This window comes from Castanea sativa, chromosome 9 (assembly GCF_040712315.1).
Source record: "Castanea sativa cultivar Marrone di Chiusa Pesio chromosome 9, ASM4071231v1".
Taxonomy (NCBI): domain Eukaryota; kingdom Viridiplantae; phylum Streptophyta; class Magnoliopsida; order Fagales; family Fagaceae; genus Castanea; species Castanea sativa.
In genome coordinates this window covers 2890639-2961188 of record NC_134021.1, presented here as the reverse complement: position 1 = coordinate 2961188, position 70550 = coordinate 2890639, and the positions used below count along the sequence as shown (strand labels likewise).

Here is a 70550-nt window from a genome sequence, read left to right as displayed (position 1 = left end):
CAGACCTTCTACTTTGGGAAAATTAACATCTGAAGTTATTATTCCTAAGTATCAAACAGAAACTTGGTTTTGTATGGTCCTCAGACCGCAAACCTAGTGGAAATTGATATCTTATCATTTGTTAAACAAAACCTTAGTTATACCGGGTCCTCGGACCTTCTACTTTGGGGAAATTAACATCTGAAGTTATTATTCCTAAGTATCAAACAAAAACTTGGTTTTGTATGGTCCTCGGACCACAAACCTAGTAGAAATTGATGTCTTATCACTTGTTAAACAGAACCTTAGTTATGCCGAGTCCTCGGGCCTTCTACTTTGGAGAATTTAACATCTAAAGTTATTGTTCCTAAGTTAAATTGAATCTTAAGTTGTACATCTTTAAGTGTTAAGCAAAAATTTTGTAAGGTATGGTCCTCGGGCCTTACACTTTACTAAAATTAGTGTCTCAGGTTACAAAGTTTAACTACCATGGGAGTTTCTAAAGTGAGGCACCATATACCATCTAAACTAAGTTAGTTTTGTCAGATTCTTGAATGTTTTACTTTGCAAAGCAAGTATGCGGATGGCTTTTTAAAGGTTGTAATTGTTCAATTGTTGAAGTTAGACTTATTTATTCCGTTCTTTCTTTAGCTATGTGCTAGTGAGAACTTTCATGGCAAGCATAAAAATGACAAAGTAAAATAAACACAACTCAGATGAAAATTAAATAAAGTTGTTCTTCATTAATTATAATGGAATACATCATTATATGAAAAATTGGAAGTACAAAAAAAGTCCTAAGCTAGGCCCTAAGCTTTTAGAGGGGGTTTTGAAGGGAAGTGTTGCCAGCCTCGATGCTCTTCAACTCCAACTCAAAGGCAGACAAAACTTGTTTCCCTTTGTCTGTTGTAGTTGTTGAAGGAATGATGGGCTCCACATTCTGGCTTTGTTCCTTCTCGGAACCTCTACACTCGTCCTTCTCTTTATGGGAACCTTCAGGTTCTGTAGGATCAGGAACGAGTTCTGGCACCACGGGAGGAAGGGCGGGAGAGGCAACAACAAGAGTGTCTTCTATCTCCTGTATGTCAAGGGGAAGCCAAACGTCCTCGGGCTTCCTCAGCTCGGAAGCTTGAGGAACCCCTGCTGCGTTTAAAGCCTCCCCCTAGACCTGCTGACAGTATTCTCGGCACAAGGCCGCGAAAGCTTCTGTCAGCTGGTCCTGTGTTGCAGCCACACCCTCTTGATAACTGGCCTGCTTCGCTGCCTCCAGTGAATGCTTGAAGTTGCGCGTTTCCTCCTTCATCTGTGCAAGCTCCTTCTCCAAGTTAGAGCATTCCCTTTGGGCTTGGGAAAGCTCATCATCCTTTTGGTGAAGGAGCTTACGTTGCCCCTCCACTTGGTTCTTCATCGTTTTCAGGCTGGCTTCGGCACCGTCCTTTTCTCTTTTTAGATCGGCTAGCTGAGAGGTGAGCTTCCCATTTTCCGCTAGGGCCTGGCATAGGGACTTTTCTGTCTCTTGCCGTATCTCCTGCTCCATTCCAGCTCGCTTCCGAGAATCCTCCACGAACTTCTCGGCAGCGAAAACTTCTTGGATGGCTTGTGATAAATGTCAGGGGGTTAAATGCAGTAAAGTATTTACAAATAACCCTAGAGTATAAGTACGAAGTGAAACTTACCAGAGCTAAGTCCCTTTTCAAAGAAAGGAACAACTGAGGCTGGCTCATCTTTTCCAAGGCTTCCATATCCTTGGGCAGCAGAAGAGGATGCTCCAACGCATTGGCCAGGTGGAGGGCATGGCCTTGTTGGAACGCCCTGATGTTGGACTGGAGGGGAATTGGCGCTCCATCCAATCTTAGTTCAGGAGACCACATGGCTGGTGCTCAGCGCACCTCGGCCATGTCTCTGATCTCCCCACTTTCAACTGAACGGGCGTGCCCTTTGCCCTTGTCCAGCTTCTGCTGCTGAGCCTGTGGTGGCTGCTGTTTCAGTTTTTTCTGTTTGTCGCCACCAGCCTCCTCGGTCTCCACCTTCCTCTTCTTCTTAGGCTCTTCAGTGGGAGGCTTGGGGTCGGCTGGAGGAGGGGGTGGTGGCAAGGATGGGGGAGCTTGAGATCCCCTCGCTCCCTTCTTGGCGACTCTCTCGCCTCTCACGGTCAGGAGGCTCTTAAGTACATCTATATCTTCTTCAATGGAGCTGTCGTCTGGACGTGCAATCACTAGGCCGGCGATCCCAGAGGTCTCGGCGGGCTCTTCTTCCACGTCGGAAAGGACGACAAATGGGTTTCCACGAGGTATTTGGATGTCCTCGAGCTGAAACTGGTCTATCTCTTCGTCCAACGTGTTCGATGAAGACACTTGCTCCTTTGGGATAACGGTTGCCTAAGAGTGCGCTGCGAGGGGAATCGCCACGAGGGGTTGCATGTATAGGATGGTGTGGGGGTCGTCGGGAATGTCGTGGTCGGCTAGAAAGTGTGGCCTAGCTACGTTAATTCTCCTACGCCTCCAGTCACCCACAACAATCGCGTTCTCTATCTCCTGAAAGTCTGAGGATATAGGGTCGTACCTTAATATCAAGTGAGCCGCTCTAAGTTGCAGGTCTTCACTCATGAAAATTTCTGAGCGTAGCACTCGGTTTAACTCAGCGACGTTGCAGTGGCTCAAGCACGGGCGCACGTGTTGTTTATCTACAAGGAAACACACCAAAACGGACAAACATGGTCAGATTTGTAAGACTTGTGATAAACCAAAGCTAAACAGTTTGTAAATGTAAATGAACATTTCAAGATGTTTAGATGGAGTTACGGGGTGGGAAGTTAGATCCTAAGGAGTCACACCTGGATCTCCCCATTCGACTGGGCAGTGGGGGCCGTCGTGCCAGTTGCCTGAGGCGATGAGGTAGTCGTCCTTCATGCCTTTATTAGACTTGGGCAAACAGGAAATTAACCTAACTACACTAGATCGAGATTTGATATAATATCCTACTCTAGTAAGCTTATGGCATTCGTACATAAAAACGACGTCATGCCAAGTAAGGTTTAAGCCCATCTGCTCATTTAGAGCGTCGACGCTTCCGAAAACTCTAAAGACATTGGGAGCGCACTGGTCAGGACACAACCGGTGGTTGCGAAGGTATTCCCTGGTTACACTTCTCATAGGGAAGGTCATCCCACCTTCTATGAAGGCAATCATAGGAATGATAACCTCTCCCGTTTTCCTAGACCCAGCCACGGCTTCCGCCGGACAGTATCTTAAACCTATATCGCTGGGAATGTGGTATTTGGCCCTAAAACCCTCCATCCCAGCGGCGGTGTCAACTAAACACTTGAATCTACCCATCAGTAAGAAACGAAAGGGCGAGTTTTAAGAAAGAAAGTGGTTAAGAAGGGAGCCGAGGATAGAATCCGAGGAGAAAGGAGTAAAGAAAAAAATTAGGAACTTACAAGTTTGAAGTTGTGCAAGTTTCCACGGGTTTCTGTAGAGAAAAGGCGAACGGCTGATGTTTTGATGTGATTAGGCTCTGAAGAAATAAATGAAGGCGCATGTTTCCAAAGCGTTATGACGTGCGGGAAGCGGCCTCGAAATTGCATCCATCCCGCCCAACTTTTCATTAGGCAACAAGGGCCGTTGGATGCTTATCTCACCGTTGAAAGCACCAAATGGCATCTTCTGGAACACGAAACGATCTCCACACGCGTGGTTATTTACAAAACGTGTAGGGAAAGTTCTCGTTGGATCAAAACCCTATTTTTCTCCTCTGATGCTGAAAAATAGAGTTTTGAGGGGCTATTGTGGGGAGTAAAGGGACCCAAGCAGGCATTTGGGCCTTTGGGCTCTAACAAGGAGGGCCAATCTGTTCTTGATTAAAAGCCTGTTAATACTGCAAATCGGCCCATACGTCGAGGGTCCGAGGATACATCCGAGGGTGAGTTTCTCCTCGGATAGACCCAGTAGGACTCGGAGATTCCCTAGAATGATCAAGACAGAGTTCCAGAAAGACTGATGGTTAAAGGGGGGGAGGGGGGCCAAGAGTAATTATCTTGGACCTATATGTTTAAAAAATTCAGAATATATATACTATTATGATTTTTTTTTTTTTAAATCTAGGGGGGCCTCGGCCCCCCTAGTCAATGAACAACTCTGTCCCTACTAGCCATGCAGCCGCAACCACAACCACATGTCGTGAGAATTCTCAATCCACAGCCATGGCCATGGCCATTGCCAACACTTCAACCATATCTTGGTGGAATATCATTGCGGGCCGCATTGTGAATTACTGCCTTAAACAGAAAAGACAGCAGCAACGTCAGATGCTCTCCTTCGACATATTCATTATGGTATTTTTATTTTTTTTTTTAAAGATGCTTAAGCTTGAACCATCATCACCTTTCTCTAAAATTTTGTCTTTGGAAAGTTTTGTTCTTTTTTGTCTATTGAAATTTCTTTCACGTACTTTTTTCTTTTTCTTATATTTCTCTTTTGAATAGTCATATTTTTTTGAATTGTTTCTGTGGGGAGTAAAGGGACCCAAGCAGGCATTTGGGCCTTTGGGCTCTAACAAGGAAGGCCAATCTGTTCTTGATTAAAAGCCTGTTAATACTGCAAATCGGCCCATACGCCGAGGGTCCGAGGATACATCCGAGGGTGAGTTTCTCCTCGGATAGACCCAGGAGGACTCGGAGATTCGCTAGAATGATCAAAACAGAGTTCCAGAAAGACTGATGGTTAAAGGGGGGATCCCTGTACCCTCTAGAGGCACCGGTGTTAGAGAAATATCTTAGGAAAAGGCTGCTACCTCCACATTAAAGATGCTGCACCCACCTCCCAAGCCACATTAATGGGAAAGTGACCCCTGAACAGTAGAATTGAACCTTCTGGTTACTATTTAAAACACTTGAAGAAGGTGGTGTCAGAGGGGGAAGGGAAGATTTGGGCAACACGTGGATAAAGCACCAAGAGAAGAAGTATTTAAAGGGGGTAGAGGCCAAAGAAGGGAGGGATCGATCGGTTACCAAGAAAGAAACTAAGAATTGTAACCTTCAAGAAAGAAAGAGAAATAATACAGAAATTGTCCTCGGCTTATGTCCGAGGAAGCTCCTTTGCAATAATCATTTACTATTCGCCAATATTTTTACATCTTAGCCGGGTTATTAAGTTTCCAGTATCTCTAAACTAGATTTCATATCCACACTCTACAAATTTCATTGTTTAAAGCTCATTGGGCCTGAGCCCACAGTTGTCTTTGGGTCCCGGTGCAATCGTACACTTACAGTTTAATAACTTATTCTTTAAATATATATATATATATATATATATATCTTTTTTGGCATTTTTGAAGTTTTAATATCTGAATTTGTGTTAGTTTTTGCAATATTTGAACATGTTTAGCAGATTTCAATTACTATGCCATGTATTATTCTTTTGAAGGTAATCAATTTTTCTTTTATATTTCTCTATTGTGTAATCATATGTTTTTTTTTTTGTTTCAAAAATTTATAGGAAACAAATCTTATGATTCTGTTGTGTAGTCATATATATATTTTGTTTTGTTTCAATAATTTCTAAGCAATGAATTATCTGATTCTTTAACATTTTTTGTAAGTCATTGCACGTTCAAGCAATGGCTTCTTCATCAAATTGTAACACAAATTAAAGTCATATAAGAACAAATCATGCAATGATGTAGCTTCTTAATCAATTTAAGATTTTATAAAATTATTTTAGTCTACCTCACATATAGGTAGGTTCCTATGCATAACACGAGTTATCGACTAGTTATAAATAAAGCCCTTCTCAAGAAAGGCAAAGAGCTATTATTGAGAAGAATACTTGGCCCCAAAAAAAAAAAAAAAATTGGCCATGAACAACTAATCAAACTCTCTCCCTCCATCACACTCATGATTGCCATTTTAAATCTAAGAACGTCATGAATGAACTTGTATTGGTGTACAATTTTACTATGACTAGATTAATAATTTTTGTTTGTACTATTTATTATCCGAACTTTATCTTTTTGAATTTGATTTCTTTGATAGGCCTAAAAGTGTCATCAATCACAATAGACATGAGACCCACATATCAGTGAGAGAGATGTTGTATAGGACGGGCTCACATGAAAACTTTTCAAGTTATAGAAAGTCTGTTGTGATTAATGACACTTTTAAAACATGTCAATGAGAGAACTGTTGTATAGAACAGAAGCAGGAGATACTTTCTCCTATAACTCAAACTTACAAATGTGGCCAATTCCTTCTCTCTCTCTCTCTCTCTCTCTCTCTCTCTCTCTCTCTCTCTCTCTCTCTCTCTCTCTCTCTCTCTCCCTAAAATTCGGCAATCAGCCTCAAAACCAACCAGCCACCCTATCTAAGAAATGTCAAGACTTCTTTTAAGTAGAATAGTATGGTGGTAGCACGTAGATCTCCATATTATTAAGCTAGAAATGAAAATTTGCTTCTTAATTTGGGTCATTGTTTGCCATTATTCTAATAATTTAAACTGAAGGAGTGAAGGTAACAATGTAATTTCTTGGTGGACTACTTAGAATAAATAAAAAAATATAATATAAAATTTTCACATGCTACTTGATTAATTAGTTACGAGCAGGATACTTAGATTTAAAAATTAGTTATATAAAACAATTTGCCTAAAATTCCCCCAAAACTTGGTTGAGGGAGTTTGCCCATGAATTTCAGTTTTTTTTTTTTTCCAATTATTCTTGTACCCAACCGATAGTTGTATAAGAACAAAAAAATAATCTCTAATAGTCTAATCTCAGAGAACAAAGGAGGTCTAGACTACCCATTACCATAGAGAGAAATTCTTGTAGCCACCATACTTTCATCCTCTCCAAGTTGACTTACATATGAGAGGAGATTTTATCTAAACACCTTGATTATTCCTAAGTGCATTGGATTGTTTCTGGAAATCAAATAGGTAATCATCAAATCTTCAATTGGCCTTGAAATATCCAAGAGATCAGATTTGCAGTAGTTGGCAATTGACTTGTATAACCAAGAAGCTAGGAATGGGGGGAGCTCAAATACAAATACCTTACTCGTATTGGAGGTTTTGTAAGTAGTATTGTATCACAAATATATTCATAGTGGATTGAATTTTTGAGTGTGGTCTAAAAGATTTTTTCCCGTTACAGGTTTTGTCTTCGTCAATATATCTCTTGTTAGCATGCATATGTTGTGGGTGATTGTTAGTTCATTTTTCCCAAACATAAACGATAATTTTTTAGGACTATACCGAACCAAATTGACTTCTATTTATTTAAGCAATATCTTCAACTAGCAGGGGCGGTTCTACATTGGATTCAAGGTGGTCATAGTGATAGGTCAAAAATATATTAACTCCTTGTGATAAATTAATTGATTAATTACCCAAGTTTATTAATTAATCAAATTAACATGCAATGTACATGGCAGCACAAACAAATCACCAACTAAAGTATAATGCAGTGGAAAATAAAGTTGACACAGTGATTTGTTTACAAATGGGGAAAACCTTCGAGGCAAAAACCCCCACCGGGTGATTTTAAGGTCACCACTCTCGAGAATTCACTATTATCACAATAAGCGGTTACAAGAAATCTCAGTACTTTATACCAACCTACAATTGAACCCTTACCCCAATACCCAATCGGACTTATTCTGTAGTGACAATCTCTCCTTGTATTGCACGGTTCCCAGTACGTGACTAACCAATAGATGCGTGGATTCCAGTACGCGACTTGATCACCAATTTGAGAAGGATGTTGGCTACAAAGTTCTTTAGTTCATCACACAATGAAGATCACGAAGTTGATTAGTCACAAAATCCTATGGTATACAAACACAACAGCTTCTTCAAGATAAAGTAAGGCAAACTAAAAGGAAGCAACTATTAGTATATATAGTTTTGGGTAAACTACGTATTTGGTCTTTGTCCATTATATCTTATTTTAATTTAGTTCCTAACCTTTTAATTGTGTCAATTTGGTCTCTAACATTTTAGTGTCGTGTTAATTTAGTCCCTAACTGATTTTTTATTTTGGTCGTTTGTCACGTTAGCAATTTCAATCCAAGAGATAACTGCAGTGACTAAATTGACACGGCACTGAAAGGTTAAGGACTAAATTGAAATATGATGTAAATTATAGAAACCAAATACGTAGTTTACCCTATAGTTTTTAATAAATACATTTTATAACAATTCTTTTTTAGTAAAAAGAAAATGCATAGGGGGAAAGGGCAATCCCTCGCACCCAGGGCAACTAGAAGAAGATAAACACCTACACATTCACTAGTGAGGGGACACTTAAATTCAAGACCAAAGTCTTGTTAACCCAAATCCCTTACCACTAGGCCACCCACCACGTTGGCCATAGCATAACATCTGTAATCTAGCTTGTATTTCCACTTCCTCTGTGTCTGACTTACCAAAATAAAAACCTCCTCTGTATTCGTGTGTTTTGTGCTGAATGATAGTAACGCCTCCTTATAAGTAAAAGAGTTTATTTATTTATTTTTGCTGTCAATAGTAAAAGAATACTTATATGGAACAAATCTAAATAGTCATTACTAAACTGCATGGTGATTCTTTTGTGGTTGCCTATCAGTTTATGTAAGTTATACTGCAGGGTGATTCTTTTTACGGGATTTTATTTTAGATATGATTTTAGCTTAGTTTTATGGCCTCGAAGAAATTATTATACCTTTAAAAAAGTGATAGCTTTAAAACTTTGTATTCCAAATAAATAAATAAAACATTGTATTTCAAATTTTTAGATGGAAAAGAAAAACTTGAGGAGCAAACGGACTTAAATGTGGGCAAAATATGGTTCACACTTCACAGCTCTTTTAGCTTTAGGAATCTCTTACCAAATACTGTTCCCTTATTTTATTTTTTATATAAAGTTATTAACTTTAATTATTTATGTACAAATTTTTAAATTAATTTTTATTTATTATTGTACTTTTACTCGTTAGAATGAGATTTCATCTCAACACACTTTTTGAGATTTTGAGAAGAATTGCTTTTTGGAAAGCATACTACGGTGCAAGTTGTGAGATATATCTTATAAATGGAATTCTTATTCATGAGTCAACACACACACACAAAAGGTCTTAAAAGCACCTTTATATAAAGAAAACTCATCCTTTGAACACTCCAATAGTAGTTTAGTTAATTGATGGAAGTGACCATTTTTGTCCTCAAGAAGGTGATAAAGAAACTCTTAGTTCTAATTCTAAAGTACCATATTTTAATAAAATCAGTGGTTTGGTGTATCTTGTGAATTGCATAAGATCTGACATTACCTTCTTGATCAAATTACTAGCAATGTATTGTTAAGCATCAACGGTGGGATTTTCAAATATTAACTCAATAAAAATTATTAGGTGGTGTAATGTACTTGAAGTTACATTCATTGAGTGTGTGAGAATATTTGTAGTGTTGGAAAAATTTAGTATCAAAAAGTTTCTTACCGTAATTGTGAGTTTCCATGTATTTTAATTTCATTTCAATTGTAATTTCATCAAATCATTGAGGTTCGAGTCCAAAAGAAAGACTTCAAGTGCTACAAAAGGAATCTTAATTAAGTGAGATACAATGTGTCAGGAGAAATTTCAAGCAAGACAGTCAAATTTGAAAATTAGTTACATAAAACAATTCACCTAAAATTCACTCGAAACTTGGTTGAGTGAGTTTGCCTAGGAATTTCAATTTTGATTTTCCTAATTATTTTTTTAGCCAACAAACCCTTATTTGTGACTTGTATAAGAGCGAAAAATAATCTCTAAATTGACTTGCAAATGAGAGGAGATTCCATCCAAACACCTTGATAATTCATGAGTGCATTTGATTATTGCTAGAAACCATAGAGGCAAATCATCAAATCTTCAAGTAGCCTTGAAAAATATAAGAGATTGGGATTTGATGTTGGCAATTGACTTGCATAACCTAGATGTCAAGAGCGGAGAGCTCGAATACAGATATCTTACTCATTCGAGAGATCTTGTAAATAGTATTTTTTTCATAACTATTTTCATAGTGGATTCGATTTTAGAACATAATCTATAAGGGTTTTTCTTTTCGTCAATATATTGCTTGTTAGTGTGCATTTATTGTGGGTGATTGCGGGTTTATGGTTGTGTTCATATTATCCATGAAATTGATTAATCAACTACACGAACCTTGGTTAAAGAATTTGATAAAATTAGTAATAAGTTGTGCTAGGGATCTGCATAAGCCTTTTTCAAGGTGTAAGCACACACACAAAAATGCATATATTTAAACAAGAGGGTTTTGATTCTCACACATTTACTATTTCACGTATCTTTTTTCACATACACTTTTATGTGTTAAAATGTAGACATTTTTGTATCAATTATGGATATATATGTGTAAAATAGTAGATGTAAACGAATATGTTTCCTAAACATAAACAATATTTTTTTAAGGACTGTTCTGAACTAAATGACTTATGTTAAAGACATATTTTATGCAATTGACAAAATGCACTTTAGTTGTAATTTGGGTAGATCTAGGATGGGTTTAGCACTTCAAGAAATATGTTGTTCAAGTCAAGTGTTAAAACCATAAAGGTCTAACCAAGAAACAAATGAAGAAAAGCTGTTCATTAAATCTCAACAACAATCTCGAAAGAAAGACTTCTATCGAGGTTTATAGTTGAAGCTTGACAAAAATTGATTCTATTGAGACTTACGAAATCAGAATTTCCAGATCTGATTTTCAGGCCAAGCTTATGTATTTGTGTAGGATTTCTTTTCTTACAACCCTAGACATATATAAGGTTTATTTTAAAGGTCGTCACACAAGAGAACACATGCAGAAAGTGACCTAGTGCCTTATTCTCTCTGCAAGAAGTTACTGCGTCTTTTGCGTCTTAGGGTTTTGTAATCAAGTATTTCTTGATCTTCATTGTTGATGAAGTGAAAAACTTTACAGCTAACATCTTCTACAAGTTGCTGGAGTTAGTCACGTACTGGGATCCATGCAAAAGGATTGCATTCATATATTGAAGAGTTCAGAGGTTCAGAAGCGGTAGAAGGTTTCTGCTGTAAGTTTGTCTACGGAGATTGTAGAGTCTAATGACAAAGATTTTGTATTAGATCTGAAACTTCTCTTTACTATAGTGAATCGCTTTTCGAGAAGGTTTCCCCCCAAGTTTTTTACTGTGAAACTAGTTTGTTTCATTGGTTTTCCTGGGTCATCATATCTTGTCTCATTTACTTTTCTGCTATACATGATTTTGACATGATATTGATGTTTATTTGTTTGAACAAGGTTTATTCATAATAAATCTAATTAACAACTTGGGTTTAAAACTTGTTAATTTTATCAACCGGGGTTTAAATTTCCCAACAACTTATATTTATTTAAGCAATCCATACATGCTGATCAGACGCTGTCTATATCTTCAACTATTACGTACACATGTAAGACCTGAAATACTAAGAAACATTACAATAAGGCAAAAAGCCACATTTCTTCAACAAAAGAAAAAAAAAATAATAAAAGACAGCCACTTATTTAACTAATTAACGTCCAATGGAACTGTGCTGGTATGTTCAGTGCTTAGCCTGAGGAAGAAATTAGATTAAAGAGAGGTTAGCAAAAAACACTCTTGCAGAAAGTAAGAGTAAAAAAGCTTCAACGAAATCAAATTCATAATTCCATGACTAAATGGTTAGTACCAAAAAGCGGGCACTGAATAATTCAACGATCACTTTGGGATCCGTCTTTGTTGCCTTATAAGCATCAATCTTGTTCACCTCCTGTACAAGGGTTTAACAAGAACAATTACCATTCAAGAACCAAGAACTCTGATACATTAGGAAGTTCCTAATAGGAACTCATGCCTCCTTCGGAGCCATGTTTAAAGTCAAGAGAATATAAATATATATAGCATTACATGTAAGCTCCACCGTAAAGATTAATGACTAAAATGAATTAGCTAGTAGCTAAATCGGGGAGATAATAAATTTACAAGTTGCAAATGTTAGACTACTAGAACTTGCAATTGCCACTAAACATCATGTGTTTTAATTTACCTCGATCCACTTAGTAAGTTTAGGTCTTCCTGCAGTGATGTCATAATTCCACACTCCTGAAAGGAAGGCTTGGAATTTTTCAACAAACGGGATGTAAGCTATGTCCACCTGAAGATCACATAGTTTCACTCATAAATCAAAGGAGGAATTGTAGAAAATATCATTTAATAATCATATAACTGCTTTCCACTTCCCATATTTATATATAACTGTATACAATCATTGTCTAGAGCATAGGTAAAATAAAATTTGAATCTTTAATATGTTTAAAGAGAATGTACCAAGGTCAATATATACACAAAAGGCACACAACACAGAACCAACGAAAGATCAAAATCAAAGTTGAGAATTCAACTTACCAAACTGAGCTCATGGCCAAGGAAGAAAGGCCCGTCATTAAATTTATGAAGAGCATTCTCTAGGTGGTCAAAAGCAGGGCCTGATGCAAGTTTAAGGTTTTAGTGATCCCGGCTTCTATACAAAATGGTGTAAAGACTCGAGGCAGCAAGATTTAAGTCTTACCAGCTTCTTTGACAGTGTCTCCTTTGAATGATGTGAACACTATCTTGTTGAAGGTATCACTGTAAGTTATCAGTTCTTCAGCAAACTCTTTTTTAGCAGGATCCTATAGTCATGTCATAACTTTAGAGTCAAATTTCAAGAGAGGTACAGAGCTTTTATGAAGGGCACATTGAATTATGCAAATCTTACTTTGGGTTGAAGAGAAGGTCCTTCAAAGTTGTTGTCTACATATTTAATCAAATCAAGGCTCTCCCCAATGACTTTGCCATTGTGTTCCAATGAGGGTACCTGATAATATTTAAAAAATTGATAATCAATTAAGAAATTCAAGCAGCTCAATGAAGAAGCATTAGATAGGCACTTAAAAGCATCACCTTGTTTTCATGGTAGACTTTCTCTTTGTACCAAGAAGGCCTGTTCTGAAGGTCAATTGGAACTAATTTAATCTTGTCATGTAATCCCTGCAACTCAAATATACATCAACTTAGTAAGTAAAAAAAAATTCTCAAGAAAGGAGGACAGATGATCCCAGAAGGGCAAAAGGGTCTGTCTATTAATTGAAATTATAAGCTAGAAAATCAGTATTGAACTACTTAAGTTGAACTCTATAAACAAATTAATTAAGAAATGAGAACAAAGAGGACAAAAAGTGATGAAAATAACCTTATAGTTCCTGAGGATCCACACACGCTGTGCAAATGGGCATGTATAAGAGACGTACAACCTTCAAAAATGGTCCAAGTTCAATTTGGCATACAAGGTAGAGGTATAAAAATAAAATCCTAAACAAAGGGCATAATATAAAACTAAAGAAAGTGATACCGGACAAAAACAAACTCGCTAAAGATAATGAATATCCGACAAATAATACATACATACATATATATATAAAGCACTGGTGTGCACTGTACATGTCATGACAGCTGAAATTGATTTCAATTGTTAAATCATGAAATCAAGATTTCACTTTTTCATAATTATGACTAAAATAATGTTTGAAGATGAGATTTTTTAAGGTTGTGTATAGATTTGTGCAAAGATAAGATATTTTTAGAGAAGGAATAAATGTTCACCATTCTACGTGCAAGTATCTAAGAATTACTCTAACAAACATTAACAACAACAAAAAAGGGGTAGAAGAGTGAACCTTGTGGTTCCATCAAAGAGAGGAGGTTGTTCAGAAGTAACATCCAAAGGTTTGGGAAGATGCTCGTTCACGATCCTGCACAACCCACATAACAACACTAGTAAAAACAATCTTACTCTTTACCACAAAATTCAGAGAACCTCAAATGAACAACAACAACAAAACAGTTGAGAAAATGAAAAACTCTTGGTGATTTAAAATTCCAACACACTTACGCAGCTGCCATTGATGATGTTTTTTTTTTTGTTGTTGTTCGGAGAGTTCTGAGGTTTCAGTTTATTGTGTTTCTAATCTGATGCTGAATGTGCTTTATGGTTCACCGATCTACCATATTTATAGGACTGAATTCGCGAGCAGTGACGAACTCGAAATGCGACTGCCACGTAGGAACGAAGACAGAGTTAATGTGCCTGGAATTGTGGGCAGGTTCATGATAATTGATAAGGTTCTGGACTCTTCTCTTTCGTCTTTACCCATTTGATTTGATTACTTTTTAAGGTTTGACTTTTCTATGTACGTTGTTTATAAGACTAAAACCATATTGTATACTAGTCTCGCAATCACGCACCCCACACGTGCAAGATGTGTGTGGCTTAATGGTTTGCATACTGGACTGAACCAACATTTTGTTGGTTCAAAAATTCCTTCAAATCTAATACTCTTAAGTTTAAGCAGAGGCGATTCTCAGAAAAAAAAAAAAAAGAAAAAAAAAAAAGGTTGAAGTAGAGGCAAAAACGAAAAAATAGTCCAGTAAAAATATATATTTAACTTGCATCTATACAACTATTTAAAGAGTTTCTCTTATTTGGACTGAACATTTTGTTAGTTCAAAAATACCCCAATACTTTTAAATTTAAGTAGAGAAAAAATTAAAGGATAATCAGATAAAAATACATGTCTAACTTGTACTAAAACATTACCTATAAAATAAAAACACTCTTTATTCACATATTTGAAATGCTCCAACTACTTAAACTCACTTTTTTTTTTTAATCACTTTTTTTTACCTTTAATAAGTTTTAACAGTTTCACATCGACAAAAAATTATTAACCTTTAAAAAAAAATTAGAAGAGGACGGTCTATTGTTAGTGAGGCTAGTCTATTGCTAGTCTAAATTTTAAGAAACTAAAATTTAGGATTTAAAATGGAGTAAACTGTTGAGTTTAGTGTGTACTAGTTTTTAAGAAAAAAAATGTATCAAACATGTGGGAGATATATTTAAATAGAAAGTGTGCTAATTTTTAAGAAAAAAGTTTCCCAGATAGTTTTTATTTGTCTTTGAATTTTGTTGAATTACAATTTTAATCCCATTATTTAAATTTTAAGAATAAAAATTATCTAATTAGATTCAGGGTATTTTTAACATTTTTTGAAATTATAACTAACTTTTTGAATCTTCTTAATATATAAAGATTATTTAAATAAGTAACCTATCTTCTTCTTTTTTTTTTTTTTTTTTAAACATGTTAGGAAATTTACATATGAATAATTTCTTCAATCAATATTATAATGAGTTGGAGGAAAATAACTCCAAACCAATTTAGAATTAATTTTTTTCCCTATAAATTTCTTCTCCTTTCAATTATTATTTTTTAAAATAAATAAATATTTACAAGAATGCTCAAATATTTGATTTTTTTCATCTCCTTCATGCATGTTTGTTATAAATTAAAATATCACTTTTATATTTACTTTGGTTTTAAAATTCGGACTGTTCAAAAAACTAAAAAATTGAGAGATTTAAAGTTTTTTTAGATCAAGCAAGGGTTCAAACAATGTTAAATTATGACGTGTCATTTATTTTTTTTTATAGATTTGATACTTAAATTTGTGTATTAAAATTTTCATTCCTTAGCAACAAAATATGCGTGGCCCAATGGTTTGGGATTTGGACATGACCAACCATGACGTGTCATTCAATTGTTTTTATAAATTTGATACTTAAATTTTATATATATATATATATATATATATATATATATATATATATATATATTAAATTTTTCATTCCTTAGCAATAAAATATGTGTGGCCCAATGATTTGGGATTTCGATGTGGCCAAAACACCAATTGATTTTTTGGTGTAAGCAAGGATATAACCCAAAATTTCTTATTTGAAGATAAGGGACTTTACTAATTGAATTAACTGGAACCCACAACTCTTGGCTTATTTAAAGTTGTTGGTTAAAAGCTTTTGTTGTTTTATTTGGCTTTATTTTATAATATCTACTTTATTATCCAAATTAGTATGTAAGTTGAAAAATTAATTTTAAACTAAATGTTAATTAGAATTTTTTTTGTTTCTTACACACACGGTAAATATCCTCATAATTTAAAGGGTTAGTCACCCACTAATTCGTTAATTTTAATACTAATTTAGATGCTATGATACATATTTGCAAATGCTTAGAAAATATAAGATAAATAGTTATAATTAACTCTATATTTTGACTATTTTATTGCTATAATATCCATATTTTTATACATACATAATACATTACAATATTCTATCATCTTGTAAATGTTTTATGCATGTCTCATTCACAAGATTGGTAATCTAATATTTGTAAGTTGATAAACAAAAAAAATTTATATCTAATTACTATAAATAATATAATTTCAACTATTGGCTATTTATTGTTACTATAGATTTATGAAGGGGTAAAATTTGTAGTCATAGTATTTATTATATAAGAAAGATTACTTTTTTAATTAAGTGGCTTGCCAACAAGCTCGAGATTGCTTGGGAATAAAATAAACTAAACTTGAAAATGTACTATAATTTAGTGATGAGCTTAAACTTGACTCATGTTTGAAATAAAATTAAATGATCAATTTTAAATTTTAAATATTTTGCTCTACTCTGGTCATTTATAGCCTACCCATTGCATTAAAATCTTTTATTATTATTTTATTTTAAATGGAGTTTATGTTATTTGTTTATGTGCAACTTTTCACAACTTCAATTTTCTTAAAATATAATCATACTTTTATTTGTTTTCGGTAAAGATAATACTACAAAAAAAAAAAAAAAAAAGGTTACCATAAATTTCACAACTTTAGCAAATGCAAAAAGCTACTTTATTTCCTTCTATTAATTTTTTTTTATGGTGTATCTTTCTTTTGCTAGAAGAGAGAGTAATTAAAGCTACTCAAACCTTAGAAAGAGATGGATTGGGACTTCGATCTTCCCCCTCCTTGTAGAAGAGAGAATAATTGTACTTTTATTTGTTTTTGGTAAAGATAATGCTACCAATTATAAAAATTAAAAAAAATTAAAAAAAAAAAACTGTTACCATAAATTTCACAACTTTAGCAAATGCAAAAAACTACTTTATTTTCTTTTATTAATTTTTTTATGGTGTATCTTTCTCTTTTGTTAAAAGAGATGGTAATTAAAGCTGCTCAAACCTTGGAAAGAGATTGACTGGGACTTCGATTTTCCCCCTCCTTGTAGCTTGTGTTTGGTTGTTTTCTTTTGTGCAATAATAGTTTTTAATTTAGTCCAAAAAAAAAAAAGTAAAAAGTAAAATTGACCCTTTAAATTTTTTTAGATTTTATTTCAATTCTTTAACTTTGCTTTTGTTCATTTCAATCTTTTAACTTTCAAGTTTATTCAATTAAGGTTTTTTCATCAACTTTTGTTATATGTTGTGGTTAATTTTTAAATTTTTTAAATTTTTCTTCAAATTTTTTAAATTAAAAAAATTCAATTAATGATTGAAAAATATTTTCCAGATTTTTTTTTCAAAAAATTTTAACAAAAATTAACGGAAATGTCTTAATTGAATAAATCTGAAACTTAGAGGACTGAAATGAACGAAAACAAAATTAGAGACTGAAATGAAATCTAAAGAAACTTAGATGGCTAGTTTTGCATTTTAGCACCAAAAAAAAAAATAGCTACTTTATTTTCTATGGTGTTGCCATTGCTTTAAACTTTCAACGATGGGTCTCAATCTTTTTTTGTTTTGAGAAATAATTACAATATGCTGCTAATCCTGCAACTCGAACTCTTTTCTCCTAGACCTCCAAACACTTTGTATATGGAGAGTTGCCAATTCAACTACAAGAACTTTGGCAATGGGTCTCAATCTGTAACATTGCTGTATGGATACTCCAGAGGATTTTTCTAGTAATTTTATTGTTTTCCACAGAGTTGAAAATTTTATACTCGTTTAATATAATGCACCATGGCGTCTATGTGCAATGGGCTACCTGATGAATAATAGTCAATTAATCATATAAGACTATTTTCCACCTTGGCGTGATGTCGGGAGCAGTTTTTTTTAGTTATACGATTAAGTTTTTTTATGATTTATTATATTGGACTTCTCATTTTCTACACTAAATTAACTAATTTGGCACAAAAATTTAAAATTTTAGATTAGATGATACACGTGGTGCAAAATTAAACTTTAATTGAAATTCAATTTTTACACTAAATTAACTCACCTGTCACAAAATTTTAAAATTTAAATTAGATGAGATACGTGGTGCAAAATTAGACTCTAATTAAATTTTGATTTAAAATTTAATTGAATTTTCTCTCTGCTTTACTTATTATTATATATATAAAAGCCCTTCTCAAGAGAGGCAAAGGGCTCTTATTGAGAAGAATACCTGGCCTCAAAAAAAAAATTTGGCCATGAACAACTTATCAAACTCTCTCCCTCCATCACACTCATGATTGCCATTTTAAATCTAAGAACATCATGAATGAACTTGTATTGATGTACAATTTTACCATGACTAGATTAATAATTTTTGTTTGTACCATTTATTATCAGAACTATATCTTTTTGGATTTGATTTTAGGCCTAAAGTGTCATTGATCACAACAGACATGAGACCCACATGTCAGTGAGAGAAATATTGTATAAGATGGGCTGATATGAAAAAAAAAATTGAGTTATAGAAAGTCTGTTGTGATTGATGACACTTCTAGAACATGTCAGTGAGAAATATTTAGTATAAAACAAAAGCAGTAGATTCTCTCTCTCTCTCTCTCTCTCTCTCTCTCAAAATCAACCAGCCACCCTATCTAGAAGTATGGTGGTAGCGCGTAGATCTCCAAATTATTAAGCCAGAAATTAAAATTTGCTTCTTAATTTTTCACCACCAACACATTATTAATTTGGGTCATTGTTTACCATTATTCTAATAATTGAAACTGAAGAGAAGGAAACAATGAAATTTCTTGGTGGCACTACTTAAAATAAATAAATAAATATGATACAGATTTTTCACATGCTACTTGATCAATTGCTTCTTTAGCTAGTCAGACTTCTTCACCAGACTTAATAGCACCCCACCACTAAGACAAGTAGCTACAACACCAAGAGATGCTTCAGTTGAGACATGGAATCCTGTAGGAAGAGTTGAGAAGAAGATATTTAATTTTGGAATAGAAATTATAAAAGAGTACACATAGAACAAGGTGATAAAATTAGTAAATACTCACCAAAAAAATCCAAGATCATCTTACATCCAATAAAGCCCAGTACGATGCCAATTGACGGCTGACATAAAGCAAAGGAAGAAATGTGGGTTTTTGTTTGTCTGAATTTGAATATATCAATCAAAAACTATACACGCTACAAAATTTTCAAGTAGATAGTGAAAAAAGTAGGAATTCATTAAGCATGGAATTTATAACCAAATCTAGCACAATAAAAATGGAAATGTTGATCTTAATAACAGCAAGTACAAGCAAATCATATCCTTTTTTGGTAAGTAATATGCAAGGAAATTCTAGTTAGACTCAACCACTCAAGGACTGGTAGCATAATTGCCTCACCCCCATTTCTTCGTTGTATAGCTGCCTCACGAAACAATGACTACACACTTCAAGAGAATCAATCCTGTGCTCTCAGATAATAGAGACAAATATTAAAACTGACAGTTCTATTTTCCTACTATGAGGCTGTTAGTCTTATAAGATTCATGGTGCACCAGTTCCACCAGTTTGCAAGAAGCAAAAAAGCAACAGAGGGAAACGGGGGAAACAACAGCAGTGCCAATAAAGAACCATGAAATAAGCATACAACAGACTCTTTAAGTTTTAATTATGCCAAATGGCTCAAACACTCGGTTCATATTGCCTCATAACAAGTTGGTGAATATTTGAAAAGTGCATGATGACCTCATACTGACAGAGAAAGTAGACAACAGAAGATCTGCCAAATAGCTTGCAAATTTAGTTAGAGCAAGTCAGCTTTTTACCTGTAAATACTCCAAGTCTGACATACCCTCAGAAATCAGTGTGTAAAGCGATCTCAAACCTACAGTGTAAGAAGATACAGTCAACTAGTTATATTTAATATGAACACAATCACCTTCAGCAATATATAGTAAAATGACCTTTATCAATATTTGATCAATATTTGACATAAATATTAGATCATGTAATTATCTTCTGATACAAATGCATATTTTTCCTCCATAGCCAACTCCAAAATGCAATGAAAATGCATCTTTGATACATCAAGCAGTTGTATAAAAGTAGCTCATAAGGGAACTCTAAATCAACAAAAAAAAAACTACCATAAAGATGTGGAAATAAAATTAAACTGCAGATTAAAATGTCATATCCATAAACAGGCTTCCAGATCACTGATGGTCAGTGTTGTTATATTTATAATCACCAAAGTTCCTAATCAACAAAAACTTGTAATCATGGTGTGATAATAAGTAAAAAGAGATCCAGGAACACAGTGCATGCAATTTGTACACACACATCAACTCAATTTTAACAGGAACAATCAGTTTCAGAGATATTAATAGCACTTATAAGGACTACCAAAAGTAACAAGAATTACCTAAGATGGCAAAGAGATTAGAAGTAAAAACTATGAAAGGATCCCGTGTTACACCAAAGACTGCAGGTATTGAGTCAACCTAAAGAAAATAAGCGCTGTATCAACATTTCCATCACAAAATGCCAGTCTCAAAATAATACACATGCCTGACATTATTAAGAAACTGGGAAAACCTACTGCAAATGCTATGTCACTGAGCTCAATAACTGCTACTGTGAGAAGTAAAGGAGTGGCCTGCCCAAAATTTGTGACACCTGTTAGAAATCAAGTAAAATTAATTTAAGATGGTAAAGAACTTTAAATCTCTGAGAAACAAAAAATGCTACTTGCTGATCCAGAGTCAAATTTTAACCCGTCCCTTGCAGCTTTAAACGGTTCTATCGTATGTATGTTGAATATATGACACACTAATGTTACTTACTTTCCAGACACCACCCTGGCTTGTTATAAAACGATTGCCAACATAACTACCTGCAAGGAACAAAAAGGGATGAGACTTTAAAGCAGAAAGATCAATCAGTACAGAGCAAAACAGCTTTAAGGTAATAAAAACCATGACAACTCCATTATGAATCTGCCTAAAGAATGCTTCCATCATGTGTATATTGTTTTTAACTACCAAAGATGGAATACTATATCAACGCAGTACCAGTGCCCATGTTCCAGATTATGAGTGTGTCAAAAACAGGAGAAGCAACATTGCTTGCGTGTTTGCTCTCTAGTTATAGAAAGCAATAGAAACTTAGTGGAATAAAATTAGTCAGAGGAAATAATCTATTCAATGCAATTAATCCCTTGTCCAATGTGTATTGTAAAATTCAGATGATGAAGGTGCCTGATCTTACTTTAAAAAGTGCAAGAAAAGTATATAAATACCCCAATGACTAAGATGTCCTTATTTCACATTTTGACAGAAGAAAAAGGAGATAATCAGATTTATAAGCAAGCCTACAAATTAGGCTAATCTAGGCTCAACATTTTTACACATGTAGAGTTCAAATTGAGCTAAGAGGAGCCCTGACTAATGACTCAGCCCCACAAAGTAAGAAAATCCCTGTTGAGTACCAGCCTAGAAAAAGATATATAAACCAACTGGCAATAGTCCAATTAAGAATTCAGAAGGAAAGAAATATACAGCAGAACATTACTTGTGACAGGGATAAATCTTTGGCATGTCTTCACCACAAAGTTGTCAGATAGGTCACTGTCATCTTCTTCACTGGTAAATAGCTATCAAAAGATCACAAATATTTAAAGTCACTAGACATTTAATCTTCAAGAATCTCCTCTTGCATGAGACCTTCCTTTCTTTTCTAATAAAATTAGTATTAGCAATATGGTTAAATGATTAAATTCACCTTTACTTAAGCTTTTGAGACAATTTGTAATTTATCATGGTATCAAATTAGGTGGTAATGAGTTCGAACTTTATTTCCACTCTACCTCCCATTTAAAATGTTAGAAATTCTATGTATTGGGCCCCATTTATTAAGGGGGAATCTGGGCTCACATCTAAAAAGGAGTGTTAGAATCATAATTAAATGATTAAATTCACCATTTCCTAACAACTTAAGGTTTAGAGACCAAACACATAGATATTCAATTCATTCTCCTCTCTCTTACCCCCCCCCCCCCCCAAAAAAAATCTAGTTTAATAGGCAAGTGGAAGAGAAGGTTTTCCAAGCTCTATTGTAACTTTGATTCCTATTTTGGACATTGACCCACACCCACATGGAACATGGTTCAATCATTGCAGTTCAACAACATGAACAGTCTGCGGAAACTTGCCTCATGCACATTTACAACGGGAAAACAAGCTGTATACTGCTCTACTTTACCTTCAGTCTGTACTAAGTTTATACTTGTGAGAGACTATCTTGCAATGATTCAGTATACTTAGTTAAAAGAAGTTTCCCCTCAAACCAAGAGAGGAGGTGGGGGTGAAGAAGTTTCCACATCTACGATACAATTGAAATAGAAGCATCTGAGCTACTAATTCTTGATCAGTTCTTTGCACTAATCATATCAACTCTGACACAAAAATACATCCATTAAAGTCCAAAAACTAGTAACTTCTCAAACTTTTTCTTTAGCCATGGGGGAACCACAGAAAATGGATAGATTGCATTAAAAAATTGCTACATCCTTTCAGAAGAGAGATTTAACCTTAAATGAGGAGTATAGGAGAATTGCAGCCAGTAGTAGGTTCACTGCCTCGAATCTCTAAAACAACAGGGAAAAAAAATCATAAAGATCATGTAGAATAAAAAAGACCACTCACAAAGACACATGTACTATGTGCAGGCAACAGGAGCAACTAGAAACTTACCTGAAGGGTGGCCGCTCCAAGGAGTATCAACGTCAAACGAAAGACCACAGCGCCAGCAATACCATATGAAAGTACCCGATTCTATACCTCCAGCAAATAGAAATTTGTCATTGCCAAAAATTGATATATAAATGTGGGGGGGGGGGGGGGGGGGGATATATATATATATATATATATATATATATATATTAGCACACCTACATAAAATTTGAGAATTCAAGGACCATAATGTAAAACAATCCAAATTTTATTAGAGGGACAGAAATTTGTGCCTCACCTGATACATAATTGGCACTTTAAAGTACTTGAATATCAGAACAAAGACAAACAGATTGTCCACTGACAAACTTTGTTCCAATATATACCTGCACATAGTCCATAATGGTCATTGTGAAGGAAATAGTCCAAGCATAAAGAACAAAACCCAGCTCAAGTCAGCAGAAGAAGAAGATAAAATGAACTTAGTCAAAAATATAATATAAACCATGAAGTCAGCAAAAAAAAATTTAAGAACTGTTCAAATTCAAAACTATACATAATAGATGATAACATTACAAACCATTCTCTTTTTGTTCTCCAACTTATAGTGGTCTTAAAACATCCCTCCTTAGAGGGGCAATATGCAATGTTGGCAACAGTTCAGATTCGTGTAGTTTACTAATTTACTAGTCCTTTATCCTACTAAGAACCGTAAAGAACATTAGAGGGATGGAGGATGACTTAAGTGAAGAATAAATGAAGGCCTCAACAAGAAATCAGACTTGTATCAATAGCAAGCTTCACCTCCAAGGCACTTATTTTCTCACATGTTTGAACTTCACAAGATGCATATCATTTTCTCATTCATGTTCCATTAAAAATTAAAGGTAACAATATAGAGAGCTTTGGAATAACCTTCATATTTAAAATTAATGCCCAAGAGTTTGGAACTGCATAGCGCTGCTCGAATCACAAACAATAATCTCAGATAACACATATCACTGAGTCCAAGGGTTGATGTTTATAATTTGAACTGGAACTGTTATCACCAAAGAAAGGTTGCTGCCAGATATTTTAAGCATGTAAATAGTCATAGTATATGCAGATATGAGAGCTATAGAAGCATGGATTTTAGCTTTGGCAATATTGATTCATGCACGGATATTAGCTTTATTAAAAAACATTAGCTGTGTTATAAACTTTCTATTTGTTGTTGAAAAGCATCTATGATGCAAAATTCAGCATACCCAGTAAAAAACTCAGTGGCCTTGCCAACTCCATCTTTCAAACCCAAACCAATGCCAAATGCCACCGCAGTGCACACCTATAAAATTAATGACTTAAATGAAATTGCTCAAGATAATGATAGAATCAGTAGATCCCAGTAATCAAAATTAGCTCAGAGTGAGAGGGTGCTCACACATAAGGCAACAGTTCTAATAGAGGAGGTATACTCATGCGCCTGAGTTGTTTCTAAATGACTGGCCGAAGAGGAAGTGTCAGATGTCTCTGTGTTGACAATGTCTTGAGAACTGATTCTCTTGCTTTCTGCGAATTCATTCCACCAATACTTAAATTCTATTAAACTACAGCACCAAATTACATCAACATATCTTGCAGATAAGCAGAGCAACAAAATTTGAAATGTGTAAAATTATCGGATATGACATGGAAAATACCATCGATGGTAATACTTTTTATTAAATTCAATTATAAGGTTTATTTATTAAATTTTTTGATCATTTTATTATATTACATATATAATCTGAATAAAATCATTGATGCAACACATTGTAATGCTGTTAGACATTAAATGAACTAGCACAAATTACACAACTTCGTTATGGCATTAGAGTACATTGAAATCAAATATTAGAAACTGTCCTCAAATGAGAGAGAGAGAGAGAGAGAGACTATAAGGTTCCAGAAATAAGCGCCCACATTATGAAGCAATTAAAGCATCGTGTGTGTATATATATATATATATATATATATATATATATAATTTGGTTCAAATTACACCTAGTATCATCCACTCGATATATATATATATTTTTTTTTAATGTAAATTTTGACAAATCCACCATCAGATTACACTTTCTTCTTATACCAAGATAATCAAAGATTAATAACTATGTCATCTATCAAATGTGTAAATTTCACTGTCCTTTTTGTAACACATACGTAGTGCACAATGCTCAAGCATTATACAGGGCCTATAAATAATAAATTACCCCAATTTGTCATAAATTAGCAAATTAAAAGCAAAAAATGTAAAAATATCACGATTCATACACACAGTTTATTTGTTGGAATCCAATTAACGCGAAATTTAACCAATGATTAACAAACTCTTTCAAAGTCACAAATATAGAATTAGAATTAGATATCAGAGAGCATGAAAAACGTGATCACATGAAATTCACCTGAAGTAGATAAATTATCCTCCTGCTCGGTTCCTCTGGAGCAAGCAATAGAAAGATATCCGGCTCGGCGACAATTATGACCGACTGTAAAATCAAAATTCAAAAGGATTTTTTTTTTATAATTAAGACTGTATTGTAATACAAAATAGTACACACGGAGAGAAGAGAGAGAGAGAGAGAGACCTGTAGGTGTAGAAATGGTGAGAATATGGTGGTGACTGAGTTGAAGGCGAGTCCATTTGGGAGGAAGCGAAACCCTAGGCATGCCGGGGTGGATTACTGAAGCTAATCCCATGGTTGATTGAAGTAGTCTAGTCGGATTTACAATTTTTGGTACGAAATTCAAAAGAGGAGCAGGAGAAAGGAGTGAAGAGTGTTTTTTTTTTGGTATATAATCTTATCCTTTCGATTTTTTTTCTTTTTTCTTTTTTACAGGATTCACGTCGGCACCTATGTAAATAGAAGAAAAAAAAAAGTTCTGAATTTATACAATTTTGTCCACAGTAGCTATGGTAATTATGTTTACACTAGTATCATTTTATATTTAGTTGTTTATTAATGTTTTACGTATCTCAAGAATAAAAAAATAAAAAATTAATAAAAAAAAGATGAAAATAGATAATAGTTGTTGTATGTCAAAAAATAATAATAATTTAATAAATTAATAAAAATTAATATTTTAATAAAATGTAGTATATACTTTAAAATAGATAATCTTAAGTTGGGTATTTTTAAAAGTTAGTATGTAAATAGGAAAAGTAAGATCTTATGCTAAAATAAACAGAAATTTTTTGTACGAACTGATTCGTATACTCTTAGTTTGTTTGGGTTTTTAATTTTTTTTATCCTTTCTTACCTTTAATTTCTAATAATGGTCACTATTCTACCTACCAAATGCATGTAGCATTTGTCCTACATACGTTAAATGTCTATGGGGAGCAATTTGTTTTAGGTATATATATATATATATATATATATATAGATAGATTTATATTTGCAAAATTTTAAAAAGATAAAAAAAATTAATAATTATATTATCAATCAAATTCAATTCAACACTTAGAATTCCAAAATATAGTATTTAAAACAAGATTTTGAAAACAGCTGTGATGATATTTTCAAGATGTAAAGAAAAAAAATATTCAGTGTTGTTAAGTTATCTCACATTGGTAAGATGTTATATTGAGAAGAGGTTTATCACTTGTTCCGTGACACTAACTGCCGCATGCAGTTTTGGTGTTGGCATGTGAGTATATTCCCTTATCTCATCCATTCCTTATATATATATATACACACGTGAATGTTTTTAATGGCATAGTTTTTTTTTTATAGGATTAATGACATAGTTATAAATAAATTGAAAACAATGGTTCCCGCGTGTTTGTCCAAAATCTTCTATCTCTTAAATTAAAGAGTTTATCTTTTTTTTTTATATAAGATAAAGAATTTTATCTTTATCACAAAAAGAATTCTCACACTTTAAATTTGAAACCTATCATTAAAAAAATTAGTTAAACTTACTCTATTTCCTTATCATTATATAAAAAAAAGTAATCTACAAATTTTACAATTATTTTAAAAATTAAAAAAATATAGAAATGATCTCCTAAACAAATTTTTTATATGGTATTTTGAAAAAAATTTCTTAAAAGTGGGAGCCCGTATAATATAAATTTTTTTTTCATACTCTTTGAGAACAAAAACGAAAAATTTTCCAATCAAACAGTACCAAGTTTCTTTATGTGGATTTATTTGGAAAGAAACTTTCTCTTTACAAAAGTTCCCCTTGAAAGGATAAAGCACATTTATTTAAATTTAACTTTAACTTTCACGGTTTCAAAAAAAAAAAAAAAAAAATCATAAAAATCAAAGAAAACAAGAACCGTTGTCGACGCTCCGTTGTACATTGACATATAATAAAGTTAAAACGGTGGAAAACAGTACAACCCCGTGGCGAAATCCCGTGCTTTCGATTTCGATATAAATCAATCCCATCCGTTACTTTTTGAGTCGCCCTTTCACCTTCGCTTTATTCTCTCTCTCAACAAAAACTCGCCTTTTCACAACAAAAGAATCTCAGACAACCACACAACAACACAACAATCCAAAACCCAGCCCATCTCTCTCTATTCGTCTCTCTCGCCGTAATTCTCACGCGATCTCCGATTCTCTCACACAATGGCCACCGATTCATCAGAGCAACTCAACCTCAACAACCCTACTACTACTACTACTGCTGCTGCTGCTGCGGAAGAAAACCCTAAACAAACCCTAGACGACGACAGTACCACTACTGCTGCTGTCCCGCCCACCACCACCGAGCCAGATCACCTCGAAGAAGAAGAAGAAGAAGAGGAAGAGGAAGAGCCAACCGATGAGGCTTCCGATCAGCCTTCTGTAACCACCGTCGATTCCGATGCGAAGTCCTGCGACGAATCGAAGAGCGCCGTTGCCGCCGCCGCCGCGGCGTCGGCCTCGCCTGTAGCTGGGGACGTTGTTGATGCGAATCCGGATTCCAATATTCAGAAGAAGATCCGCCGTGCCGAGCGATTCGGCATTTCCTTGCAACTCACCGAGGAGGAGAAGCGTAATTCACGAAAAGAGAGGTATACATACAGTTTTTTTTTTCTATTTTATTGTTATTTATTTATTGAATTGGTGTTTAGTTTCTGTTTGTTTGCGTAGAAATTACTTTGATGTGAATTATTATTTGAGTTCCGATAAAGGTGAATTAGGGTTTGTTAATGGTTTATATTCTAGTTTTAGATTTTGGTGTTCTTTCATTATACAGTGCTCGAAAGGTTGAATTATTTGTATAGCCTGAATTATTTACAAAAAGACAATGACACAATCGAAAGCGGAATTGATTTAAGATGTTTAGGAGTTTAGCACTAAATTAGGTTTCTTGATGACATGAGCCTTGTAGCTCAATTGACACCTCCTGATGTTTCCAATAGATGCATCCACGGTTCAAATCCTTCCACCCCCAACTATCGGATTATCGTTATTGAATAAGGTTTGATGTTTTAAGGGTATAGTTAATGAAAAGGTGGAATCTTGAATTTGTTGACGGCCTTTTTGTACCCAAAAAAAAAAATTGAATACAAAATATAATTGAAATAAAGAGAGTAAAACACCATGCAATCACACCTAGGATATCCTAATTCCTAAGCAATCACAAGTAGGTAGGAGAAGACAATCACACCCTTAAAGCTTAAAATTAGCAGCTGGAATTTTATGACTTCTAAACCAAATAGGAAAAGGATTCAAAATACAAAGTAAGGCTCGTGAGCCTTTAGTATAGCCAAGGACAGCCCATTTCAGAAATTTGGAAATGACTAAATTGCTCCAATTCTATTAGAACCCAATCAAAACTAATCCATCCGAAATCTCCCAAATTATTGCTTCAGCACTAGAAGCAGCTTTCCGTTGTCTCTTATAAGTCTTTAAAGGGGGCTACCTGTTATGTTACCGTTAGGAATATGGCACTGTTAGAATACCAAAAGAATTCCTGTGTCAGTTTAATTTACCTTGCTTTGGTCACACGCCTGTCCAGTGCAGGGATGTCAAATAGACACAGAATATGTCTTGTTTTATCAAGCTGTGGTGGTGGTTTCTTCCATTAATGCTATTGCTGACTGACTGTGTTTCCTCTATGAAATTGAAGCCTGTGTTTTTCCTTGTGTTGCCTTGTGATTTTATTTTATATTTATGATTGCTGAGAAGCTGTGAAAAAAGCTGATATTGCCAGATAACTGAAGAAGCAAATGAAGTCATGCATCTACCAGTGGCGGTTTTTCATTATGCATTTGTTATATCCGTTTTTTTTCTTTATAATTTAGATTATACTTTACTCAAAGTTTTGGCTAAATTTGAGGCATTATTAAACAAAGCCTTGAAGGTACCTGAATCTGCTTCCCTATTTACCTCTCCTCTTATTAGAACCAACTCGTACCATATCCAAATATAGTTTGCTTGTTGACTCTCAATCCCATTGTGAAAAGGACCGAAGCTCTCTATATGAGTCATTGTTTTCAAAGTTACCAAAAGAATGTCTCTAATTTTAGCATCTTCAGTGGCCACTGAATCACCATGTTTGACCCATTTTCCCAAGACATCTGGGACCTCTTTGAAGGGGTATTTAACCTCCGTAGTGGCCAACATGTCCACCTTGTTAGTGCATGAAACCTTGGCATTGTAAACCTACAAATTGACCTGAAGGAGACCTGAAGATTTTGACTATTCTTTCAGCATGTGATGAGAAAAATAAAGCAACTACTCAAGGAAGCTGCTCAAGGTGTTTATCTCCCCAACAATTACCTCCTCCCCACTTGAAAATTATTCACCAATCGAAAAAAAAAAAAAAAAAAAAGCAAGGAAATTTGGTTATCTTCCAAATGAATAATGTTTTACACCTCCTACCCATCTCTGATAAATATATAAGACTATGTTCTTTAGTCTGATCTAGAATCTAGATGGCACTTTAGTGTTAGTGAAGGAACATTTTCCGCTGTGTTTGTGATAGATGGCACTTTCGCTCTGTGTTATGTGTTTTGGTAGTGATCATGGATTTGGTATTTGATAACTTGTTCTTTTCTCTTCGATAGATACACGTTCAATTCAAGTTTGAAACAGAGGGGTATGGGGGAAGGAAAAAAGGTTTTAAAAATAACAAAGAAAATGGGGATTTTATTGACAACTCAAGTGCAATATGGGGACATTGGTGTCTTTTTAGGGGCAAAATGAAATCAAACAAATTAAAATGATGATTGAATCAATAAGCTAATGGTATATCAGGAACATTCCATTTAATAAAGAGTAGGTTAGTCCAAAGAACTCAAACGTGTTATTAATAGTGTTAAGTAAGACTTTTTTTGAGCTTGATTTTCATTTTTAAAAAAGTTTTGGGGGGTGGGGGGGGGGGGGGGAAGAGTTTCCTTAAACCTCAAGGGATTTTGGTGTTATTCCATTTTTTTGGGCGTTGTGTGGTCATTTCTCAGTTATGCATTCTGTGTAGTGCTTACTTGGATTCTTTGCTTCCTTTTTTTTTTTCTTTTTTTTTTTCCCTGTTTACTGTTGGAACTTAATCAAGTGTGTAATGTTCCTATTGTAGGTTTGGCACTGGTTCCACAGTGCCTGGGTCAGACTCAGAGGCATTTAAGAAGTCAGAGGATCTGAAGAGGAAGGCTAGAGCAGAGAGGTTTCCTTTCCTGTGGTTTTAATTCTTTGTTTATAAATATTGAAGTAGAATTTTCTAAAATCTTTAGTTGGTCTTTTGCTTTTTGCTAGGCAGATTCTTTATAAAAACTTTTTTTCCTTTCCCAGGTTTGGGATTCGTGATTCGCCTGTGGCTACTGATGAGGATGCAAAGAAGAAAGCTCGGCTTGCCAAATTTGCACCAGTTTCTAAAACGGATCCCTTAGAAGAAGAGAAAAGGAAGGCAAGGACGATCAGGTTTGTATCAAGACCTACTGTCAATTGTCATCCCTCATTTCCATTTATAGATCATTTACATGTTTCTGATAGCCTATAATTGAAGATTTGTTGTTGTATGTTTGCTTAAATTTCTTGTTGATTAAGTTTAATGTTTGCTTAGGTTTTCAAACCCTCCAAAAAATTCTTCATCACCTGTGAATGGCAAAGGAAATATGGAGTCGGTAAGGGCCTTTTATTTATTTTTGCATTCCTTTTGGATAAGAGAGTATACAATTGTGCTCAGTGTTGATCTTCTTTTGTTGTGGATCAGAAGGCAGCTATTGCAGGCAAGGCTGGAGGTGGGGTTTGAATTGAAGCTCCCTTATTAATAGTAAGGTATTTTTGAGATGCAACTTTCTGTGGCTGTTTTGGTACTAATGCATATATATATATTATTTTTATTTTTTTAATTTTACGCTGTAAGAAGTTGCTTCTAGTATCTACACCTCCCCTTCCCCCTCCCTTTGATCCCAAAAACAAAATTATAAAAAAAGATTTGTTGTCAAAGTTGTCAATATTATATTGTAAAGGTTAGTACAGCTAAATTTCCCAGATTGGTAGTAAGGCATGCATTGTTGTTCTGGATAGGGTAGCCAGAGAATATTATATTCAAAGAGGCAGCTGCAAATTTGAAATTGTTGAAATACATCTCCATTTATACAAAATTGCTAATTTTAGAAAGGTAATGAAGTGTTGGTTACATCTCGTTGCTTAGTCAAATTTTCCTTGAGTGACAATGTTGATACTGGGACTACTTGTGATATGTGCCCATGGATGCATGTCGCATTCTATTGGAGAGACCATGATTATGTGGCAATGACATGGTCTATCATGCTGGAGCCAATACTAACTCATTTGAAAGGGCTCACAGCTAAAGCTTGTGTCCTTATAGGGAAGTATTTACTAGTTCCTTTAAATATAACAAGGTTGACAGCTTCTAATTGCTACAAAGTTTGAAGAGTCAAGATATAGGAATTATGTATGCCTTGGTTTGTGAAGTTGGGAGGGAGCTCTAGTTTTTTGAGTTTGATGATCATCGTCTTGAGATTCAACTGTGGAGTTGGTTACTGGTGAATTACCGCATAGTTTGCCACCAATGGAGGCATTCAACCTGTTATTGATTTAATACTAGGGTTAGCTACGCTACATGCCGGCTTATAGAACATCATCTCTACAATAAGCTTAAAAATAGCAATAACAGGTTGAGAAGTTGATTGCCAAAGGTTGTAGTGTACGAAAGAAAAAGCCCTTTTGTTGTTTCTGCATTGCTTACACCTATGAAGGATGGCTTGTGGAGGATGTAGGGCCATTAATAAGGTCACAATCAAGTACTGATTTTCAATTCCTTGGTTAGAGGATATCTTCTCAACAAGTTAGTTGTACTAAAGGTGTTCTCCAAAATAGACTTTTGGAGTGGTTACCATCATATTGGAATGAGGAGAGCTGATGAATGGAAGACTACATTCAAGACATCGGATGGGCTTAACGGGTGGCTAGTAATGCCGTTTGGATTGTCTTAATGAGTAGATAGTAATTCCATTTGGATGAACATTCACCGAGCACTTTCGTGTGGGTTATGCCAGGATTACTCAAACCTTTCATGGGGGTTTGTAGTTTCTTTTTTTTATTTTATTTTTTTATTAATTTTTTTTAATGATGTATTGATGTATAGTCATTGTAAGGAATAGCATTTGAGTCATTTGTGCGAGGTGTTAAAGTTTCTTCACAAGGAGAAAGTCTATGTAAACTTGATGAAGTGTTGTGAGGTTGTTTTTCTTGGCCTTGTTATTCTGACAGATAGATAATAAAAAAAGGGTATTGGACTGATAGATGGGCATGTCTATACACATTGTATCATTAATTGGCTATCTCAAACTTTGGGAATAGATTGGCAGGAGGGGTAACATAGATGAAGACAAACCACCATTTAACTTATCTAGTTATCTTTATCTGCAGCCTTTCCCCCCCCACACATATGAATCTTTTTGATTTTTAAGCACTTGGTTTGTGTAAGTTGGGTTAGTATTGGACTAATAGGCTTTTGTAGCTTTGTTTTCAGTTAGGAAAAGGGGTCATTTGTTAATCATACTAATATTTTAATATTAAAATAAAATTTTTAAATTAACAGTAGTTGTGTTCTTTTATGAATGAAATAGAACTTTTTGCAAAATTTTTGTTTGGTATTTATGCGGGCGCACGCTCTCCCACAAACACACACACACACACACATATATGCATGTATGTATGTATGGTGTAGCGAGAATCCCAAGACGTTACAGAATGTAGCTAATCCTGCAACTCGAACTCTTTTCTCCTAGACCTCCAAACACTTTGTATATGGAGAGTTGCCAATTCAACTACAAGAACTTTGGCAATGGGTCTCAATCTGTAACATTGCTGTATGGATACTCCAGAGGATTTTTCTAGTAATTTTATTGTTTTCCACAGAGTTGAAAATTTTATACTCGTTTAATATAATGCACCATGGCGTCTATGTGCAATGGGCTACCTGATGAATAATAGTCAATTAATCATATAAGACTATTTTCCACCTTGGCGTGATGTCGGGAGCAGTTTTTTTTAGTTATACGATTAAGTTTTTTTATGATTTATTATATTGGACTTCTCATTTTCTACACTAAATTAACTAATTTGGCACAAAAATTTAAAATTTTAGATTAGATGATACACGTGGTGCAAAATTAAACTTTAATTGAAATTCAATTTTTACACTAAATTAACTCACCTGTCACAAAATTTTAAAATTTAAATTAGATGAGATACGTGGTGCAAAATTAAACTCTAATTAAATTTTGATTTAAAATTTAATTGAATTTTCTCTCTGCTTTACCTATTATTATATATATAAAAGCCCTTCTCAAGAGAGGCAAAGAGCTCTTATTGAGAAGAATACCTGGCCTCAAAAAAAAAATTTGGCCATGAACAACTTATCAAACTCTCTCCCTCCATCACACTCATGATTGCCATTTTAAATCTAAGAACATCATGAATGAACTTGTATTGATGTACAATTTTACCATGACTAGATTAATAATTTTTGTTTGTACCATTTATTATCAGAACTATATCTTTTTGGATTTGATTTTAGGCCTAAAGTGTCATTGATCACAACAGACATGAGACCCACATGTCAGTGAGAGAAATATTGTATAAGATGGGCTGATATGAAAAAAAAAATTGAGTTATAGAAAGTCTGTTGTGATTGATGACACTTCTAGAACATGTCAGTGAGAAATATTTAGTATAAAACAAAAGCAGTAGATTCTCTCTCTCTCTCTCTCTCTCTCTCAAAATCAACCAGCCACCCTATCTAGAAGTATGGTGGTAGCGCGTAGATCTCCAAATTATTAAGCCAGAAATTAAAATTTGCTTCTTAATTTTTCACCACCAACACATTATTAATTTGGGTCATTGTTTACCATTATTCTAATAATTGAAACTGAAGAGAAGGAAACAATGAAATTTCTTGGTGGCACTACTTAAAATAAATAAATAAATATGATACAGATTTTTCACATGCTACTTGATCAATTGCTTCTTTAGCTAGTCAGACTTCTTCACCAGACTTAATAGCACCCCACCACTAAGACAAGTAGCTACAACACCAAGAGATGCTTCAGTTGAGACATGGAATCCTGTAGGAAGAGTTGAGAAGAAGATATTTAATTTTGGAATAGAAATTATAAAAGAGTACACATAGAACAAGGTGATAAAATTAGTAAATACTCACCAAAAAAATCCAAGATCATCTTACATCCAATAAAGCCCAGTACGATGCCAATTGACGGCTGACATAAAGCAAAGGAAGAAATGTGGGTTTTTGTTTGTCTGAATTTGAATATATCAATCAAAAACTATACACGCTACAAAATTTTCAAGTAGATAGTGAAAAAAGTAGGAATTCATTAAGCATGGAATTTATAACCAAATCTAGCACAATAAAAATGGAAATGCTGATCTTAATAACAGCAAGTACAAGCAAATCATATCCTTTTTTGGTAAGTAATATGCAAGGAAATTCTAGTTAGACTCAACCACTCAAGGACTGGTAGCATAATTGCCTCACCCCCATTTCTTCGTTGTATAGCTGCCTCACGAAACAATGACTACACACTTCAAGAGAATCAATCCTATGCTCTCAGATAATAGAGACAAATATTAAAACTGACAGTTCTATTTTCCTACTATGAGGCTGTTAGTCTTATAAGATTCATGGTGCACCAGTTCCACCAGTTTGCAAGAAGCAAAAAAGCAACAGAGGGAAATGGGGGAAACAACAGCAGTGCCAATAAAGAACCATGAAATAAGCATACAACAGACTCTTTAAGTTTTAATTATGCCAAATGGCTCAAACACTCGGTTCATATTGCCTCATAACAAGTTGGTGAATATTTGAAAAGTGCATGATGACCTCATACTGACAGAGAAAGTAGACAACAGAAGATCTGCCAAATAGCTTGCAAATTTAGTTAGAGCAAGTCAGCTTTTTACCTGTAAATACTCCAAGTCTGACATACCCTCAGAAATCAGTGTGTAAAGCGATCTCAAACCTACAGTGTAAGAAGATACAGTCAACTAGTTATATTTAATATGAACACAATCACCTTCAGCAATATATAGTAAAATGACCTTTATCAATATTTGATCAATATTTGACATAAATATTAGATCATGTAATTATCTTCTGATACAAATGCATATTTTTCCTCCATAGCCAACTCCAAAATGCAATGAAAATGCATCTTTGATACATCAAGCAGTTGTATAAAAGTAGCTCATAAGGGAACTCTAAATCAACAAAAAAAAAAAAACTACCATAAAGATGTGGAAATAAAATTAAACTGCAGATTAAAATGTCATATCCATAAACAGGCTTCCAGATCACTGATGGTCAGTGTTGTTATATTTATAGTCACCAAAGTTCCTAATCAACAAAAACTTGTAATCATGGTGTGATAATAAGTAAAAAGAGATCCAGGAACACAGTGCATGCAATTTGTACACACACATCAACTCAATTTTAACAGGAACAATCAGTTTCAGAGATATTAATAGCACTTATAAGGACTACCAAAAGTAACAAGAATTACCTAAGATGGCAAAGAGATTAGAAGTAAAAACTATGAAAGGATCCCGTGTTACACCAAAGACTGCAGGTATTGAGTCAACCTAAAGAAAATAAGCGCTGTATCAACATTTCCATCACAAAATGCCAGTCTCAAAATAATACACATGCCTGACATTATTAAGAAACTGGGAAAACCTACTGCAAATGCTATGTCACTGAGCTCAATAACTGCTACTGTGAGAAGTAAAGGAGTGGCCTGCCCAAAATTTGTGACACCTGTTAGAAATCAAGTAAAATTAATTTAAGATGGTAAAGAACTTTAAATCTCTGAGAAACAAAAAATGCTACTTGCTGATCCAGAGTTAAATTTTAACCCGTCCCTTGCAGCTTTAAACGGTTCTATCTTATGAATGTTGAATATATGACACACTAATGTTACTTACTTTCCAGACACCACCCTGGCTTGTTATAAAACGATTGCCAACATAACTACCTGCAAGGAACAAAAAGGGATGAGACTTTAAAGCAGAAAGATCAATCAGTACAGAGCAAAACAGCTTTAAGGTAATAAAAACCATGACAACTCCATTATGAATCTGCCTAAAGAATGCTTCCATCATGTGTATATTGTTTTTAACTACCAAAGATGGAATACTATATCACCGCAGTACCAGTGCCCATGTTCCAGGTTATGAGTGTGTCAAAAACAGGAGAAGCAACATTGCTCGCATGTTTGCTCTCTCGTTATAGAAAGCAATAGAAACTTAGTGGAATAAAATTAGTCAGAGGAAATAATCTATTCAATGCAATTAATCCCTTGTCCAATGTGTATTGTAAAATTCAGATGATGAAGGTGCCTGATCTTACTTTAAAAGTGCAAGAAAAGTATATAAATACCCCAATGACTAAGATGTCCTTATTTCACATTTTGACAGAAGAAAAAGGAGATAATCAGATTTATAAGCAAGCCTACAAATTAGGCTAATCTAGGCTCAACATTTTTACACATGTAGAGTTCAAATTGAGCTAAGAGGAGGCCTGACTAATGACTCAGCCCCACAAAGTAAGAAAATCCCTGTTGAGTACCAGCCTAGAAAAGATATATAAACCAATTGGCAATAGTCCAATTAAGAATTCAGAAGGAAAGAAATATACAGCAGAACATTACTTGTGACAGGGATAAATCTTTGGCATGTCTTCACCACAAAGTTGTCAGATAGGTCACTGTCATCTTCTTCACTGGTAAATAGCTATCAAAAGATCACAAATATTTAAAGTCACTAGACATTTAATCTTCAAGAATCTCCTCTTGCATGAGACCTTCCTTTCTTTTCTAATAAAATTAGTATTAGCAATATGGTTAAATGATTAAATTCACCTTTACTTAAGCTTTTGAAGCAATTTGTAATTTATCATAGTATCAAATTAGGTGGTAATGAGTTCGAACTTTATCTCCACTCTACCTCCCATTTAAAATGTTAAAAATTCTATGTATTGGGCCCCATTTATTAAGGGGGAATCTGGGCTCACATCTAAAAAGGAGTGTTAGAATCATAATTAAATGATTAAATTCACCATTTCCTAACAACTTAAGGTTTAGAGACCAAACACATAGATATTCAACTCATTCTCCTCTCTCTTACCCCCCCCCCCCCCCCAAAAAAAAATCTAGTTTAATAGGCAAGTGGAAGAGAAGGTTTTCCAAGCTCTATTGTAACTTTGGTTCCTATTTTGGACATTGACCCACACCCACATGGAACATGGTTCAATCATTGCAGTTCAACAACATGAACAGTCTGCGGAAACTTGCCTCATGCACATTTACAACGGGAAAACAAGCTGAATACTGCTCTACTTTACCTTCAGTCTGTACTAAGCTTACACTTGTGACGGACTATCTTGCAATGATTCAGTATACTTAGTTAAAAGAAGTTTCCCCTCAAACCAAGAGAGGAGGTGGGGGTGAAGAAGTTTCCACATCTACGATACAATTGAAATAGAAGCATCTGAGCTACTAATTCTTGATCAGTTCTTTGCACTAATCATATCAACTCTGACACAAAAATACATCCATTAAAGTCCAAAAACTAGTAACTTCTCAAACTTTTTCTTTAGCAATGGGGGAACCACAGAAAATGGATAGATTGCATTAAAAAATTGCTACATCCTTTCAGAAGAGAGATTTAACCTTAAATGAGGAGTATAGGAGAATTGCAGCCAGTAGTAGGTTCACTGCCTCGAATCTCTAAAACAACAGGGAAAAAAAATCATAAAGATCACGTAGAATAAAAAAGACCACTCACAAAGACACATGTACCATGTGCAGGCAACAGGAGCAACTAGAAACTTACCTGAAGGGTGGCCGCTCCAAGGAGTATCAACGTCAAACGAAAGACCACAGCGCCAGCAATACCATATGAAAGTACCCGATTCTATACCTCCAGCAAATAGAAATTTGTCATTGCCAAAAATTGATATATAAAGGTGGGGGGGGGGGGTGATATATATATATATATATATATATATATATATATATATATATATATATATTAGCACACCTATATAAAATTTGAGAATTCAAGGACCATAATGTAAAACAATCCAAATTTTATTAGAGGGACAGAAATTTGTGCCTCACCTGATACATAATTGGCACTTTAAAGTACTTGAATATCAGAACAAAGACAAACAGATTGTCCACTGACAAACTTTGTTCCAATATATACCTGCACATAGTCCATAATGGTCATTGTGAAGGAAATAGTCCAAGCATAAAGAACAAAACCCAGCTCAAGTCAGCAGAAGAAGAAGATAAAATGAACTTAGTCAAAAATATAATATAAACCATGAAGTCAGCAAAAAAAAATTTAAGAACTGTTCAAATTCAAAACTATACATAATAGATGATAACATTACAAACCATTCTCTTTTTGTTCTCCAACTTATATTGGTCTTAAAACATCCCTCCTTAGAGGGGCAACATGCAATGTTGGCAACAGTTCAGATTCGTGTAGTTCACTCATTTACTAGTCCCCTATCCTACTAAGAACCGTAAAGAACATTAGAGGGATGGAGGATGACTTAAGTGAAGAATAAATGAAGGCCTCAACAAGAAATCAGACTTGTATCAATAGCAAGCTTCACCTCCAAGGCACTTATTTTCTCACATGTTTGAACTTCACAAGATGCATATCATTTTCTCATTCATGTTCCATTAAAAATTAAAGGTAACAATATAGAGAGCTTTGGAATAACCTTCATATTTAAAATTAATGCCCAAGAGTTTGGAACTGCATAGCGCTGCTCGAATCACAAACAATAATCTCAGATAACACATATCACTGAGTCCAAGGGTTGATGTTTATAATTTGAACTGGAACTGTTATCACCAAAGAAAGGTTGCTGCCAGATATTTTAAGCATGTAAATCGTCATAGTATATGCAGATATGAGAGCTCTAGAAGCATGGATTTTAGCTTTGGCAATATCGATTCATGCACGGATATTAGCTTTATTAACAAACATTAGCTGTGTTATAAACTTTCTATTTGTTGTTGAAAAGCATCTATGATGCAAAATTCAGCATACCCAGTAAAAAACTCAGTGGCCTTGCCAACTCCATCTTTCAAACCCAAACCAATGCCAAATGCCACCGCAGTGCACACCTATAAAATTAATGACTTAAATGAAATTGCTCAAGATAATGATAGAATCAGTAGATCCCAGTAATCAAAATAAGCTCAGAGCGAGAGGGTGCTCACACATAAGGCAACAGTTCTAACGGAGGAGGTATACTCATGCGCCTGAGTTGTTTCTAAATGACTGGCCGAAGAGGAAGTGTCAGATGTCTCTGTGTTGACAATGTCTTGAGAACTGATTCTCTTGCTTTCTGCAAATTCATTCCACCAATACTTAAATTCTATTAAACTACAGCACCAAATTACATCAATATATCTTGCAGATAAGCAGAGCAACAAAATTTGAAATGCGTACAATTATCGGATATGACATGGAAAATACCATCGATGGTAATACTTTTTATTAAATTCAATTATAAGGTTTATTTATTAAATTTTTTTGATCATTTTATTATATTACATATATAATTTGAATAAAATCATCGATGCAACACATTGTAATGCTGTTAGACATTAAATGAACTAGCACAAATTACACAACTTCGTTATGGCATTAGTGTACATTGAAATCAAATATTAGAAACTGTCCTCAAATGAGAGAGAGAGAGAGAGAGAGAGAGACTATAAGGTTCCAGAAATATGCGCCCACATTATGAAGCAATTAAAGCATCATATATATATATATAAAATTTGGTTCAAATTACACCTAGTATCATCCACTCGATATATATATATATATATATATATATATATATATATATATATATATATATAATTTTTTTTTTTAATGTGAATTTTGACAAATCTACCGTCAGATTACACTTTCTTCTTATACGAAGATGATCAAAGATTAATAACTATGTTATCTATCAAATATTTAAATTTCACTGTGCATACCTAATGCTCGAGCATTATACAGGGCCTATAAATAATAAATTACCCCAATTTGTCATAAATTAGCTAATTAAAAGCAAAAAATGTAAAAATATCACGATTCATACACACAGTTTATTTGTTGGAATCCAATTAACACGAAATTTAACCAATGATTAATAAACTCTTTCAAAGTCACAAATATAGAATTAGAATTAGATATCAGAGAGCATGTAAAACGTGATCACATGAAATTCACCTGAAGTAGATAAATTATCCTCCTGCTCGGTTCCTCTGGAGCAAGCAACAGAAAGATATCCGGCTCGGCGACAATTATGACCGACTGTAAAATCAAAATTCAAAAGGATTTTTTTGATAATTAAGACTGTATTGTTCAAAATAGTACACACGGAGAGAAGAGAGAGAGAGAGAGAGACCTGTAGGTGTAGAAATGGTGAGAATATGGTGGTGACTGAGTTGAAGGCGAGTCCATTTGGGAGGGAGCGAAACCCTAGGCATGCCGGGGTGGATTACTGAAGCAAATCCCATGGTTGATTGAAGTAGTCTAGTCGGATTTACAATTTTTGGTACGAAATTCAAAAGAGGAGCAGGAGAAAGGAGTGAAGAGTGTTTTTTTTTTTGGTATATAATCTTATCCTTTCGATTTTTTTTTTTTTCTTTTTTACAGGATTCACGTCGGCACCTATGTAAATAGAAGAAAAAAAAAGTTCTGAATTTCTACAATTTTGTACACAGTAGCTATGGTAATTATGTTTACACTAGTAATGTTGTACGTATATTTAGTTGTTTATTAATGTTTTACGTATCTCAAGAATAAAAAAATAAAAAAATAATTAAAAAAATGAAAATAAATAATAGTTGTTGTATGTCAAAAAATAATAATAATTTAATAAATTAATAAAAATTAATATTTTAATAAAATGTAGTATATACTTTAAAATAGATAATCTTAAGTTGAGTATTTTTAAAAGTTAGTATGTAAATAGAAAAAGTAAGATCTTATGCTAAAATAAACAGAAATTTTTGCACGAATTGATTCGAATACTCTTAGTTTGTTTGGATTTTTAATTTTTTTTTTTTTATCCTTTCTGACCTTTAATTTCTAATAATGGTCACTATTCTACCTACCAAATGCATGTAGCATTTGTCCTACATACGTTAAATGTCTATGGGGAGCAATTTGTTTTAGGTATATATATATAGATAGATTTATATCTGCAAAATTTTAAAAAGATAAAAAAAATTAATAATTATATTATCAATCAAATTCAATCCAACACCTAGAATTCCAAAATATAGTATTTAAAACAAGATTTTGAAAACAGTTGTGATGATATTTTCAAGATGTAAAGAAAAAAAATATTCAGTGTTGTTAAGTCATCTCACATCGGTAAGATGTTATATTGAAAAAAGGTTTATCACTTGCTTCGCGACACTAACTGCCGCATGCAGTTTTGGTGTTGGCATGTGAGTATATTCCCTTATCTCATCCCTTCCTTATATATATATATATATATATATATATATATATATATATATATATATATATATATATATACACACGTGAATGTTTTTAATGGCATAGTTTTTTTTTTTTATAGGATTAATGACATAGTTATAAATAAATTGAAAACAATGGATCCTGCTTGTTTGTCCAAACTCTTCTATCTCTTAAATTAAGGAGTTTATCTTTTTTTTTTTTATTGATAAGATAAGGAGTTTTATCTTTATCACAAAAAGAATTCTCACATTTCAAATTTGAAACTTATCATTAAAAAAAATTAATTAAACTTACTCTATTTCCTTATCATTATATAAAAAAAAATCTTCAAATTTTACAGTTATTTTAAAAATTAAAAAAATATAGAAATGGTCTCCTAAACAAATTTTTTATATAGTATTTTGAAAAAAATTTCTTAAAAGTGGGAGCCCGTATAATATAAATTTTTTTTTCATACTCTTTGAGAACAAAAACGAAAAATTTTCCAATCAAACAATACCAAGTTTCTTAGGGTGTGTTTGTTTTGACAGTAAAGCAATTTCGAAAAACGTTTTCAGCATTTGCGGGTGTTTGGCAACACCGGAAATTTTGGTCAAACGGAAAAGAGGAACCATTGACCGTAAAATACACCCTCCCCACCCGGAAAATAATTTTCATGTCTATTTTACCTTCAAATTGAGTTTTCCGTTGAAAACAGAGAAAGAAAAGGAGAGGAAGAGAGCAACAACCCACACCAAAAGAGAGAGAGAGAGAGAGAGAGAGAGAGAGAGAGAGAGAGAGAGCTAGAGGGAGATCGCCGGTGAAGCAAGATCATGCCGTCCTCAACCCAAAGGCCCACCGTCGAGCTCGCGCCGGGCGAGATCGAGGCGCGATCTCGCGCCGTCGAGCTCGCGTCGGGCGAGATCGACGCGCGTGATAGCGCCGGCGAGAAACCCTCCCCACCGATCTCACTTTTCCTCCTCCCTGTCTCACCTCCCTCTCTCAGTTTAATTTGATTTGGCCATGGTGATTTGATTTTTGTTTGTTTAAAAGTTGATGGATTGTAATGTTCTATTATAAAATTTGTTTGGAATGTGAGAAAATAGTTGAGAAAATGTGAGAAATCAGTAAAAAATTTGCATTTTCAGAATGTTACCAAACACTTAAAAATATTTTCCAAAGTATTTTTTAAAATGTCACCAAACATCTAAAAATATTTTCCTTTTTCGAAAATATTCTCCTTTCCTAAAAACATTTTCCAAAATTACTTTACTGTCGAAACAAACGCACCCTTAATATGGATTTATTTGGAAAGAATCTTTCTCTTTACAAAAGTTCCCCTTGAAAGGATATAGCACATTTATTTAAATTTAACTTTAACTTTCACGGTTTCAAAAAAAATTAAAAAAAAAAAATCATAAAAATCAAAGAAAACAAGAACCGGCGTCGACGCTCCGTGTACATTGACATATAATAAAGTTAAAACGGTGGAAAACAGTACAACCCCGTGGCGAAATCCCGTGCTTTCGATTTCGATATAAATCAATCCCATCCGTTACTTTTTGAGTCGCCCTTTCACCTTCGCTTTATTCTCTCTCTCAACAAAAACTCGCCTTTTCACAACAAAAAAATCTCAGACAACCACACAACAACACAACAACCCAAAACCCAGCTCATCTCTCTCTACTCGTCTCTCTCTCTCTCTCCCTCCGTAATTCTCACGCAATCTCCGATTCTCAACACAATGGCCACCGATTCATCAGAGCAACTCAACCTCAACAACCCTACTACTACTGCTGCTGCTGCGGAAGAAAACCCTAAACAAACCCTAGACGACGACAGTACCACTACTGCCGCTGTCCCGCCCACCACCACCACCACCACCACCGAGCCAGATCACCTCGAAGAAGAAGAAGAAGAAGAGGAAGAGGAAGAGCCAACCGATGAGGCTTCCGATCAGCCTTCTGTAACCACCGTCGATTCCGATGCGAAGTCCTGCGACGAATCGAAGAGCGCCGTTGCCGCCGCCGCCGCGGCGACAGCCTCGCCTGTAGCTGGGGACGTTGTTGATGCGAATCCGGATTCCAATATTCAGAAGAAGATCCGCCGTGCCGAGCGATTCGGCATTTCCTTGCAACTCACCGAGGAGGAGAAGCGTAATTCACGAAAAGAGAGGTATACATACAGTTTTTTTTTTCTATTTTATTGTTATTTATTTATTGAATTGGTGTTTAGTTTCTGTTTGTTTGCGTAGAAATTACTTTGATGTGAATTATTATTTGAGTTCCGATAAAGGTGAATTAGGGTTTGTTAATGGTTTATATTCTAGTTTTAGATTTTGGTGTTCTTTCATTATACAGTGCTCGAAAGGTTGAATTATTTGTATAGCCTGAATTATTTACAAAAAGACAATGACACAATCGAAAGCGGAATTGATTTAAGATGTTTAGGAGTTTAGCACTAAATTAGGTTTCTTGATGACATGAGCCTTGTAGCTCAATTGACACCTCCTGATGTTTCCAATAGATGCATCCACGGTTCAAATCCTTCCACCCCCAACTATCGGATTATCGTTATTGAATAAGGTTTGATGTTTTAAGGGTATAGTTAATGAAAAGGTGGAATCTTGAATTTGTTGACGGCCTTTTTGTACCCAAAAAAAAAAAATGAATACAAAATATAATTGAAATAAAGAGAGTAAAACACCATGCAATCACACCTAGGATATCCTAATTCCTAAGCAATCACAAGTAGGTAGGAGAAGACAATCACACCCTTAAAGCTTAAAATTAGCAGCTGGAATTTTATGACTTCTAAACCAAATAGGAAAAGGATTCAAAATACAAAGTAAGGCTCGTGAGCCTTTAGTATAGCCAAGGACAGCCCATTTCAGAAATTTGGAAATGACTAAATTGCTCCAATTCTATTAGAACCCAATCAAAACTAATCCATCCGAAATCTCCCAAATTATTGCTTCAGCACTAGAAGCAGCTTTCCGTTGTCTCTTATAAGTCTTTAAAGGGGGCTACCTGTTATGTTACCGTTAGGAATATGGCACTGTTAGAATACCAAAAGAATTCCTGTGTCAGTTTAATTTACCTTGCTTTGGTCACACGCCTGTCCAGTGCAGGGATGTCAAATAGACACAGAATATGTCTTGTTTTATCAAGCTGTGGTGGTGGTTTCTTCCATTAATGCTATTGCTGACTGACTGTGTTTCCTCTATGAAATTGAAGCCTGTGTTTTTCCTTGTGTTGCCTTGTGATTTTATTTTATATTTATGATTGCTGAGAAGCTGTGAAAAAAGCTGATATTGCCAGATAACTGAAGAAGCAAATGAAGTCATGCATCTACCAGTGGCGGTTTTTCATTATGCATTTGTTATATCCGTTTTTTTTCTTTATAATTTAGATTATACTTTACTCAAAGTTTTGGCTAAATTTGAGGCATTATTAAACAAAGCCTTGAAGGTACCTGAATCTGCTTCCCTATTTACCTCTCCTCTTATTAGAACCAACTCGTACCATATCCAAATATAGTTTGCTTGTTGACTCTCAATCCCATTGTGAAAAGGACCGAAGCTCTCTATATGAGTCATTGTTTTCAAAGTTACCAAAAGAATGTCTCTAATTTTAGCATCTTCAGTGGCCACTGAATCACCATGTTTGACCCATTTTCCCAAGACATCTGGGACCTCTTTGAAGGGGTATTTAACCTCCGTAGTGGCCAACATGTCCACCTTGTTAGTGCATGAAACCTTGGCATTGTAAACCTACAAATTGACCTGAAGGAGACCTGAAGATTTTGACTATTCTTTCAGCATGTGATGAGAAAAATAAAGCAACTACTCAAGGAAGCTGCTCAAGGTGTTTATCTCCCCAACAATTACCTCCTCCCCACTTGAAAATTATTCACCAATCGAAAAAAAAAAAAAAAAAAAAAAAAAGCAAGGAAATTTGGTTATCTTCCAAATGAATAATGTTTTACACCTCCTACCCATCTCTGATAAATATATAAGACTATGTTCTTTAGTCTGATCTAGAATCTAGATGGCACTTTAGTGTTAGTGAAGGAACATTTTCCGCTGTGTTTGTGATAGATGGCACTTTCGCTCTGTGTTATGTGTTTTGGTAGTGATCATGGATTTGGTATTTGATAACTTGTTCTTTTCTCTTCGATAGATACACGTTCAATTCAAGTTTGAAACAGAGGGGTATGGGGGAAGGAAAAAAGGTTTTAAAAATAACAAAGAAAATGGGGATTTTATTGACAACTCAAGTGCAATATGGGGACATTGGTGTCTTTTTAGGGGCAAAATGAAATCAAACAAATTAAAATGATGATTGAATCAATAAGCTAATGGTATATCAGGAACATTCCATTTAACCAAGAGTAGGTTAGTCCAAAGAACTCAAACGTGTTATTAATAGTGTTAAGTAAGACTTTTTTTGAGCTTGATTTTCATTTTTAAAAAAGTTTTGGGGGGTGGGGGGGGGGGGAAGAGTTTCCTTAAACCTCAAGGGATTTTGGTGTTATTCCATTTTTTTGGGCGTTGTGTGGTCATTTCTCAGTTATGCATTCTGTTTAGTGCTTACTTGGATTCTTTGCTTCCTTTTTTTTTTTTCCTGTTTACTGTTGGAACTTAATCAAGTGTGTAATGTACCTATTGTAGGTTTGGCACTGGTTCCACAGTGCCTGGGTCAGACTCAGAGGCATTTAAGAAGTCAGAGGATCTGAAGAGGAAGGCTAGAGCAGAGAGGTTTCCTTTCCTGTGGTTTTAATTCTTTGTTTATAAATATTGAAGTAGAATTTTTTAAAATCTTTAGTTGGTCTTTTGCTTTTTGCTAGGCAGATTCTTTATAAAAACTTTTTTTCCTTTCCCAGGTTTGGGATTCGTGATTCGCCTGTGGCTACTGATGAGGATGCAAAGAAGAAAGCTCGGCTTGCCAAATTTGCACCAGTTTCTAAAACGGATCCCTTAGAAGAAGAGAAAAGGAAGGCAAGGACGATCAGGTTTGTATCAAGACCTACTGTCAATTGTCATCCCTCATTTCCATTTATAGATCATTTACATGTTTCTGATAGCCTATAATTGAAGATTTGTTGTTGTATGTTTGCTTAAATTTCTTGTTGATTAAGTTTAATGTTTGCTTAGGTTTTCAAACCCTCCAAAAAATTCTTCATCACCTGTGAATGGCAAAGGAAATATGGAGTCGGTAAGGGCCTTTTATTTATTTTTGCATTCCTTTTGGATAAGAGAGTATACAATTGTGCTCAGTGTTGATCTTCTTTTGTTGTGGATCAGAAGGCAGCTATTGCAGGCAAGGCTGGAGGTGGGGTTTGAATTGAAGCTCCCTTATTAATAGTAAGGTATTTTTGAGATGCAACTTTCTGTGGCTGTTTTGGTACTAATGCATATATATATATATTATTTTTATTTTTTTAATTTTACGCTGTAAGAAGTTGCTTCTAGTATCTACACCTCCCCTTCCCCCTCCCTTTGATCCCAAAAACAAAATTATAAAAAAAGATTTGTTGTCAAAGTTGTCAATATTATATTGTAAAGGTTAGTACAGCTAAATTTCCCAGATTGGTAGTAAGGCATGCATTGTTGTTCTGGATAGGGTAGCCAGAGAATATTATATTCAAAGAGGCAGCTGCAAATTTGAAATTGTTGAAATACATCTCCATTTATACAAAATTGCTAATTTTAGAAAGGTAATGAAGTGTTGGTTACATCTCGTTGCTTAGTCAAATTTTCCTTGAGTGACAATGTTGATACTGGGACTACTTGTGATATGTGCCCATGGATGCATGTCGCATTCTATTGGAGAGACCATGATTATGTGGCAATGACATGGTCTATCATGCTGGAGCCAATACTAACTCATTTGAAAGGGCTCACAGCTAAAGCTTGTGTCCTTATAGGGAAGTATTTACTAGTTCCTTTAAATATAACAAGGTTGACAGCTTCTAATTGCTACAAAGTTTGAAGAGTCAAGATATAGGAATTATGTATGCCTTGGTTTGTGAAGTTGGGAGGGAGCTCTAGTTTTTTGAGTTTGATGATCATCGTCTTGAGATTCAACTGTGGAGTTGGTTACTGGTGAATTACCGCATAGTTTGCCACCAATGGAGGCATTCAACCTGTTATTGATTTAATACTAGGGTTAGCTACGCTACATACCGGCTTATAGAACATCATCTCTACAATAAGCTTAAAAATAGCAATAACAGGTTGAGAAGTTGATTGCCAAAGGTTGTAGTGTACGAAAGAAAAAGCCCTTTTGTTGTTTCTGCATTGCTTACACCTATGAAGGATGGCTTGTGGAGGATGTAGGGCCATTAATAAGGTCACAATCAAGTACTGATTTTCAATTCCTTGGTTAGAGGATATCTTCTCAACAAGTTAGTTGTACTAAAGGTGTTCTCCAAAATAGACTTTTGGAGTGGTTACCATCATATTGGAATGAGGAGAGCTGATGAATGGAAGACTACATTCAAGACATCGGATGGGCTTAACGGGTGGCTAGTAATGCCGTTTGGATTGTCTTAATGAGTAGATAGTAATTCCATTTGGATGAACATTCACCGAGCACTTTCGTGTGGGTTATGCCAGGATTACTCAAACCTTTCATGGGGGTTTGTAGTTTCTTTTTTTTATTTTATTTTTTTATTAATTTTTTTTAATGATGTATTGATGTATAGTCATTGTAAGGAATAGCATTTGAGTCATTTGTGCGAGGTGTTAAAGTTTCTTCACAAGGAGAAAGTCTATGTAAACTTGATGAAGTGTTGTGAGGTTGTTTTTCTTGGCCTTGTTATTCTGACAGATAGATAATAAAAAAAGGGTATTGGACTGATAGATGGGCATGTCTATACACATTGTATCATTAATTGGCTATCTCAAACTTTGGGAATAGATTGGCATGAGGGGTAACATAGATGAAGACAAACCACCATTTAACTTATCTAGTTATCTTTATCTGCAGCCTTTCCCCCCCACACATATGAATCTTTTTGATTTTTAAGCACTTGGTTTGTGTAAGTTGGGTTAGGATTGGACTAATAGGCTTTTGTAGCTTTGTTTTCAGTTAGGAAAAGGGGTCATTTGTTAATCATACTAATATTTTAATATTAAAATAAAATTTTTAAATTAACAGTAGTTGTGTTCTTTTATGAATGAAATAGAACTTTTTGCAAAAATTTTGTTTGGTATTTATGCGGGCGCACGCTCTCCCACAAACACACACCCACACACACATATATGCATGTATGTATGTATGGTGTAGCGAGAATCCCAAGACGTTACACCAAAGAAAGCTGGTATCAAAATATTTTGTTTCAATAGACAAACCGTGACAATTACCAAAATGGTATTTAACAACTTTGTATGTCACACTAACCTTTTTCTCAACACCATCTTTTATCACTGTGATTTATCATTCATGTTTTGCACAAGTGGTTAAATTGATATCTATCTTTATCCAAGCTATCATGGGTAATATTCACAATTCTTACTTTTGAGTAATAATTTGAATTCCAATCTCATGTGGGTCACTTGGTCTCCCACATAGGTCACATGTGATCCCTATTAGTAAGTAATTGACGGAAATTGTTAGGAAATTCATTGATCTAGTGGTCAAGTTGGCATATCGTTAAAAGTTTGAGTTTGAAATTGTTTCACTTGAAAGTACAAGGTGATTGAGACAAGAAGCAGCATGCAATTTAGTTTCTTTTTTATTAATTGTTTTGTATTGCTGGTCTAATTAATTTTTTTTTTTTTAATTTCTTTTTTCTGTCAGGTTTGGTGTTTTTTCTTTTTTGTTGATTATCCTGTGGCTTCTTCGTCCATTCCTACTTTCCAACATGCGATTTCCCAGATGCAGAACTTTTTATTCTTAGACAGCTACCTTTTGCACTGAACAAGATTTTGGTATCGTGAAGTTGTTCTCATATTCTGAATGTGGTTTAGCAGTGGTTCACCTGGTGAGACCTAGAGTAATTTACGACTTCCTACATGGTGTTAGTTATCTCAGAGTCTATAAAGAATATCAGAAATTCAAAGTGACAAAGTAGCTGAAATTTAACCCTTAGATTTTTCATTTGTCTAGTGTACCCTTAATTGAATTCACCCTTAGATTCATCTTATATCTGCTAATAGTCGCATATTCATGATCATGTGGAATGGCAGCACTAAGTTGGTTTTGTGAGTTGTTCATCTGATCCAAGATTGGTAGTGTCAAAACTTGTTGTATTTCTTTGCTATTAGTAGTTAATGGTTGTATGGTAGAACTAACTGAATTAGAATATGGGCCTTTTAAGAAAATTAGTTAGGTAAATCTCTATTCTGGTTGACTTAATCATAATTTAGGATAATTTTCATCTTTGCAGTTTTAGGTTAGGTGATTGACTTTTGATGGTAGGACTGATAGTACTGCACTCACAGCCTAGAACAACATGCACATTGCTTCTCTGATGTTAAGATTATGACTTTGAGAATGACAGCATACCTGGCATTTTGTAGGTGCATAATTTATTTGTTTTTTGAGCTAGATTTGAGTGTGTTACCACCTGAAATAGGAAAAATAAAGGAAAGATTTGTGTTAGCTCTGAACTATTCTGCATTAATTCTTCACTCCAAGTAAGAAAAAGAAAAAAAAAATCATCTCTCCAAGTAAGGTTTTGTCGTGTCTTATTTGATGGCAGTGCGTCATGGCATGCTTTTGTCTACTACTAATCATGGATCAGATTTCATTAATTTATGCTTGTCACATCTTACTACTTAGTTTGGTTGATATTATCTTTGCAAATATCTGTGGGATCAGCCAAGATATGAAAGCATATGCTACTTAGTACTGTTGTCCAACATGATCATGAAACCATCTCAAGATTGGATGAATAAATTGGAAGGTAAATCTGTCAGATGAGATGGTAATCCTTACAGTAAAGCAATAGATGATAATTTCTGATATTCTTTGTTTGTCATTTGAGATAAGTGCACTCTTTGTAGGTCCTCGTAAATTTTCTTAGGTCTCACTGGGAGAATTGTTCAATCAGCAAGGTGGGTACTCTGTTAGGTTTGTCATAGAGTTGTAATTTTTTAGATTTCTAATATGTAGCTTTGAATTATTGAAAATTTGCAAACTGTGCTGCTTCTGTAAAAGTTCTTGTTTGTTAGTAGGATTAGATGGGAATGTATCTGTATACTCGAGGATATCAGGAAAATCATCTGTTTGTTGCCCCATTCGTTCTTTTTTGTGCTTTTGGTGATATATTGATTCTGTAGTGTATTAGAAATGCTATTTTTGCCACCTTATTGTAGCAGCAATGATGTTCCATTTGTGCCAGTGCACAAACTGGTTGGGTGTATCTGCACCCAACGAGGTACACTTATGCGGTTTAAGAGTGATGATTAGGGGTGTTGGCAAAATCACGACAGACGAGTTGTGAATGGTATAATGGAGTATTTTTGTGTAAATTTTTGTAAAATATCGAACAATTTCTAAATTTCTCTCTCTCTCTCTCTCATTTTCAAAAGTGGCGTACAATTTTCCGTGAAGAAAAACTTATTTTCATTTTTTTGCTTCAAAAAAAAAAAATCATGACATGATGGATTGAAGATGTGAGTTTCTTCAACCATCAATTCTTTTCTCAATCTACATTTATCACAACTCTGCCACTGCACTTTCTCCTCGACTCTGCTAAAATCTCAGCTGACATTCAAGAATCCAGGTTATAGGAGACTGGTGTGTGAGTGACGCTACACTGTAAAAACTCTTTATACCAGCCAATAACTGGATGCCATTTTTAAAGTAATTGATGTTAGATTGTAGTAATGGTAATGTGGGTTAATGACATCTAAACGGAGAATGAAAAATGAGTTTTAACAGTTAGCGTGAGCTAAAATTCGAAGACCCACATTGGATTAGTCATCCATTAGTCAAAAATAAAGTTTTGTTAAGGTACTTCACCAAATTTAGATAACAGTGTAGTTTAGGGAATTGATTATTTTAGTTGTTTCTTTTCATTCCCAGCAACCGAAATGTTTCTCTCCCTCTCAAGCCTTGCTCCTTAACTAAACCCATTCTCTCTCTCACTGTTAATGAAAAGATTCGGATTTTTTTTCTATCTCTGGTATTTGTAACGTAGATAACCCTATTCTGATCTCTCTCTCTCTCTCTTTTTTAAAAAATAATGAAAATTTTTGAATCACATCTAAGTGGGTTTTGTTTTTTGTAAGGGCCATGTAAGAGTTGGCCAATTTAATTTGTTCAGATGTGAAAGAAGAAAAAGTACGAGGGGTCGTCATGTAAGAGTTGGCCAATTCTATGGTTTCTATCCGCTCTGCCCCTGCGCTTTCCTAAACCAGCTGCACGGCATTAGTTCTCCAGAGAGTGATGGGTCGTCAAGTCTTGAACACATGCAGTTCAAATCTTGATCTGCTCTGAACACATGCAGTTCAAGTGTTTGTTCAAGGGAACTTAGCGATGGGTCGTCAAGTTCTCTTCCATTGCTCGGACCTGTCTTCGTTTCTTACTAGGCCTTCGCCCCAACTGAAACCGTAGAACAACATGGCCGAGCTCAACTGTGTCATGTCATCAACTTCTAAATCAATGATCATTATTAAAATAAAAAGTGAATCTTCTACAATAATACTTAAAAAGTCACTGAATGTGAGTTTTGTAATTGTCATTAGATGATGGGTTCTCAAGTTCATTTTTAGTGAGCACCAGTGTTGTTGTCGAATTATGGGCCCTTTGAGAAGACCTTCAACTTGCTATAACCTTTTTTTTAACCACAACCACTAATGCTTTAGATTCAAGAACTAAAAATTCTGTATTCTTAAGAACATAGCATTCTTTTTTTCCTTTTTTGATAGTGGTTGTGGATTTCATGCAAACTAGTGGCTGACACTTGAGTTACATACACCACTTTTTTCGAGAAGTACTTTTATTCCTTTATATTCACTTTTATGTGTTAAAATGTGGATATTTCTGCACTAATTATGGATATTGATATAAGTGGATGTAAATGAGTGTAAGATGATATTTTCCTTTTCGAGAAACTAATGCCCGATAAGTTTAGTGAAGCTTGGAGTAGAACATGTGGAAGACCTCATACTTTTTCTTTTCCCCCATGTAAACTTATGTTGTTTTTTATAGTGGGATGTAACTACCATGTTGTACTCTAGAACTTATTGTTATTGTTATGGTTGTATCGAAAGGTCTCCTAATTCATTTCAAAATGTTAAATACATTTTTTTAATAAAATAGCAAGTTGGTTGTTTCTGATGTCTGAAGAGAGAATAAGACTGCACAATACTTCATAAACTCATAGGTTACAAATACATTTTATTTAAAATGGAAAACTGATACATCTTCAAAGAACCAAAGATGAAAATAATACGAAAACTTATATCTAAATGGTTAAGGTGCATGTCATTTCATCTTAATCTGCATTGAAGACATGCAGGTAAAATTTTTTGTACGCACTGCATCAATTCTCCTAATATTCCAGCAAAGTAGGTGGGAATTCTCATAGCACACCAGAACTCCACTTCGGAAACCTCATGGTCTATGTGCCAGTAAGAGATTTCAGACCAACTATTCTTCCCAACAAACCTTTTACCTATATGGGAAGGCTTGCTGCTATTTGAGTAGCCTAAAATAAAAGGATTATTTTGGCCAAACACAATTAAAAGACTCTGCATTCTATTTTTTATCTAAAAATTGAAGCTGGTTGTCACAAATTTCCCTTGCAAGAGGTCCACTGGACTAGGTGTTGGCAGTGGCAGGGACCCCTTCACCTCCTCTAATTGAAAGGGGAGAGCTGTGGAGTGGACTACCATGGATTGAATGAGGATCTATAAACACAACAATAACCGTGATATCATCATGAAAATGTCTCCGCACGCCTCTATCAATTGTTTTCAGGTCTGAGTACCTCATTTCTCTTTTCTTAGCTGCTTCTTGAAGTGCAGCTTTGACAAGCCTCCTGGCAATTCCCTGGATTGCAAAGCAAGGGAAAGGTCAATGAAAGTCATTGTTTTGAAACAACAATTTTTCACTAGTGACACTAGGACCAAAGGCTTTCATATATGATTATGACAGTAGTTAATTTGCAATATAGACAATGAAATCTTACATAACGTGGGTAATTAACAACAATGTTGACAGCCTTCTGGTTACTGAGATGCTCCCATAGACCATCAGAAGCAAATATGAGAAATTGATCTTCAGGGTGTAGTTTGTGTACTGAAATTGATGGCTCTGAACTAAGGACCGGTTTGAGGAAAGGTTCGGGCAGCCTAAATCTAGGCAGTAGAGGCTCTCTGTTGAACTCTGCCTTCTTCAAATATGCATCACCAATGGATCTTGAAACCTGCAAACGAAATTAGAAGCTCTTTTAACAAAGGTAATTCACACTGTTTTTTAAGTCACTCGCATCTTTGATAGTCTCAGTATGCACTTTCCTGTTTCAGTGTTGCTTATTACTTGCTTAATGACGAGTATAAGTGCTCATGCAGTGCCAAAATATGGGTCTGACATATAGTAAGTGCTCATGCTTCTAAATGGAAACATTTTTAAAAAAAGTTTTTTTTACAAGGCTAGATGAATCAAAAAGCATCCATCACATAAAAGCTAAAATTTGTGAAGATGGAACTCTAAGCTAAAAATTATATAAGCGAAGGTAAAAACTAAAAAATGAAGCTCGGAGAATCATGACATCATGATTCATAAGTAACTGTCTGACAAAGGAAACAGAAAATTCATTTAAAAAAAAAAAAATTCCCAAGACCTGTATGAGGCCTTTCACACGCCAAATATTGTGCTTCAACACCACAATCTGTGAATCATGGGGATGCATTGACCGAAGTTCCTCCCTCACTGATTCCATATTTGCATTGTGCTCTGTGGATAGTTGAATAGCTGTGACTTCCCTAGTGCCTCTTTCTGCTCGGCCTAAAACCACCCGAGAGTCTCCAACATTTGCAATATGTAAAAGTCCATTGCATATTATTCCCACCAAGCAACATGATCCAGCAGAAGCAATCTGTGGCTTACTAAGCCATTGCTTCTTAACAAGGGAGAGAAAGCTTTCTTCAGTTGCTGAGAAAGCCTTTTCGATGACATTTTCCGATATGCTCTGATGTTCAGTTGCATATCCTGCATCACAAGAGCAGAAAGTATATGACATCTAGCTCTATTAAAAAATCATTAAATGAAACAACCGGATTCCTGTAGGAACTAATTAAGAGTAGCAATTATTAGAGAGTGATAGGGAGTGCTATGCAGATATGCATGGTTGCATATCAAGAAGTTTAACTTTAAACCCACCATTCTTCATGCTGTTTTTAACTAAGAGTAACTTCATGGAATGTAAATGTTCACTTAGGTAGCATAATTTTAAGAATGTGCATAAAACACATTATGGAAAATTGCTAAGTATGTTCCATTGCTTTCTCTATCTTCTACTGGTAGTTGATTTCACTAGCCGTTTAGGAATACAGAAACGTCCAATTAGCCAGGTTTGTGCAAGGTTGCCAACTAATTATTAGTACATGCAGAACCATTAGTAACAATTATTGAAACAAAGTCTTTAATCAAATTGATGTATAGCCATGCATTAAAGATGATAACATACTTCTAAGATTGCAAAAAAGTTTGTCATTGACAAAACGTGAAGCCTCAGTTCCTCCATGACCATCATACACCCCAACGAAGGTCCCCTGAGGACCTGAGTCTGTCCAACTCAATGGTCCAGACTCGAGTTGGCTTTGATCCTCCATCAAGCTATTGGCTTGAATTGTAGCCATTGAGAACTCCCCATGAACATGGTGCCCCAAATCCTTATACCACAACAAACCATCACCCTCTACAGATGGTTTCCAACACGGTTTAACCATTCTCTCAACAAGAAGAAGAAGAAGAAGAAGAAAGTCTCAGTCTCAAAATTTTGAAGTTGGCTATACTGTCTCTCAACTCTCAAGCAACCACTTATTTAACACAGACACGTGTTTAATATTTATTATCCAAATGACCCAGCAATCAAAATACTTTCCAAACCCAACCCAACCTCAGCTCCAGTTTCTGCTTATGTTCAAAGCCTAGAGACCCTAACTCCTACATTATAAAGTAGTAAACCAAGACGCCACTAATATGAACAAATTTGAGATAAAACCAATAGGGTATGGGTAGAATCAACTGAGAAGTGGGAACTGTCCCCTTCAGACAGGAAAGCAATGGGTTTTATGTGAGTTCATAGAATATGGAGGTGTGCTGGTTCCGTGTACCTTGAACCTGGTTGAATGTGTTTTGTCGTTCTATATGTGTGATGTTTCTGGAACAGACTTAGCTGTAAAAAGACAGAAAGATATGATATTGGCAGAGTTTAGGCCACCACCAAAGATTCAAAGTGATCAAAGGGAGCAATGGATAAGAGAAGGGATTGGAGTTTTCCGACAGAAGATTTTAGATTGTTGTCAGATGAGATTTAAGATCACGAAATAAAGAGATTTAAACAACAAAGTCTGACATTGTTGTTGCTCATCATCTTTACTTTGTTTTTAAATGTTTATTTTGGTTTGTGATGTTGCGTGGCCAAGTTGATTTCATGGTTTTTTTTTTCGGAAAATCGATGGCTGAGGTTTTGAGTTCTATAAGCTTTATACCACCATTAACCCATCATATCATGAAATTTTTGCTCATCTCCTACTTTTTTTTTTTTGTCTGATTGGTTGTCTCCTACTTGATTTTCTATTTTTCTGGTTTTGAGGCATTTCTTTATCTTATTTTTTGAATTATTTTGAAATACATTTACTATTGAGCTTAAAAAAATAAGTTTTTTTTTTTTTTTGAGAAGCTAAAAAAATAAGTTAAACAAACATCCTTATCTTCTATATATAAAAAGGGCCACTGCGCTAAACAACATACCTATCTTCTATACTTGCCACTGTCTCGCTGCGTCTTTTTATATATATATAAATTATCACAATAAATTATCCCAATTGTTGAGATATTAATTTTTTATAGGTCAAAATAAAATATTATGCTAGAACCAACCACAACTCAAAATACATGTATTGTAAAAAGAGAGATATTTCCTCTACAACATTTTTACAATATTTTCACAACAAATCACAGGTGGTTAGTTGTTATTAGTTCAAATTTGAACCTAACACGAAGATTACTTTTTTACCTCAACAATAACAACCAATAATAACCTGCTACTTAGAATTTGTTGTAAAAATGTTGTGAACATATCATTTCTCTTATAAAAAAAGAAGTGCTACATCTATAATATTTTTCACAACACTTTCATAATAAAAGTGTGATGCGTTACATGCGTAAAGCTATAATAGTAGCTACAAATTTTTTTTTGTTCAGTTTGCACTGTTCAATGACCTTTTTTTTTTTTGTTGGGTAGTATTGCCTAGTCAACTCTTTATATATATAGCGGTTAGTTAACACAATAAATCCTTTTCAAAAAAAAATTAATACAATAAATTGTCACAATATTTTCACAATTATTAAGATGTTAATTCTTTATGAGTCAAAATAAAATATCATACTGAAACTAACCACAACTAAAAATTAAAAATATTGTTATATTGACACAACAAATTTCACAACATTTTCACAATTATTGAGGTGTTAATTTCTTATAAGTCGAAATAAAATAATAAAATATGAAACTGTGACTAACCACAACTAAGAATAAATATTTTATGAAAATATTGTAACACTTGTTTTGTGAATGTGTAAAAGCTATTGAAGTAGCTACAGTACTTTTTGATTTATTTAATAGGTACGGTTCATCACCTTCTTTTTTTTTTTTTCCTTCAATCATTGGGTTGTGCTTTTTTTTTTTTTTTAATATTTATATAAGCTTGCATATATATATTGTTATACTAACACAACAAATTTCACAACACACAATTATTGAGGTATCAATTTTATAGGTCGAAATAAAATAATAAAATATGAGACTATAATTAACCACAACTGAAAATAAATGTTTTGTGAAAATGTTGTAACATTTGTTGTTATCACAATATTTTCACAATTGTTAAGATTTCAATTTCTTATAGATCAAATAAAAATTTGCCAAATCCACAACATTTTCACATTAATTTTACAACAAATCATAGGTGGTAAGCTACTATTGAAGGATAAAAAAGTGATATTAGTCGTAGGTTCATTTTAAAATCAGTAACAACTTGCTATTTAAAATTTATTATGGAAATATTACGGAGATAACATTTCTATAAAATAAATAATAATATATCAAACCAAAACTTACCACAGCTGAAAATCAAAGTATTGTGACATTTTGTTGTGTTCCTAAACTTCTTTTTTTTATTTAGTCAAATTTTGTGAACAAAAATTCATTGTTTCATGCACAATTTTCTTTTGTTGGTTTTTTTTTAATGCATAGTTTAAAGTGGCTGTCCCAATTAAAAATTAATAACAATTTACCATTTAAGATTTGTTGTGAAAATGTTATGGATGTAGCATTACTTTAAAATAAAATTATAAAATATCATACCAAGGCCCACCATAGCTAAAATAAAGGTATTAAGAAAATATTATGACATTTATTGTGTTCTTGACATTTTTTTTTTAATATAGCAATTTTGTTAGTCAAAATTCATAGTTTTATGGGCAGTTTTCTTGGATTTTTTTAATACATTATTTAAAGTAAAAAACACATAGTTTTACCACAAAAAAAAATTATAGAAAAAAGTACTTTCCCCCTTTATGTTTAGAATAGTTTCTTCCCCAACTTGAAAGTTAAATAATTTCCTCCTTTATATTTTGTACACAAGCATATAGTCTTTGTTGTTACTCTCTTAGTTAAATCCTAACAAAATCTTATGATTCTTAGAATATTTTCATTGTGCAATATCTAAAATGTCTCACTAAATTTTAATGTCCAAAAAATTTTCTTTATGTATTTGAGTTTTATGTGTTAGTCATACTTAAAAAGTAAAAATGGTGATCTATAGTATTCTATTTGTTACCTAGAGAACACTCATTTATTAGAGGTTTAAATCTTCTAGATTTATAATTTTATCTAATAGAAACTTTAATGACATATGTCTTTTGTTTTTTTTTCTTTTCTTTTCTTTCTTGAAAAGGTGCTCATTAAAAATTAAGTAATCTAACTATCGTAGTTAGGCTCATAAAATAATATGATAAAGAAGGAAGTATGAATAACAAAATATTCATTGCAAATGGTTGAAGGTATTTAAATTTGATGAAGAGTTTCAATTGTAGCATATGTCATCATTTATTGCAAAAATTTAAATATTGTGACAATGTTTTATCAAAACTTAGTTGTTTATTGTTGGAAGATGACAATATTTGTTATCATTCTTAGTAGAATTTTTTTGTGAATAGATAATGTCTTTAGTAAATAGGTTCTAAGAAATTATTATACTAAATAGATAATCATATGTTAAATAATTACTATAAATTTAAATACAGGGTTTTATACTACTTAAAATTAAAAAAAAGATTCTATCTAAAATTTTTCACTCAAGGGGCAGCTCGTGCCTTGCACGTGCAACCCTTACTAGTATTTAAAAAATTGTATATAAATTAAAAGGTCAATTACACATAACACCTACGTGCTGTACCTTAAAACAAAGTAACAAATATGAAATTACCTTGTGATTTATTTTGTGACACTTAGTTGTGTTTTTATTTTATGAAGTATTTCCACTAACTTTAACAAAATTTGATGATGTGGCAAGTGTTAATATTACATATAAAGAATTAAAGACAAAGATCGTTCTACCCCTAATTTTTGGCTCCTAGTCTCCTTCAATCCTCATATGGATTTGTGTATTTTTACAAGGCTTAAGTGTAGAAGAATCATTTTATTTAATTCTTTCCCAATAGGTGTTATTTTTCTAATAGGTGTTTTTTTTTTTTTTTATAAATAATTTGATAATTAGGAGAGGGAAAATTTGAACGTTGGATGTCTCATTTGAAAACACAAAGAAATACTAATCAATTTAACTACAAAGCTCTTGGCACTTAACAAATTATCAAATTTCATTAAAGTTAATAGAATGCCTCGTAACAAACTACAAGGGAGGTAAATGCAGAATGCCTAGTATAAAGGAAATCACAAGTGAGGTAAATGTAAGACAAAAATGACAATTGATGCAAACTTTTTTTTTTTTGTGGAGAATCAGGTCAAATATCTTCATTAATCTTGTGCTAAATCAGCACTAATAAAGTCTTTAATGTGTGGTGGAACAACTTCCATCCAAACCAAATAGTGAGGAGAAGCAAGAACTCTTCTAGTAAGAGTATGAGGTACAAAGTTAAATGGTGTATTTTGAATTTTCACCTCACAAATATTAAGATACTAATAGAAAATCATTAAAAATGAGAAAAATCTCCTTTAAGATTTATTCATTACGTATATCACGAAGAGTTACATAAAAAAGTAATTTTTTTCTCAAATACTTATCAAATGCAAAGTTATGGTATATTAAAACTAGGCCAAAATGTACTTTACATTCTCTAAGTTTGGGCCGCGTCTAAATTTGGTCATTTAACTTTCAAAACTAATAATTTAGACCATTGACTATTGTAATGATGTCTGTGTTCCCCTTCTATCTTTGTCAATCACATTTTAGCCATTAATCAACCTAAAAATAATATTGTATCATTTCTTCTATTTTTTGTTCACAACGATGTCAGTTTTCATGGTAAAATTGTCAAATTAAAAACAACACAATTTTAAGAGTATAACAATAGTTTAGCCTTCAAAATCGTGACTTTTAGAAGTTAATTTTAGACATTTTATGGTGGATTGTGTCACTATTAGTCTATTACACATCAAACAGTTGAAATAAGGAATCTTTAGAGGCACCTGTGTACGGACATTGTGAAAAGATTTTAATACAATGCTCTTTTAATTGTAACTCGTTATCAAACTACGAGTCTTTTGGGTAAATATTGGTAAAAATGAAGTTTTTTGGGGTTATAGTCACTGTTCGAAGTTATTTGGGAAAATGAGGAGAGAGAGTGAATTTCGGCAACAGTGTTGCCGAAATTCGAAGAAAAGTATGAGAGAGAAAATCCAAACTGAGGAGAGAGAAATTTTGAGAATTTCGGCAACAGTGTTGCCGAAATTCCTTCTGCCCAGCCCTGCCCGCTTCACTGAGTGCCCAAAATAAAAAAGGTTTGTGGCAATCCCATTGCCGAAAATGGAGGGAAAAGAAAAAAAAAAAAAGAAAAGAGAATTACAGCAATGGGATTGCCGAAATAGGGGGAAAAAGAAAAAGAAAAAAAAAAAAAAAAAGTGGCCATGTAGTGCCGAAATAGGGAAAAAAAAAGGAAAATTGGCAATGGGTTGCCGAAATAGGAAAAAAAAAAAAAGGTGGCCATGTAGTGCCGAAATAGGGGGGGAAAAAAAAAGTGGCCATGTAGTGCCGAAATAGGAAAAAAAAAAAAAAAGGAAAATTGGCAATGGGGTTGCCGAAATAGGGGGGGAAGAAAAAAAAAAAAAAGTGGCCATGTAGTGCCGAAATAGAATAAAAAAAAATAAAAAAAAAGGAAAATTGGCAATGGGGTTGCCGAGATAGGGAGGAAAGGAAAAAAAAAAAAAAAAAAAAAGGAAATGTGGCAATGGGATTGCCGAAATAGTGGGGAAAGAAAAAAAAAAAAAAAAAAAAAAAAAAAAAAAAAAAAAAAAAAAAAGGAATTGTGGCAATGGAATTGCCGAAGTAGGGGGGAAAAAATGTGGCAATGGTATTGCCGAAATAGGGGGAAAGAGGGAAAAAAAAATTATGGCAATGGGATTGCCGAAATAAGGGGAAGAAAAAAAAAAGAATTGTGGCAATGGTATTGCCGAAATAGGGGGAAAGGGGAAAAAAATTGTGGGTATTGTGGCAATGTTATTGCCGAAAATGTAAAAAAAATTATTAAAAAAAAGGAAAATCAATTGTGGCAATGATATTGCCGAAATAGAAGGATTCTTATCTACATCTTCAATTTCAATTACATAGATTCTAACACGTGAAAGTTATAGAAAAAAAATATATTGATGTGACTCGTACTTGAATAAAACATTGCTGAGATTCTTTGCTAAGAATCAAACAAGACTTGAAGAAGAATTTTTGCAAGAAAAATATGATTGATGTAACAAAAAGACTGGAACTCAATTAGTCTCCGTGACAAATGAATTTTTTTTGTCTTTTAGTTCACATCTTTGTAATAAAAGGCAAGCCTTCCTTCTCACAAAACACTTCTACATCTCTGCTTGAAGTTTTCTCACAAAACACTTCTATCCGATTGTTCAGTTTTTCTTCAGTTTTGCTTCAGCATACACAATTGTAAGTTTTGGGTTAATGTAAGTTTTTTTACTTTTTGCTTCAGCGATTATGATTGTTGTTGTTGTTGTTGTTGTTGTTGTCGTTGTTGTTTTTATTCAAATTTTAGATTAATAAATTTTTTATGGTTAGGACTACAAATATTTTTAGTATTGTTGTTATTTTGTGTTCATTTATTATTATCTAATTGTGTTTTTCTTTTCCTTTTTTGCAAGTATCACTCTATAATTCTCACTTTTTCAGTTGGTATCACAATTATCGTAAGCATCTCAACTCTCTATCTAATTAAATTTACGTATATGTTTTGTTAATTTTGAAATTATTTAATATTATTTATTGTTATTATTATTAGTAGTATATGACCACAAAAATTGTAATAAATTGTATTATTGTGATCTTTTTATAGTCAATTTTACTTTGTTATTATCAGTTATTACATCATTACTTGGAAAAAACTATATTACATAATATGTTTGTTGATTTATAATAAAGATATGTATGTGTATTTTTTTTTTTTTTTTTTTAGTACAATAAATCCTACATTTGTGTTTCGTGGAAAAATTATATGCTTTATGTATGGTTATATTAATGTTATGATATTTTAGTACATGGCCACTTTCTTTTTCTTTTTCTTTTTTTTCTTTCCCCCCTATTTCGGCAACCCCATTGCCAATTTTCCTTTTTTTTTTTTCCTATTTCAGCACTACATGGCCACTTTTTTTTTTTTCTTTTTCTTTCCCCCCTATTTCGGCAATCCCATTGCTGTAATTCTCTTTTTTTTTTTTTTTTTTTTTTTTTTTTTTTCTTTTCCCTCCATTTTCGGCAATGGGATTGGCACAAACCTTTTTTATTTTTTCCTTTTGGGCACTCACGCGCATGGGCACTCAGTGAAGCGGATAGGGTTTGGGCAGAAGGAATTTCGGCAACAGTGTTGCCGAAATTCCAAAATTTCTCTCTCCTCACTTTTAATTTTCTCTCTCATACTTTTCTTTGAATTTCGGCAACACTATTGCCGAAATTCACTCTCTCTCTTCATTTCCCCAAATAACTTTGAACAGTGACTATAACCCCAAAAAACTTCACTTTTAGCAATATTTACCCAAAAGATTCATCAAACTACACCGTTTTGTAGGGGAAGACGGTTGAAATATACTTAAAATGATTACATTTTACTTAAAATGATTACATTTTAGTTATTTTACACTCTCCTCTTCTCTACTCTGGCCTTATCTCTCTCAATCCAAATATAGGATTAAGCATGAGAACCAACAACATGTCAGCCAAACCCTCCACTTTTCAGTGTTTGGTAGCTAAGAAAAGCTAAAGGTTCAAATTTTGATTCTTGAAGCAAACATTTGACGAATTATCTTTCCCATTTTCTTGTGCTATTTGTAATTGTAATAATGTTATTGTGGTTATAATGTACAGTCCCCTAGTTTTGCTTCTACATATGATCTTCCCATGCTTAATAATTTGAGATCGCTACAACTTAAAGTAACATGTTGTGAGTAGAATTTATAACCAAACCTTTTGAACAAACTGGGATACCCTCCAAAATTCTTATGTCTACTTTATCTTTGTCATTATTTCGTTAGACACATAGTTAAAGTAGGGACGAACCCAGGTGGGGGCCCGAGCCCCTCCTGGTCCAAAATTTTTTTTATATAGTTATTATATATTTAATTTTTTTGTAGTTGAGTCCCCTTCCTAAACCTTAAGCCCCATTTCTCTCCATTCAGCATATCTAACTTAGCCCAAATAGCAACTATCTAACTAAAAAACTTAACAAAACAATAAAAACATTCACAATGGTGATTGTATTTTAGCAACAAAAAAAAAAAACTATTTTACCACCAAAGAACCAAAAAAATCATATGTCGTTGGAGAAGCTAAAGCTAATTTTTTTGCAATTACAGTAAACTGGTATAAATATCAGTTAACTGTAGCAAGTTGTTTAATGAGTTGTTTATATTATTTTAAATGAAGTGATAAAAAAAAAATAGAACAGTTGTTATTGGGTGTATTGTAAAGTGAGGTGGTAAAATAAATATAATAATTTTTTGAGGTGCTAAAGACTAAAATTTTTAGCACAATCATTGTGAATACTCTAACTTCAACAATAAAAAAAATTCTAGCCAGCCTAGTATTAAGGAAAAAACATTATTATTATTATTATTATTATTATTATTATTATTATTATTATTATTTTGTTTATCTTTGTTAGTAGATGATTGCATCTTAATGAAATAAAGATTTTTTGTATTTATAATTTTTTAATACTATATAGATGCCTATTTGTAGTTTTTCTTTCTTTCTTTTATATTTATACTCTGGCCCCTATTAGTTTAAACTCCTGGATTGGTCCTTAAGTTAAGGAAACTAATGAAATCTAATAGAGTGACTAATAATACTCTTCTTCTTCTTCTTCTTCTTCTTCTTCTTCTTCTTTTTGTTGTTGTTGATAAGAATACTATTTTAACATGGTTGTCAAAATCCTGATATGAATCCTACGATCCTATGATTTTCCGATCTCACCTGCCCAAAACGATTTAGATCTTTCAAGGATCTTTGCGATCGTTCAGGATTGGTAGGATCACACCATTTTGAAGATCACAAACGACCTTTATTTCTTGTAATGTCTTTTAACTTGACAGAAGGCACAGTTGGACTTAAATGATAAATAAAATCTCAATAGACCAAGTTTTTCCACTCTAATGTAGAGAGAGTATCAGTTGGACCTAAATAAAAAATATTTCAATAGAGTGTCATGTTTTGAGATTTTTGGCTTCTTTAAATAATGCATACAAATGGATATAGTGATGTATAGTAAACATATCAATGAATGTATAATTTATGTGAATATTTAACATACCAATGTGTATTTTTTATTTTTTTTTCTCAAATAATGTGTTGAGGGAAAAATTTTGATATTCCCGAATAAAATGTGGGGCAGCCAAGCCGAAACTTGTCGATGGGCTCTTGAAATAAAACCCAAAGGCTTTCGGTGTCATGTAAGCTTGCCCAGGCAAAAGATAGAGACTGCATCCTGATAAGAAGACAACAATAAACACGTTATTGTTGTTAGTTTGTTATATTATTAGTCCTTTTACAGCATCATAGTTTGAATCAGTCCTCCAGTGGTAGGGTAATTTATATTCAATTATTAAATAAATTTAATAAAGTATTAACTTCAGGAAATTCTTGTGTATTTTGTTCAATAAGGTCCACAGTACTCTCAGCTATCATTACATTAATATGAAGAAAAAATTCCAAAAAGTCTCAAATACATTATAGCCTCCCATAGTAAAACAATAAGTAAATATCAGTGGCTGCATAGTGATGAAAAATGAGTTATTTGGCATTGTATGAAGGGAGAGAGAGATCTCAGCTTAATGTAGCAAGTATTAAACTAAGATGTTGGTAAGTATGTGTGCATAAGGCATGAATGAGGAAATGTGGGCTGTTTTGAATGAGTGGGATGAAACTAATAATGAGGTTAAGGCTTTAGTGAGTAGTGGACTGTTTGTGACTAATTGTGAGGCATTTATGGGCTGTGATTATGCAAAAGTGGAAAGGAATGTCTGAGGTTAGGTGAGTGTGAGTTAAGGGGAATGAGTTGTGGGCTTAAGGAGAGCTGAATTACAAGCAAAATGGCAAACAAATCAGAAAGTTTTAGAGGGAGTAGCTGTGTGTTTGTGGGTTGAGGTGCTTATGTTTTTATAATGGAGTTTAGAGAAGCATTAATTAACAAGAATCCAAAAAACGTAGGTCTCATTCAGGGGAGCAGGATAGCTGAATTAATAACATGGATTTGGCCTAAAAATGAGAGATTTGCTTTTAGGGTTGTTTTGCTTCTTTGGGCAATGTCACACATGGGTAGTATTTGGGGTAATCTTGCATTAAATGTTAAGCTTGCTGAGATTGTGTTCAGTCAATGGGATTAAGACAAGTATTAAGGAAGAATCCTAGTGCTGCAACTGAGATTTGAAGTTTTGGACTCTAGGAAGTAGGATTCAATACCCCAAGCCAGATGTCAAAGTTTAAGTCCACTTCAGAGGGTTCCGCTAGAGATTCCTTTATGCCCTCCAAACCACATGTTCCCAAATTTTCTCCTTTAGGATTCATGGGCTTGGTTCATAAACCAATTACATACATTTTTAGCAATAAAATAAACTATTTGGTTGAGAATTTCATGAGCTTGGAGGTCTTGGTTATGGCTTCCTTGAGTTGTGACCAAAACACAAGAAATAAGGGTATTTATTGTCCATTAGCCCTTAGGTGTCAGCCTTTGGTACTGTTCACGACAGAGTTGGCAGTGGGACAGGTGGCCAGCTCCTAATTTGGTTTGGGAGCTTGGTTGCTTCTTGAGGTGACCTCTAGTGAAAGGAAGAACTAAATGGAGTTCTCCAACGAGGTCAGTTTGCACACATGAACTGTTTTGGCTGAGATTTCATGTTGGGCTTGGCCATGAGAGCTGAGAATTTTGGTGGACCTCTGACTTGGTGCTTCTCTCCACTTAAGCCTATCCTTTTTCTTTCTCATTGTGAGCCCTACAAAATGGACAAAGATACCATATATTGCCATGGATTTTTATTTCATATGGGCTTTAGTTGTTAATAGAAATAAAATGAATCCATGAGCTTTAATAAATATTTATGATAGGTTTTGGGTATTAATTTCCATGGGCTTTAAATAACAACTTGTATAGTTTCTCATAAATTTTGTTATGGTTTACTTTGTAAATAATATTTTCTTTGGGGCTTTTTAAATAATGACTTCTAATGTTTTCTTGAGAATAATATTTACCATGAGTTTTAAATAGAGGCAATATCCACTATAATGGAATACTGTGATATTCTCATGAATTTTTTTTTATAGATAATCATAATAGGCATGTAGGATGAATAATTACCATGAGTTTTGGAAATAAATATTATGAATGTTGTGATGTAAGATAGATACTAAACATGAGTTTATGATATGATATGAAATAAATAAATAAATATGATGGGTCTAAAATAAATGATCATAACTTTTCATAGGCTTTTATAAGATGATTCCATGGTTTTGAGAATAGATAGTTTATAAATTTCATAAGCTTGTAATATTATAGTAATAGGTTTAAGAATCTAAAGAATTGTTCATTATTGGACTTTTAAGTGAAATAATTACGATATAGTATTTTACCAAGTATTAATAACCTTGGGCTTTTGACAAAATAGTGCTAAGTAGTTAGCTTGAGTTTTAAATAGTGCCAACGTAAGTAGGGCTTTTGATATTTCTAACAAGAATTAGGTTTTAAATATTGCCAGCGAGAACTGGGCTTTGATATTGCCAATGAGAATTGGGCTTTGATGTTGCCAATGAAAATTGAGCTTTGATGTTGTTAATGTGAATTGGGTTTTAAATAAATAAATTGTCATGGGTTTAAATCATGAGCTTTGATTATGGATTTTGAATTCCATTGATAAAATTGTTTTGTCATGCACTTGAATTATGGGCTTTTCAAATATTGTCAAGCATAAGTATTCTTGGGCTTTAAATAGAATAAGATGTGTGTATTGGGTTCATAGGGCCAGCTCTGGGTTTAGCTAAATAATAATAATAAAATTGGATAAAATATGAGTTTTTGGGCTTTTGTGATAGTTTATATCATGACCCAATTTAGATAATGAGATATGAAACATTTGTAATTAACATAATAATAGAGCAAAAAATATTTGAAAAAACCCAATAACTTATTAGTGGTATTTGAAAATAAATAGGTGGTACTCAAATAAAATTAGGTGAACAATAAAAAAAAGTACCCTAACATAATGTAGGATCTTATAATCCGCGATCCAATCCTACGATCCACGATTTCACCTACCTCCCACAATCCTACGTAGGATCCCGATTTTGACAACCTTTAAACTTTAGGAATATTACTTATTTGAAACTTTAGGAACTCAAAAGCATTTAGTAGGTAAGTTTTAGATTAATACGAAATATATCTTATCCTAAAATTTTAGTCACATTGCCATAGGCCCATAGTAGACATTACAAACAGCAGTTATTGCCCATGGCCCATATTAAGCATCATACTTTTTGTTTTGAAAATTTTTAAGTTTCAAAATAATTTCTACTAGTTATATAAAATGAGCCAATAGCTCTGGCTACAGTACATTTGGTTCATTCAACCTTTGTTTTTTGTAACAAGCCAAAAAGGTGAGTTTGGTGTGAAAGAAAAATTTTTAACATTAAAAAAATATTATATCTATAATATTTTCATAATAAATTTTAAGTAACAAGTTATTATTTATTATTATTATTGAAGAAAATTAGTATTTATATGTCAGAAGGTGTTTTAAAGCGGGCGAATTCCCGCCTCAACCCAGGAATCGCTCTCGACCGTTGGATATGTGTCATATTAATAAAACGTGGGGGACATAGAAGCGCCAACAATCAATTCGGGGGCGTTTCGCATACCGAAGCATTGGGAACACGCGATGGGTGATTCAGAAGTTATTTCTGTCAACAATATTGCCAAAAATTCTGCAGGGTAAAAGGGTCTTTTTAAGTCGAGATTCTATTTTTCTCCCGAGGTGAAAAAATAAAGAAACTCGAGGGGCTATTGTAGGGGTATTGGGCCCAATAGTATATGAAGGATGGCCCAACGAAGTATTTTGGGCTGGAAACCCAAAGTCCGAAGACATCAAAATGGTCGTGGACTATTTAAATATCCAAATACGTCCGAGGAGTAGATTTGTCCTCGGATTACAAAGCCGAGGACATAGGAAGAGAAGTTTAGTATCCTTGGGTTATATTATAAAGAGTCCTACAATTATGGGGATGCACAGTATACGTGGAGGGCGATAGAAAGAACGGTGGAATGTCTAAAAATAAAGCTGCTACCACCGCCCATACATTAAAAGCTCTGTAAATTGATACGCTGACTGTATAGATGGAAGGATGGGACCTGAACATCGAGCTTGGAACTTGGTCCCTAATCCCAGCGGGCTTTAGGGAAGAATGGATGGGACAAGTATCCAAAAATGAGGATTGCAACCAGGAAAGTGGAAGGTGATGAAGGGAAAGAAAAATATATAAATAGGAGGAAAGGCATACGAAGAAGGGAGGACTTTTGGAGTAGAAGAGATAGAGTCAATAGTAAATGATAATCAACACTTGTATCCAAACTTGAGAAATATTATTATAAACCATCCTCGGACACTATCCGAGGACGACTTCTCAGTCTTACTCTTTGCAAACGATTCTTTGTTTTGTTCCATTGGGCCCAAAGCCCATTCTTTTTGTAATTGTCTAAACCATCCTTGAAATCTAAATTACAAACCCATCCTCTACAAATTCATTGTGAAGAAGGCCTTTCAAGCCCATTTTTCTCCCAGTCGTAGTTTGGGAACTTGAATTGTGTCCTTACAATTGGCGCCGTCTGTGGGGATTTAGTTTTTAAGGAAGTTTAGGACGTCATGGTAGGATCAGAACCACCACGCAAAGGTGCAGTCCGTCGGCTCCCACAGCGTGAGGATCACTCCTTACATCCCGATCATGGAGAGAACCGGCAGGAAGGAAGTGTACATACTACACACACCATCGAAGTGCTAGTCGTTCGCAAGGAGGAAGCGAGTTCCTTATGAGAGAAATGCCGAGGCCGTATGCAGAAAGAGATTGACGGCCTAAAAAGGAGATCGCATTGCGTCACGAGAGGAGAAGGAGAACTCCTCCGGCCTCGACCCCTCTTCGGAAGGATCCGAGGATGACAATTACGAGCGGAGATCCGAACTCCCCGGTGAATATGTCTCTTCCGAGGAAGACAATGCGCATGAGGCGAGGCGAGACTACCCCACAGGGGCTTGGGAAATGACGCAATGGGAAGAGCGTTGCACCAAATCTCCGGATCACCCTTCGCACGCAGATTAGAGGAAGGGAGGTTACCTCGGCGTTTCACACAACCGGCCTTCACTCTTTATAATGGTCGGACGGATCCCGTGGAGCACGTAAGCCATTTCGGCCGAGAGAATGGCGGTGCATTCCGGTGAATGAAACTTTGTTATGCAAGATTTTTCCTTCCGGCCTAGGGCCCGTAGCCATGAGATGGTTTGACGGCTTAAGGGCGGGCTCCATTGATTCTTTCAAAGAGCTTACTAGAGCATTCGGTTCTCGCTTTATCACGTGCAAGAGAGTTCCTCGTCCATTGGATTCTTTACTATCCATGGCCATGAGGGAAGGAAACCTTGAAAACGTATTCGGACCGATATTGGGAAATGTTCAACGAAATCGACGGAGACTTTGACGATGTAGCCATAAGGACCTTCAAGGTCGGCCTACCAACGGAGTACATGACTTGAGGAAATCCTTGA

At 34.2% G+C, this 70550-nt stretch overlaps 6 protein-coding genes across 12 annotated transcripts; 2 read left to right on the top strand and 4 right to left on the bottom strand.

Moving 5' to 3' along the window:
* Window positions 1-11316: 11316 nt before the first annotated feature.
* On the bottom strand, window positions 11317-14111 carry LOC142610811 (glutathione S-transferase L3-like). The gene is made up of 10 exons (XM_075782754.1): window positions 13919-14111; window positions 13704-13778; window positions 13220-13280; window positions 12931-13017; window positions 12746-12844; window positions 12557-12659; window positions 12394-12473; window positions 12035-12142; window positions 11678-11758; window positions 11317-11563 (listed from the first exon to the last, which is right to left on the bottom strand). Exons 1-10 carry the CDS (start codon window positions 13927-13929, stop codon window positions 11552-11554), a joined length of 717 nt encoding a protein of 238 aa, XP_075638869.1. The 5' UTR covers window positions 13930-14111; the 3' UTR covers window positions 11317-11551.
* Window positions 14112-18782: 4671 nt separating this feature from the next.
* Window positions 18783-25700, bottom strand: LOC142609392 (thylakoid membrane protein TERC, chloroplastic-like). 2 transcript variants are annotated; one of them, XM_075780971.1, is made up of 14 exons: window positions 25443-25700; window positions 25260-25343; window positions 24254-24381; window positions 24081-24157; window positions 23132-23219; window positions 22855-22935; window positions 22692-22748; window positions 21674-21755; window positions 20947-20996; window positions 20703-20759; window positions 20526-20604; window positions 19930-19988; window positions 19169-19266; window positions 18783-19073 (listed from the first exon to the last, which is right to left on the bottom strand). In XM_075780971.1, the coding sequence occupies exons 1-13, from the start codon at window positions 25552-25554 to the stop codon at window positions 19189-19191; spliced, it is 1032 nt and encodes a 343-aa protein (XP_075637086.1). In that variant the 5' UTR covers window positions 25555-25700; the 3' UTR covers window positions 18783-19073; window positions 19169-19188. The 2 variants fall into 2 exon arrangements, with proteins under 2 accessions (XP_075637086.1, XP_075637085.1); XM_075780970.1 differs by having other exon boundaries at window positions 19169-19226; window positions 25443-25697.
* Window positions 25701-27275: 1575 nt separating this feature from the next.
* LOC142610535 (uncharacterized) lies at window positions 27276-31195 on the top strand. Of its 2 annotated transcripts, none has more exons than XM_075782359.1 (5): window positions 27276-27865; window positions 30373-30459; window positions 30585-30713; window positions 30856-30916; window positions 31009-31195. In XM_075782359.1, exons 1-5 carry the CDS (start codon window positions 27438-27440, stop codon window positions 31042-31044), a joined length of 741 nt encoding a protein of 246 aa, XP_075638474.1. In that variant the 5' UTR covers window positions 27276-27437; the 3' UTR covers window positions 31045-31195. The 2 variants fall into 2 exon arrangements, with proteins under 2 accessions (XP_075638474.1, XP_075638473.1); XM_075782358.1 differs by having other exon boundaries at window positions 31006-31195.
* Window positions 31196-34099: 2904 nt separating this feature from the next.
* Window positions 34100-41002, bottom strand: LOC142609619 (thylakoid membrane protein TERC, chloroplastic-like). 2 transcript variants are annotated; one of them, XM_075781248.1, is made up of 14 exons: window positions 40771-41002; window positions 40593-40676; window positions 39584-39711; window positions 39411-39487; window positions 38462-38549; window positions 38175-38255; window positions 38012-38068; window positions 36992-37073; window positions 36267-36316; window positions 36023-36079; window positions 35846-35924; window positions 35247-35305; window positions 34486-34543; window positions 34100-34390 (listed from the first exon to the last, which is right to left on the bottom strand). In XM_075781248.1, the coding sequence occupies exons 1-14, from the start codon at window positions 40880-40882 to the stop codon at window positions 34299-34301; spliced, it is 1104 nt and encodes a 367-aa protein (XP_075637363.1). In that variant the 5' UTR covers window positions 40883-41002; the 3' UTR covers window positions 34100-34298. The 2 variants fall into 2 exon arrangements, with proteins under 2 accessions (XP_075637363.1, XP_075637362.1); XM_075781247.1 differs by having other exon boundaries at window positions 34486-34583; window positions 40771-40999.
* Window positions 41003-43410: 2408 nt separating this feature from the next.
* On the top strand, window positions 43411-51081 carry LOC142610534 (uncharacterized). Of its 4 annotated transcripts, none has more exons than XM_075782357.1 (6): window positions 43411-44009; window positions 46507-46593; window positions 46719-46847; window positions 46990-47050; window positions 47140-47204; window positions 49640-51081. In XM_075782357.1, the coding sequence occupies exons 1-5, from the start codon at window positions 43579-43581 to the stop codon at window positions 47176-47178; spliced, it is 747 nt and encodes a 248-aa protein (XP_075638472.1). In that variant the 5' UTR covers window positions 43411-43578; the 3' UTR covers window positions 47179-47204; window positions 49640-51081. The 4 variants fall into 4 exon arrangements, with proteins under 4 accessions (XP_075638472.1, XP_075638469.1, XP_075638468.1 ...); XM_075782354.1 differs by having other exon boundaries at window positions 43412-44009; window positions 47143-47204; XM_075782353.1 differs by having other exon boundaries at window positions 43412-44009; window positions 47140-47199.
* Window positions 51082-53155: 2074 nt separating this feature from the next.
* LOC142610836 (putative protein phosphatase 2C 38) lies at window positions 53156-56415 on the bottom strand. The gene is made up of 4 exons (XM_075782781.1): window positions 55482-56415; window positions 54636-55003; window positions 53982-54218; window positions 53156-53842 (listed from the first exon to the last, which is right to left on the bottom strand). Exons 1-4 carry the CDS (start codon window positions 55741-55743, stop codon window positions 53612-53614), a joined length of 1098 nt encoding a protein of 365 aa, XP_075638896.1. The 5' UTR covers window positions 55744-56415; the 3' UTR covers window positions 53156-53611.
* Window positions 56416-70550: the final 14135 nt, after the last annotated feature.

Bases quoted from the DNA above. Each gene is read 5' to 3' on its own strand.
- LOC142610811 (XM_075782754.1), bottom strand. The intron at 13,018-13,219 runs GTTATTTTCATC...TTTGAGTTGCAG, and splicing joins GGATCCTCAGGAACTATAAG to GGATTACATGACAAGATTAA. The intron at 12,474-12,556 runs GTAAGACTTAAA...AACTTGCATCAG, and splicing joins AGACACTGTCAAAGAAGCTG to GCCCTGCTTTTGACCACCTA.
- LOC142609392 (XM_075780970.1), bottom strand. From the start codon at position 25,554: ATGGGATTAGCTTCAGTAATCCACCCCGGCATGCCTAGGGTTTCGCTT. The intron at 22,749-22,854 runs GTAAGTTTCTAG...CTGTTGTTTTAG, and splicing joins TTGGAGCGGCCACCCTTCAG to AGATTCGAGGCAGTGAACCT. The intron at 19,074-19,168 runs GTGAGTATTTAC...CTCTTCCTACAG, and splicing joins GATGATCTTGGATTTTTTTG to GATTCCATGTCTCAACTGAA.
- LOC142610535 (XM_075782358.1), top strand. From the start codon at position 27,438: ATGGCCACCGATTCATCAGAGCAACTCAACCTCAACAACCCTACTACT. The intron at 30,460-30,584 runs GTTTCCTTTCCT...TTCCTTTCCCAG, and splicing joins AGGAAGGCTAGAGCAGAGAG to GTTTGGGATTCGTGATTCGC. The intron at 30,714-30,855 runs GTTTGTATCAAG...ATGTTTGCTTAG, and splicing joins AGGAAGGCAAGGACGATCAG to GTTTTCAAACCCTCCAAAAA.
- LOC142609619 (XM_075781248.1), bottom strand. From the start codon at position 40,882: ATGGGATTTGCTTCAGTAATCCACCCCGGCATGCCTAGGGTTTCGCTC. The intron at 39,488-39,583 runs GTGAGCACCCTC...TTAATTTTATAG, and splicing joins TTAGAACTGTTGCCTTATGT to GTGTGCACTGCGGTGGCATT. The intron at 36,080-36,266 runs GTAAGTAACATT...AATTTTGGGCAG, and splicing joins GCCAGGGTGGTGTCTGGAAA to GCCACTCCTTTACTTCTCAC.
- LOC142610534 (XM_075782357.1), top strand. From the start codon at position 43,579: ATGGCCACCGATTCATCAGAGCAACTCAACCTCAACAACCCTACTACT. The intron at 44,010-46,506 runs GTATACATACAG...TACCTATTGTAG, and splicing joins CGTAATTCACGAAAAGAGAG to GTTTGGCACTGGTTCCACAG. The intron at 46,594-46,718 runs GTTTCCTTTCCT...TTCCTTTCCCAG, and splicing joins AGGAAGGCTAGAGCAGAGAG to GTTTGGGATTCGTGATTCGC.
- LOC142610836 (XM_075782781.1), bottom strand. From the start codon at position 55,743: ATGGTTAAACCGTGTTGGAAACCATCTGTAGAGGGTGATGGTTTGTTG. The intron at 54,219-54,635 runs GTCTTGGGAATT...TTTCGTTTGCAG, and splicing joins GTGTGAAAGGCCTCATACAG to GTTTCAAGATCCATTGGTGA. The intron at 53,843-53,981 runs GTAAGATTTCAT...TTTGCAATCCAG, and splicing joins TTGTTAATTACCCACGTTAT to GGAATTGCCAGGAGGCTTGT.